Source organism: Neovison vison, chromosome 11 (assembly GCF_020171115.1).
Source record: "Neovison vison isolate M4711 chromosome 11, ASM_NN_V1, whole genome shotgun sequence".
NCBI classification, from domain to species: domain Eukaryota; kingdom Metazoa; phylum Chordata; class Mammalia; order Carnivora; family Mustelidae; genus Neogale; species Neogale vison.
In genome coordinates this window covers 17,176,248-17,248,336 of record NC_058101.1, presented here as the reverse complement: position 1 = coordinate 17,248,336, position 72,089 = coordinate 17,176,248, and positions in this window count along the sequence as shown.

Below are 72,089 nucleotides of genomic sequence, written 5' to 3'. Positions count from 1 at the left end.
ATTCGTCCGTTGAAGGGCATCTTGGTTCTTTCCATAGTTTGGCGACCGTGGCCATTGCTGCTATAAACATTGGGGTACAGATGGCCCTTCTTTTCACGACATCTGTATCTTTCGGGTAAATACCCAGGAGTGCAATTGCAGGGTCATAGGGAAGTTCTATTTTTAATTTCTTGAGGAATCTCCACACTGTTCTCCAAAGAGGCTGCACCAACTTGCATTCCCACCAACAGTGCAAGAGGGTTCCCCTTTCTCCATATCCTCTCCAACACATGTTGTTTTCTGTTTTGTTAATTTTGGCCATTCTAACTGGTGTAACGTGATATCTCAATGTGGTTTTAATTTGAATCTCCTTGAGGGCTAGTGATGATGAAAATTTTTTCATGTGTCTGATAGCCATTTGTATGTCTTGATTGGAGAAGTGTCTGTTCATATCTTCTGCCCATTTTTTGATATGTTTGTCTGTTTCGTGTGTGTTGAGTTTGAGGAGTTCATTATAGATCCTGAATATCAACCTTTTGTCTGTACTGTCATTTGCAAATATCTTCTCCCATTCCGTGGGTTGCCTCTTTGTTTTTTTGACTTTTTCCTTTGTTGTGCAGAAGCTTTTGATTTTGATGAAGTCCCAAAAGTTTATTTTCACTTTTGTTTCCTTTGCCTTTGGAGACATATCTTGAAAGAAGTTGCTGTGGCTGATATCGAAGAGATTATGGCCTATGTTCTCCTCTAGGATTCTGAGGGATTCCTGTCTCACGTTGAGGTCTTTTATCCATTTTGAGTTTATCTTTGTGTACGGTGTAAGAGAATGGTCGAGTTTCATTCTTCTACTTATAGCTGTCCAGTTTTCCCAACACCATTTATTGAAGAGACTGTCTTTTTTCCACTGTATATTTTTTCCTGTTTTGTCGGACTATTTGACCATAGAGTTGAGGGTCCATATCTGGGCTCTCTACTCTGTTCCACTGGTCTATGTGTCTGTTTTTATGCCAGTACCATGCTGTCTTGGTGATCACAGCTTTGTAATAAAGCTTGAAATCAGGTAACGGGTAACGTAATGCCCAAAGCTTTATTTTTGTTTTTCAACATTTCCTTAGTGATTCGGGGGTCTCTTCTGATTCCATACAAATTTTTGGATTATTTGCTTCAGCTCTTTGAAGAATACCAGTGGAATTTTGATCAGAATGGCATTAAAAGTATATATTGCTCTAGGCAGTATAGACATTTTAACAATGTTTATTCTTCCGATCCAAGAGCATGGAATGATCTTCCATCTTTTTGTGTCTTCTTCAATTTCTTTCATGAGTGTTCTGTAGTTCCTCAAGTACAGATCCTTTACCTCTTTTGTTAGGTTTATTCCCAGGTATCTTATGGTTCTTGATGCTAGAGTAAATGGAATCAATTCTCTAATTTCCCTTTCTGTATTTTCATTGTTAGTGTATAAGAAAGCCACTGATTTCTGCACATTGACTTTGTATCCTGCCACGCTGCTGAATTGCTGTATGAGTTCTAGTAGTTTGGGGGTGGAGTCTTTTGGGTTTTCCATATAAAGAATCATGTCATCTGCGAAGAGAGAGAGTTTGACTTCTTCATTGCCAATTTGGATACCTTTTATTTCTCTTTGTTGTCTGATTGCTGTTGCTAGGACTTCTAATACTATGTTGAACAAGAGTGGTGAAAGTGGGCATCCTTGTCTTGTTCCTGATCTCAACGGGGAGGCTGCAAGCTTTTTCCCATTGAGGATGATATTTGCTGTGGGTCTTTCATAGATAGATTTGATGAGGTTCAGGAATGTTCCCTCTATCTGTATACTTTGAAGCCTAATCAGGAACGGATGCTGGATTTTGTCAAATGTTTTTTCTGCATCGATTGAGAGGACCATGTGGTTTTTCTCTCTTCTCATATTAATTTATTGTATCACATTAATTGATTTGCGAATGTTGAACCATCCTTATAGCTCAGGGATGAATCCCAACTGATCATGGTGGATAATCTTTTTAATGTGCTATTGGATCCTGTTGGCTAGGATCTTGTTGAGAATCTTAGCATCCATATTCATCGTGATATTAGTCTAAAATTCTCCTTTTTGAGACGCCTGGGTGGCTCAGTTGGTTGAGCAGCTGCCTTCGGCTCAGGTCATGATCCCAGCGTCCTGGGATCGAGTCCCGCATCGGGCTCCTTGCTCGGCAGGGAGCCTGCTTCTCCCTCTGCCTCTGCCTGCCATTCTGTCTGCCTATGCTCGCTCTCGTTCCCTCTCCCTCTGACAAATAAATAAAGTCTTAAAAAAAAAAAAAAAGTTAAAATTCTCCTTTTTGGTAGGGTCTTTGCCTGGTTTGGGGATCAGGGTAATGCTGGCTTCATAGAAAGAGTCTGGAAGTTTTCCTTCTGCTTCAATTTTTTGAAACAGCTTCAGGAGAATAGGTGTTATTTCTTCTTTGAAAGTTTGGTAGAATTCCCCAGGGAATCCGTCAGGTCCTGGGCTCTTGTTCTTTGGGAGGTTTTTGATCACTGCTTCAATCTCGATATTAGATATCGGTCTGTTCAGGTTGTCAATTTCTTCCTGATTCAATTTTGGTAGTTTATAGTTTTCCAGGAATGCATCCATTTCATCTAGGTTGCTAAGCTTATTGGCATATAACTGTTGATAATAAGTTCTGATGATTGTTTCTACTTCCTTGGTGTTAGTTGTGATCTCTCCCTTTTCATTCATAATTTTATGAATTTGGGCTTTCTCTCTTTTCTTTTGGATTAGTGTGGCCAATGGTTTATTGATCTTATTGATTCTTTCAAAAAACCAGCTTCTAGTGTCATTGATACGTTCTACTGTATCTCTGGTTTCTACCTCATTGATCTCAGCTCTAATCTTGATGATTTCCCTTCTTATGTGTGGAGTTGGTTTGATTCTCCAGTTCTTTAAGGTGTAGAGACAGCTGGTGTGTTCTGGATTTTTCCATTTTTTTTGAGGGAGGCTTGGATGGCTATGTATTTCCCCCTTAGGACCACCTTTGCTGTATCTCATAGGTTTTGGACCAAAGTGTCTTCATTCTCATTGGTTTCCATGAATTGTTTCAGTTCTTCTTTGATCTCCTGGTTGATCCAAGCATTCTTAAGCAAGGTGGCCTTTAGCTTCCAGGTGTTTGAGTTCCTTCTGAACTTTTCCTTGTGATTGAGCTCCAGTTTCAAAGCATTGTGATCTGAGAATATGCAGGGAATAATCTCAGTGTTTTGGTATTCGTTGAGTCCTGATTTGTGACCCAGTATGTGGTCTATTCTGGAGAAAGTTCCATGTGCACTTGAGAAGAATGAGTATTCTGTTGTTTTAGGGTGGAATGTTCTGTATATATCTATGAGGTCCATCTGGTCCAATGTGTCATTCAATGCTCTTGTTTCTTTATTGATTTTCTGCTTTGATGATCTGTCTATTTCTGAGAGAGGCATGTTAAGATCTCCTACGATTAGTGTATTCATATCAATATGACTCTTTATCTTGTTTAACAGTTTTCTTAAGTAATTGGCTGCTCCCATATTGGGAGCATAGATATTTACAATTGTTAGATCATCTTGGTGGATAGTCCCTTTAAGGGTTATGTAGTGTCCTTCTGTATCTCTGACTACAGTCTTTAGCTTAAAATCGAATTTATCTGATATGAGAATCGCTACCCCAGCCTTCTTTTGAGGCCCATTGGCATGAAAGATGCTTCTTCATCCCTTCACTTTCAGTCTGGGTGTATATTTAGGTTCAAAATGGGTCTCTTGTAGACAACATATGGATGGGTCCTGTCGTTTTATCCAATCTGCAACCCTGTGCCATTTTATGTGCGCATTTAGGCCATTCACATTGAGGGTGATTATTGATAGATACGTTTTTATTGACATCAAGTTACCTTTGAAGTCTTTCTTTCTGTAGACTGTCTCTATATTTCTGTTCAATGCTATTCTTAGGATTTTTCCTCTTTTATAGAACCCCCCCTTAATATTCCCTGCAGTGTCAGCTTGGTGGTTGCATAGTCTTTTAAGCCTTGCCGGTCTTGGAAACTCTTTATCTCTCCATCCATATTGAATGTCAGTTTTGCTGGATAAAGTATTCTTGGCTGCATGTTCTTCTCATATAGTGCCCTGAATATATCTTGCCAGCCTTTTCTGGCTTGCCAGGTCTCTGTGGAGAGGTCTGATGTTATTCTGATGGGTTTTGTTTCCAACTTTTTTAAAAAGGGATATATTTTATTTTTGGGAATTGCTTTTTTATATTTTTTTCTTTGAAAATTTCTTAACCACAAATTTTATAGATTTTATTTTTTGAAATATCAATTAATCATATGTTGAAACACTTTGAACATCAAATTTTTTTACTGTTTTTACTGTTTTAGGCTTTTTATTCTGGGACATAACCTTAGCAATTTTTTTTCTAAATCATTGTGCTTTTGAGGTTTACAAATAGCACTCTCAACTCTGTGATTGTTATATCTTTTTTATTTTTTAAGGATTTTATTTATTTATTTGTCAGACAGATCACATGTAGGCAGAGAGGCAGGCAGAGAGAAAGAGTGAGAGAGTGGGGGAAGAAGGCTCTCTGCTGAGCAGAGAGCCTAAAGCAGGACTGGATCCCAGAACCCTGAGATCATGGCCCAAGCCATGATCAGGTTTAACCCACTGAGCCCCCAGGCACCACAAATTATGTCTTTTTAAAATGGATTCAATACCATATATGTAATGACAATATTACAGCTATCACTAAAATTTTATCTCTCTTCAATTTCCTGTGTTTGTTTTATTTTTTAAGATTTTATTAATTTGAGAGAGAGATGGAGAGAGATAAGAGTGCGTAGAGCAGATGAGCAGTGGGAAGGGGCACAAGGGGAGAGAGAAGCAGACTCCCCACTGAGCAGGGAGCCAGATTCTGGGCTCAATCCCAGGACCCTGAGATCATGACCTGAGCGGAAGGCAGATGCCTAACTGACTGAGCCACCCAGATGCCCCTTTTGTTTTGTTTTACTTCTTTTTCTTTTGCTTTTTGTTCTACTTTTTTTTTTTTTTTACTTTGTTTTAGGTTTGTACTCTATACTTTCATTAAATATTTTGCATTCCTTTTAAGTCTTTCTTTAAGAAGCACTAAAACCAGTCACTGGAAACTCTACGATCATGAGTATGTTATTTGTAACAATAATTCATCAACAAATTTTGGGTCTTCCCCTTTCGATAACATAAGAACCTGTTTTGATAACTAAGAAAACTTTCATTAATTCCTCACATCTCTAGAAGATATGTTTTTCCCTTGTCATCTTCTGTGCTTTTATTTCAGGGAATGTACCAATTTTACTTCAATTTCTACATAGAATGAAACTGTTACCTGCAAGATTGGAGTTTGTTTATTTACACCAGTAAACTGGACAAGGAAAGACATTTGGGGACATAAATCTTTAGATAATTTTGACCAATTCTTCTATTTTCTTTATGATGCTTCCCTTCAACCATTCACATTTCATGATGCTTTCTGTATCTGCACCTGTCCTTGGTTCTGTGACAGGTTGGCATAATCTTATTGGCATTCCCTCTATAGATACTTTGTATTTATTCCTTAGTTTTGCTAACTTCTCTATAGACTATGAGTCAAGAGTCTTATAAACTTTCCTTTCTATTTGTCATTTAGGTTATGCATTATATTTCTGTATTCATTTTTAAGTGAACTTAGGTAAATGAAAAAGCAAACATACTGAAGAGAGTTTCAGTTCCCCACTTTGAACGGAAATCAATGCTGTGTTTCTAACTTAAAATTTCTGGTTTTCTTTGATTCCCCAATCTTGTAATGTTTCTGTATATCCTGTATTTTTGTCTGATTATAGTCACATCTTGTTATAATCAATAGTAAGGAAGAAATCTGGGTAAATTCACTATTTAAAAGGTGATTGCAGAACTTGAGTGCAGATGTATTTGCTTATTTATTTATTATTTTTAAAAATATTTTAAAAATTCATTTCAGACACAGAGAGAGAACAAGCATGAGTAGGAGGCAGGGGAGGAGCAGTGGGACAAGCAGACTTCCTACTGAGCAGGGAGACGTATGCAGGGCTTGATCCCAAGACCCTCAGATCAGGACCTGAGTCCAAGGCAGACATGTAATGAACTGAGCCACACAGATGCTCCTGGGTGCAGTTTTAAAATTATTTCACTTAAATGATTGATTCAGTTAGCATTTACTGCCTAAGAAAACATTCCAAAATATAATATCTTAGAATAATCACTTTTTTGCCTATGAATTTGTAGGTGTTTAATTTTGTTTTGGGTTGACTGCATTCTTCTGGTTTGAGCTTAACTCAACTATTGTTTGGTACCTCAACTGGAGACACCTAATTTCACATCTTCCAGCAAGATATCAGGGCTATTTTACATAATGGTGGGAGAGTTTAAGGAGCAGCAAGTGTATAAACTCCAGTGAATAAGCCAACACTTGCTATGTGTATACATTTTGCTGTCCCATCATATTTCCTTACTGTCCCATTGACTAAAGCAATCACCTGATCAAGACTAAATTCACAGGGTAGAACAGTAGACTTCACTACTTTGTGTAAGATGTTGCAAGTCATATTGCAAAAGTAGAATACAAAAATTTGGTGGTTATTTTTCCATTTAAAACAACTGGGTATTTTATAAGAAAACAGACATTGTTATTGACTAGTCTTAAAAAGAGAAGTAAAATTTTCTTGTACTTATTTGCTGGTAACCAAGCCAAACCTGTTAAGATTTTTCATATAGAACTCTGTATAATGTGGGGATATTAATAGTATTCACAATTATAGCCCACAGTCTATTATAAGTGGCTAATCTAGGATAAAAGACAATAAACTAATATTTAGAACCACCATCCCTATAAGTATTTTTAGGCAAACTTCATATTTAATTCCCAAAGTGTATTGCAGTGAAAATTAAATTCATTTTTGTAGAATAAAATCATAAGGAAATGTTTATTCAGAAAATCTGAAAATTGATCACAGAGACAGTTTCTCTTTGCCTTTTCAATATAGATGGAGTATACGACTGCAAGAGGCATTCCTTTACTCTGTTTCAAGCATAACACAAGAGAAAAGTGAGATATGAAATGCTAGTAAGTTATAGGATAACAGGTAAAAAGTTTCCTCCTTAGTTATAAGGGATACTTTATTTTTTAAAGTATTTGTTAAAATGGTATATAGAAATAAAATATTGTGTGCTCTAGTTACAGTGTTTCTTGGGAAATATATATGAAAATGAGGAGGAAAGGAAACTATTAGGTAGACATGTATCCATGGAAATAGAGATCCAAATGATATACACACTTGTCACTTAGTTGTAGAAAATACAATATATCATACAGGTATAAAAGCAATATATCTATAAAAGTCAATATGTTCATGTTAGGATGTTGTTAATTTTGCTTTATCTTTTTGCTAAAGATTATATAAAATATAAACCTAAGGAAAGATCATCCAGTGATTAAGATATATATTTATTTCATCATGTAAATGGAATTATATGATATTTTCTTTTGTTTGTCTGACTAATTTCACTTTACATAATACTCTTTAGGCCCATCCATGTTTTCATGAATGGCAAGATAGATATAGATGTAGGTATAACACCACATCTCTTTAATCCATTCATCTACGGATAAACACTTAGCTGCTTCCATACTTGGCAATCAGAAATAATGCTGCATTAAACATTAGGGTGCATATATGTCTTCAAACTAGTCTTTTTGTTTTCTTTGTGTAAATACCTAGATGAGAAGTTACTGGATTGTATGGTATTTCTTTTCTTTTCTTCTTTTTTTTTTTGTTGTTTCTTGTTTCTTTCTTTCTTTTTCTTTTTATTTCCTTTCCTTTCCTTTTTTTTCTTCTTGTCTTTCTTTTTTAGATTTATTTATTGGAGAGAGTGAGCAAGAGGGAAAGGCAGAGGGAGAGGGAAAGAAAATTATTATTATTATTTTTTTAAGATTCCAACTATTTATTTGAGAGAGCAAGAGCCAGTGGGCATGAGCTGGGTGAGACAGCAAGAGCAAAGTGAAGGGCAGAGGGAGAATCAGACTCCCTGCTGAGCAGGGAGTCCTAATGTGGGGCTCAATCCTAGGACACCAGGATCATAACCTGAGCTAAGGCAGACACATAACCAACTGAGCCACCCAGGCACCCCAGGGGAAGAGAATCTTTTTTTTTTTTTTTTTAAGATTTTATGTATTTATTTGACAGAGAGAGATCACAAGTAGGCAGAGAGGCAGGCAGAGAGAGGGAGGGAAGCAGGTTCCCTGCTGAGCAGAGAGCCCGATGTGGGACTCGATCCCAGGACCCTGAGATCATGACCTGAGCCGAAGGCAGCGGCTTAACCCACTGAGCCACCCAGGGGCCCCAGGGGAAGAGAATCTTAAGCAGACTCCATACTGAGGACAGAGCCCAATATGGGGCTTGATCTCAAAACCCTGAGATTATGACCTGGGCGGAAACCGGCAGTTGGTTGCTTAACCGACTCGAGTGCCTCCTGGACTGTACGATATTTATATATTTTTAAAAATTTTTTAGAAACCTCCATACTACTGGCTGTTACCAATTTACATTTCACCCACAGTGCATGAATTTTCCCTTTTCTCCATATCCTCCTTGACACTTGCTTTTTTTTGTCTTTTTGATATTAGCCATTCCAACTGACATGAGATGATATCTCAGTGTAGTTTTGATTTGTATTTCCCTGATGATGAGTGATGTTGAGCATTTTTCCTGTGTCTGTTAACTATCTGTATGTCTTCTTTGGAAAGGTGTCTATTTAGATCCTCTGAATATGTTTTAATTGTATTGTTTAATTATATTGTTAAGATATAATTAACATTTTAGAATGCAAGCATTATGGAGAATAAAACAATCAGATAATCCAAAATTACTTTTCATTGTAATATAAAAAACACTACACTGGTATGAAAGGTTAGGCACATGTGAACATACAAATAATTTCAAAATCAGTCCTTGTGTTGATCTAGAGAACTATAGGACTCTAAGTGAGATCTCCCTCAAATAACACACAGTGATATCACAAAGTATTTCCTTTATGAACTGAGTCATTCCATAACAAAAGTGATATTAAGAATGACCTAATTGTGATGAATTATACCTTAAGTACTCATATTCATTTCTAATTTAAAAATTACATACAGAGGCAAAAAGGAAAATACTTAAGAGCTATCAAGTGCACTTATTAATGAAATATATCTCTGTTAGATGAACTATAACCAAATGATGTTATTATTTAAATTCTATAAAGTCATAAAGTTTTGTTTGTTTTTGATTTTTTCCTTGCTATCTCCAATGCCTAAACAATTGCCTGACATGCAATGAACAACACATTTTGAGGGAAAAAAAAATCAATCTTTTCTGTATATGTACTTTATCATTTTGCAAATCTAACTTACATGTAAAACCTTATTCAAAATTTACTTTAGATGGATCAGTTTAATATGACTGATTAATTGTTTTTTTATTGAACTTTGGGTTTTACATTACTATTTTTTTTTAGTTTTATTTGTCAGTGTTTCCACTGTTCTGTATCTGTACACCGTCCTGAGTTGTAGTACCATTAATTCTTCTGTTAGGCATCTGAAATGAAGCTGGACTTACCTGCACAGTGACTGGTACTTCTTCAACTTCAATGTTAAGAAATCATTTATCTTTGACATTCTTGTCATCACTTGATTTATGGAGGGAAAGAAAAAAAATGGTCTTTAGGTAGAAAAGAACTTTTAAGGCTGCATTTTTTTTCCAAAAAAAAAAAGTCTGAAATTTTTTTTTTCTTTGCAAAAAACCTCTCTTTTTTGGTTTGTTTTTAATGAGGTAATGAGGTAAATTGTGAAAAATAAACTGCACATATTGAATAGTAATATGAAATAGTAATATGAAATCATCCATACGATCAAAATAAGAAGTGTATCTATCATCTCCCCAAAATTCTCTCCCTCCTTTAATTTTTCCCAACTCCCTTCTGCATGTTCAAGCCACCATTAATCTGTCTTCTCTTGCTATATATATATTCACATTTTCTAGAATTTTATATAATTGGAAGCATGCATAATGTGCTCTCTGTTTATTTTTCACTTTATGTCTTTCTTACTGTCTTGTTAGTGTTGTAATTCCCTTCTTTCAGGAGTACTAGTCTAAACTTTACTATTTGTCATCTATACTTAAAATTATAAATAGAAAATTAGTTAGAAACAAAAAGTGTAGCACTTCCTAGTGAAAGTACAAATTTGAATTAAATGTAGATACATGACTATGAAAAAAGAAAAGACAATATAACTTCCAGAAATCAACACTGTAGAGATAGTTAGCAAACTTCTTTATATTGATGAAATCACAAGAGTTTGTGTTGAGGAAATTCTTATTTATTATAACATGAATTCAGACAGGTTTCTACTTTTCAAGTGTTTGAAGTAAGATATAGATATTAATCAGAGAACCCCTGGAGAGTATCTATTGAAATTTCTGCTTTTAAGATTCATTGATTCCACAACTCCCTAGTTTGTATATAGCCTCATGAATCAGGATAGCCTTGGGAGCTTTTGGGAATGCTAATCAACACAACTCTTAAGACTTTGTAGTTTCAAATTCTTCAAGTTGTGCCTTTTATAAGCAAATTTTTTCTAAATGAAGATTCAACAGTGCATTTGTGCAGACATAGACTGATACCCAACCCTCTCCGTCTTCTCCCCCACCCCACAACACACACACCATATACCCATTACTTCAATACTCATTTAAATTTGGGACAAGTCTGAATTATTTATGCCAAAGATACAAATGCTATTTGATTATCATGACCTAGTATGCAAATGCCTCCAGACCAAGACAGAGCACCTCACTGTGGGAAATGAAGTAACCATGTAGACAGAATGTCTATTGAAAGAGTCATGATGTAGACCAAAAATAGTATGCTTAGTTGCACCCACCAGCTATCTAACATGTGATAAAAGCAGTACATTCAGGATTTGTCATAAGCAGAGGAAGAGGGCAAATGTGATGAACAAATGACAGGGGCTAGGATTTTATACTACTTGTAATCTAATATGTTAATTTGTTACTGTTTCATTGATATAGACAGAAGAACAAAACTCCTGACGTGTAGGAAAGGAGTTTTTCCTTCATGGAACAGCAAGAAGCATGAGATTCTTGTTACCATTGACTCCTCTTATCCCCCAAGTCCAGGAGGAATGATGGAGAAAAGAGGGGATTATTGCACACACTGTGCACCATCACAGCTGAAAAACACTGAAGTTAACACTCTTTTAAAAACGCTCTTTTTAAACAGTCTTTTGAAAGCAAGCTTCACCTTTGTTCTGGGAGAAATATTACTTCAACCTTCAAGGTTCTTCATTGTAAACACAATCTTAAGAAATGGCCCAAGTCAAGAGTGGTCATGATTTTGTATTCTTGTCATTCTCAGGAAAACATGTAGAAGCATTAAAAATCCATGGAATATTGTATCTTCAGTTAGCAAGTAGTCCAGTACCCCATGTCATCCACCACAGTTTTGCCAGTGGTCCTCTCTCAGCTCACAGTTAAACCACATGCGGCAGTTCTTTCTGACGAGTTGACAGATGAAGAAAAAGAATAGTTTTGATTCATATATCAGTTAATTTATTATATAGACTTTTAAAAAAAATGGGCTGCTATTATAAAATCTCAAAATTCATTTGTATGTCTGAAAGACCTGTGAGGAGAAAAAAAAAAAAAATCTTCCAGGTCAGCCTAACTCCAACCAGTGAATATCATATAGAAAGAGAAGTGACCTAAAGTAAGACTATAACCTGATTCAGAGCCATTAGTAAATAGCTTAGCATGTTAATCAATGGCCTAAAAGAGAAAGATTGAAAGTTTGGTGGCTTGAAGGTCCACAGGGAAGACATACAGGACATATGAAAAATTACAGAAAGCATGATCTTGTATCACACATCCACCATATAGCATCCAACATGAAAGAGACGCAAGTAGGCACAATGTCTTGTCAAAAGCTGGTATCATTTTTCCATTTCTTTGTGTCTTCCTCAATTTCTTTCATGAGTACTTTATAGTTTTCTGAGTATAGATTCTGTGCCTCTTTGGTTAGGTTTATTCCTAGGTATCTTATGGTTTTGTGATCCAAAGGGGCACGTGCACCCAAATGTTTATAGCAGCAATGTCCACAATAGCCAAACTATGGAAAGAACCTAGATGTCCATCAACAGATGAATGGATAAAGAAGACGTGGTATATATACACACTGGAATACTATGCAGCCATCAAAAGAAATGAAATCTTGCCATTTGCGACAACATGGATGGAACTAGAGCGTATCATGCTTAGCGAAATAAGTCAAGCGGAAAAAGACAACTATCATATGATCTCCCTGATAAGGGGAAGTGGTGATGCAACATGGGGGCTTAAGTGGGTAGGAGAAGAACAAATGAAACAAGATGGGATTGGGAGGGAAACAAACCATAAGTGACTCTTAATCTGACAAAACAAACTGAGGGTTGCTGGGGGGAGGGGGGTTGGGAGAAGGGGGGTGGGGTTATGGACATTGGGGAGGGTATGTGCTTTGGTGAGTGCTGTGAAGTGTGTAAACCTGGCGATTCACAGACCTGTACCCCTGGGGATAAAAATATATGTTTATAAAAAATTAAAAAAATAATAATAATAAAAAAAAGCTGGTATCAGATAGTCCCTGTCATCAACCCCCAATACAAATAGCAGTGTGCTCATAAACAGAGTAGCCATGGTGACAAGGATGGAGAATATTTATGAGCCCAAGAACATGGACTCTTACTCAAGGGTAATCTAATTACTGAGACTCCATTGTGTACTACTTTCCCTCAACATGGGCCAATACAAATGCTGAGACTTCAATATGACACCATCTCTCAAAAGGTTCTAGGAGACACTTTGTGATAAAGTGCTTATATTGATTCTTTCCACACGGAATGGGTAATGATTTATCTTGACTGTGAATGAGGCTATTCAGCATATGGATTTATTTTTCTGCCTACAGGGTCTTAGCTAGCACCACTTTCTGAGAGCTTGCTTAGGGTTTACTCCAGAATTCCAGGAACCACCAGAATCTGGAAGAAGCAAGGGAGAATTTTTGCCTAGAACATTTATAGGCAGCCTGGCCCTACCCACACCTTCATTTCAGACTTGCAGCCTCTACAACTATGAGATGATAAATTTCTGTTGTTTTAAGTCACCAGTTTATAACAATTTATTACCATAGCTCTAGCTAACTAATATCCACAGAGGTGCTAGCCCAGATTAGAGGAACTTCCAATGAATGAAGCTGAAAGGTGACAGGTATTAATTACCATTTTGAGATTAGCTGTGATAGTTTCTCCTATGTATCTTTTTGCAGTTTTCCCAGAAAGAGCCACACCAGTATCCTGGAAACAGTTCCCTCAACTCAATAAAATGAGTTTGACTACTCTAAGGAAGGGTCATAGTGGATATGTTCATGCCCAAACCAGATCCTCTTTTATACTGAAATGCTCATTCTTTCATCTGAGGTGAGTGTTGTTGGTTTTGTGCTATAAACAAAACTTCCATGAGAATTGTTCTTGGTTGAAAAGATTTGCCTTGCCAAGATCATGTTTTTCCCTTCATGATGCTGCTTGCATACAATGATAGGTACATATGTGGTACAGAGGCCCAGATCCCTTGCCTTAAGGTGGGACAACTCTGAAAGTTATTTTAAGTCCAGAATGGTCCATGAGATGGTGTTTGCATCAAAGCTCAACCTTTCATTATGCTCAGTTCAATATCTTTTACACTATCAGATGTGTATTTGCCAGTACATTTATACATCTTTATCTCCTTGCTTCCCAGGAGATCCAATATAACAAGTTAAATTTCACATTTTCCTTAATGATTTTTGACAGATCAGCATTATTATTTATTTAAGCTAACCCATGTAGAAACTGAACCATCTAGTAATCTACAATTTTAACATAATTTTAATAATGCTAAAGTTCTTTTTAATAGAAAGCAAATAATTTGTAGATGTTAGTCATACTATATTTTCCATACTACCATATTATCAGCATTTAAATCTTTTTTTTTTTTTTTTTACAATTTTATTTATTTATTTATTTGTCAGAGAGAGAGAGAGAGTACAAGCAGGAGGGACAGCAGGCAGAGGGAGAAGCAAGATCCTCACTGAGAAAGGAGCCCAATGCAGGACTCAGTTCCAGGACACTAGGATCATGACCTGAGCCGAAGGCAGACACTTAACCAACTGAGCCAGCCAGATGTCCCAGCATTTTAAATATTTTTACTTCACTTACTGATGGGTGAATATATAGGAAATATTCTGATGTTGGGCCATACCCTCTGTAACCCTATCTCTAAACTATCCATATATTGTACAACATCCAGTTTTTAGAAACTGGGAAGAACTCTAAGGGTAATGACTTATTTTTAGCTATATTATTAAGACTTTAAAATATTCAAAGAGATAGATTCTCTAGCCTTGTAGGGGAGAAGGAAGAAAAATAAAATCAGTTGTTCTTTTTGGCATACCATTATGTATGCCTCCACTCTGTGGCTTATTTTCTAGGAAAAAAAAAATCACTGTCAATCTGAAGGTTTTTATTTTCATGATTTCATTGGACAGTCTCCTGTGATTATTTTACAGTGAGTAGTATACAATGACCTCCAGCATTGCCATACTTGCTTTAAAGTGGTGAATACATTGGTTTTCGTATTTAAATGTACAAATCAAAACAGTAAACATATTTGCAACAAAGTCAGTTTATTTCTCAAATTATTTCTTTTTTAAAGTTTTTTTTAATTTAATTTTATTTTTTTCTCAGTGTTTCAAAATTCATTGTTTAAGCACCATATCCAGTGCTCCATGCAACGTGTGCCCTCCATAATACCCACCATGCAACGTGTGCCCTCCATAATACCCACCAGCAAGCTCACCCCACCCCTTCTCCAAAACCCTCAGTTTGTTTCTCAGAATCCACAGTCTCTCATGGTTTGTCTCCTCTTCCAATTTCCCCCAACTCACATCTCCTCTTCATCTCCGAATGTCCTCTGTGTTATTCCTTATGCTCCATAAGTAAGTGAAACCATATGATATTTGACTTTCTCTGCTTGACTTATTTCACTCAGCATAATCTCCTCCAGTCCCATCCATGTTGATACAAAAGTTGGGTATTCATCCTTTCTGATGGAGGTATAGTACTCCATTGTATATATGGACCACATCTTCTTTATCCATTCATCCGTTGAAGGGTATTTTGGTTCTTTCCACACTTTGATTACTGTGACCATTGCTGCTGTGAACATTGGGATACAGGTGGCTCTTCTTTTACTATATCTGTATCTTTGGACTAAATACCCAGTAGTGCAATTTCAAGGTCATAGGGTATCTCTATTTTTAATTTCTTAAAGAACCTCCACACTGTTTTCCAAAGTGGCTTCCAACTTACATTCCCACCAACAGTCTAAGAGGGTTCCCCTTTCTCCACATCCTGTCCAACACTTGCTGTTTACTATCTTGCTGATTTTGGCCATTCTAAGTGGTATAAAGTGGTATCTCAATGTGGTTTTGATTTGAATCTCCCAGATGGCTAATGGTGATGAACATTTTTTCATGTGTCTGTTAGCCATTTGCATATCTTCTTTGGAGAAGTGTCTGTTCATGTCTTCTGCCCATTTTTTGACTTGCTTATCTGTTTTATGTGTGTTGAGTTTGAGGAGCTCTTTACAGATCTTGGATATCAGCCCTTTGTCTGTAATGTCACTTGCAAATATCTTCTTTCATTCTGTTGGTTGCCTCTTTGTTCTATTGACTGTTTCCTTTGCTGTGCAGAAGCTTTTGATCTTGATGAAGTCCCAAAAGTTCATTTTCGCTTTTGTTTCCTTTGCCTTTGGAGACATGTCTTGAAAGATGTTGCTGTGGCTGATGTCGAAGAGGTTACTGCCTATGTTCTCTTCTAGGATTTTTATTTATTCCTGCTTCACAGTGAGTTATTTTATCCCTTTTGAGTTTATCTTTGTATATGGTGTAAGAGAATGGTCAATTTTCATTCTTCTACACATAGCTGTCTAATTTCCCTAGCACAATTTATTGAAGAGATTGTCTTTTTTCCAAAGTATATGTTTTCCTGCTTTGTCAAAGATTATTAGACCATAAAGTGAGGGTTCATATCTGGGCTATCTACTGTGTTCCACTGGTCTATGTGTCTGTTTTTGTGCCAGTACCATGCTGTCTTGGTGATCACAGCTTTGTATTAAAGCTTGAAATCAGGCAACGTGATGCCCCCAGTTTTTTGTTTGTTTGTTTGTTTGTGTGTTTTCCCTTTTTCAACATTTCCTTAGCAATTCAGGATCTCTTCTGGCTCCATGCAAATTTTAGGATTGTTTCTTCCAGCTCTTTGAAAAATGCCAGTGGAATTTTGATCAGGATGGCATTGAAAGTATAGATGGCTCTAGGTCATACAGACATTTTAACAATGTTTATTCTTCCAATCCATGAGCATGGAATGCTCTTCCATCTTTTTGTGTCTTTTTCAATTTCTTTTTGACTATTCAGTAGTTCTTCAAGTACATATCCTTTACTTCTTTGGGTAGGTTTATTCTCAGATATCTTATGGTTCTTGGTGCTATAGTAAATGGAATTGATTCCTTAATTTTTTTCTATTTTTTTAATTGTTAGTATATAAGAAAGAACTGATTACTGTACATTGATTTTGTAATCCTGCCACATTACTGAATTGTTGTATGAGTTCTAGTAGTTTGGGGGTGGGGTCTTTTGGGTTTTCCATATAAAGCATCATCTGTGAAGAGAGAGTTTGACTTCTTTGACAATTTGAATACATTTTATTTATTTTTGTTTCCTGATTGCTGTTGCTGGGACTTCTAGTACTTTATTGAACAACAGTGGCGAGAGTTGACATCCTTGTTGTGTTCCTGATCTCAGAGAGAAGGCTGTCAGGTTTTTTCCATTGAGGGTGATATTCACTGTTAGTTTTTCATAGATAGATTTTATGAAGTTGAGGAATGTTCCTTCTATCCCTATACTTTTGAATCATTTTAATCAGGAACTGATGCTGTATCCTGTCAAATGCTTTTTCTGTGTCAATTGAGAGGACTACGTGGTTCTTCTCTCTTCACTTATTGATTTGTTCTATCACATTGATTGATTTGCAAATGTTGAACCACCCTTGCATCCCATGGATAATTCTCACCTGGTCCTGGTGAATAATCTTTTTAATGTATTGTTGGATCTTATAAGCTAGAATCCTGTTGAGAATCTTAGCATCCATACTCATCAGGGATATTGGTCTGAAATTCTTTTTTTTGGTGGGGTCTTTGCCTGGTTTGGGGATAGGGTAATGCTGGCTTCATAAAAAGCATCTGCAAGTTTTCATTCTGTTTGTATATTTTGAAGCAGCTTCAGGAAAATAGGTATTATTTCTTTTGTGAATGTTTTGTAGAATTCTACGCAGAATCTGGCAGGTCCTGGGCTCTTATCTTTGGGAGGTTTTTGATCACTGTTTCAATCTGATTACTAGATATTGGTCTATTCAGGTTATCATTTTCTTCCTGATTCAGTTTTGGAAGTTTATAGGTTTCCAGGAATGCATCCATTTCATCTAGGTTGCTTAACTTATCAGCATATAGCTGTTAGTAATAAATTCTGATGATTGTTTCTATTTCCTTGGTGTTAGTTGTGATCTCTTCCTTTTCATTCATGATTTTATTAATTTGAGTCCTCTTTCTTTTGGATTAGTTTGGCCAATGGTTTATCGATCTTATTGATTCTTTCAAAAAACTAGCTTCAGTTTCATTGATGTGTTCTACTGTATCTCTAGCTTCTATCTTGTTGATCTCTGCTCCAATCTTGATTATTTCCCTTCTTGTGTGTGGGGTTGGCTTAATTTGTTATTGATTCTCCAGTTCATTAAGGTGTAAAGAGAGCTGGTGTATTCTAGATTTTTCCATTTTCTTGAGGGAGGTGTGGATGACTATGTATTTCCCCCGTAGGACCACCTTTGCTGTATCTCATAGGTTTTGGACCAAAGTTCTCATTGGTTTGCATGAATTGTTTAAGTTCTTCTTTGATTTACTGGTTGATCCAAACATTCTTAAGGAAGGGTGGTCTTTAACTTCCAAGTGTTTGAATTCCAAAACTTTTTTTTTTTTTTTTTTTTTTTTTTGTGGTTGAGTTCCAGTTTCAAAGCATTGTGGTCTGAGAATATGCAGGAATAATCTCAATCTTTTGGTATCAGTTGAGTCCTGATTTGTGATCCAGTATGTGGTCTATTCTGGAGAAAGTTCAGAATGAGTATTCTGGTTTTTTAGAGTGGAATGTTCTGTATTTATCTAAGAGGTCCATCTGGTCTATGTGTCATTCAATGCTCTCAGATCTTTATTGATTTTCTTCTTGGATGATCTGTCAATTTCTGAAAGTAACATGTTAAGATCCCCTACTATTAATGTATTCATATCAATATGACTCTTTATTTTGATTAACAGTTGTCTTATGTAGTTGGCTTCTCCTGTATTGGGGGCATAAATATTTACAATTGTAAGATATTCTTGGTGGATAGACCCTTTAAGAATGATGTAGTGTCCTTCTTTATCTCTGACTACAGTCTTTAGTTTAAAATTTAATTTATCTGATATGAGAATCACTACCCCACCTTTCTTTTGAGGCCCAATTTCATGAAAGATGCTTCTCCATCCCTTCACTTTCAATCTGGATGTATTCTTAGGTTCCAAATTGGTGTTCTGTAGACAACATATGGACAAGTCCTGTCGTTTTATTTAGTTCGCAACCCTGTGCCATTTCATGGAAACATTTAGGCCATTCATGTTTAGAGTGACTATTAAAAGATATGTTTGTTTTTACTGACATCATCTTGCCTGTGAAGTCTTAGTTTCTATAGATTTTTTCTGTAAATTTCTGTTCCATGATACTCTTGGGTTCTTTCTTCTTTTATAGAACCCTCCCCCTCCTTAATATTTCTTGTAGTGCCGGCTTGGTGGTCACATGCTCTTTTAAACCTTGCAAGTCTTGGAAGCTCTTTATCTCTCCATACATTTTGAATGTAAGCCTTGTTGGATAAAGTATTCTTGGCTGCATGGTCTTCTCATTTAGTGCCCTAAATATGTCTTGCTAGCCCTTTCTGGCTTGCCAGGTTTCTGTGGACAGGTCTGATGTTATTCTGAAAGACCTTCCTCTGTACCTAAGGAATCTCTTCTCCCAGCTGCTCTCAAAAACTCTTGTCTAAAAGTATGATTCATCAGTCTCACAACCAAGTGTCTTGATGTCTTATAGATTCGTTGATCTTGGGGGGTGATCTTCCTGCCTCTAGAACACAAACACTGGTTCCGTCCCCAGATTGGGAAAATTTTAATGGAGCATTTGTTCAACTATATCTTTTAGTCTTCTTTCTTTCCCCTGCCCCTCAGGGATCCCCAAAATTCTGACATTGGAATGTTTCATGATGTCATTTATTTCCCTAATTATATTTTTATGGCTTCTGAACTGTTTGTTCCAGGAATTTTCCTGATCCTCCTTCTCTATCAGTTTGTCCTCTAGATCACTAGTTCTATCTTCTGCCTTGGTTACCCTACCTGTTAAAGTATTTAGATTAGATTGGATCTCATTGACAGCATTTTAAATTTCTTCCTGGATGGCTTTCACTTCCTGCTCTAATTGATTCCACATTGCCACTAATGGTTTTCTCCACCCTAGCCATTTGCCTTGATAATCATTACCCTGAATTCCCTTTCCGACGTACTGTTTATGTCCATATCCAATAGCTCTGATGGAGAGGACAAAGTCTCTGAATTTTTCCTCTGTTGGGTGTTCCTCCTCCTAGTCATTTTGGTGAGAGGTAGTTGAGGGTATATGTAGCTGAATATGTCAACTGTGATCCAGGCAAGGTGCACCCTGGAATGCTTCTGAGCAATTGGAAATCACTACCAAAAGAAAGAAAAAAAAGAGAGAGAGAGAGAAGCCCCAGCCAGAATGGGCCCCAAAGTTAAGATTTATAAGGTATACAAACAAAAATGGACAAACAAAAAACTGAAAAAAGTAAATGACAAGGGAAAAAGAAAAAAAAAAAAAAGAACCCAGCCAAAATGAACCCCAAGTATAAACTTATATATAATACCAGAACAAAAACAAATACATAGAAACAATGACAGAAGAAAAAGATGGGATGGTGGTTATAAATTCTGAATGTGGGTGATGAAGATTATTTTGATTCTTCCTGGGTGTTTCTTGATATCTTTATTAAAGGACTTAACTTTCCAGAGAAAAAAGGAGATTAAAACTGGTTTATATATAGGGGTAGTATTGATTAGGGAGTGGATTACCTTGAAGCTTATATCTATATATATTAAAAAATTAGAAAAGCAAAAGAAAAACACAGGTATGTATGAAAAAAGTTCAAGTTAAAAGGTTATTATGGAATATGTTATATTAAACCTCTAGTTGTAATGGTAAGTAGGTTAAAAAATTAGAAAGAACAAGAATAGTGAGAAAAAGAAAATTAAAAATAAAGTTGTATTTATGAAATACACAGGTTTTAGGGCAATACCAGGAGCTTAATATATTGTTTTCCCTGATACTGAGGTTTTACAGTTTTATGGGGACCCTGTGGTGGTTGTCCTCTCATTCTTTTGGCTGGCTTTCTTGGGGAGGGGCCTGCCATGTTGTTTTTTAGACAGTCTTGCTTGGGTTGAATTCTCTTGCCCCCATCAAGGGGCTGGGGTCTGTTGAAACTGGAGAGGAGAGGCTTTTCTCCTCTGGATATTTTTGTTGTTTGGCAGCTTTTTGCAGTTTTGGAGGTTTAGTGGAAAGCAAACTGCACCCAGACCTCCATCTCAGAGAGAAGCCTCAGTCTGCTCCCCTCTGGGTAGTCCAGAACACACAGACTCCCTCTGCAAACTCCTCTGAGCTGTGCAAACTCCCATAGGCAGTGCACATCCCCAGCCATTGTCTCAGGGGTTGCCCAAAGTGCCTGCCTGTCCCTGCACACTGCCCCCCACCCCCCACCCCATGACAAAACCATGAGCAATCTTGGTCCAGGGAGCCCACTTCCAGTGGCTGCCTTTGTCTGGACTGCTCTCTGGGGTAGTTCCTTCAAGTCCAGGCTGGGAGTGTTCAGACTCTCTGCGGTTCCTAGAGACCACTGGCTAGCACCTGCAAGGAACACTCTCAGGCATGGGTGAGGAGCATGGTTCAGGCCCCGGTTGCCCAGTGAGCACAGAGTGCAAAAGGCTGTGGTTCTAGGGAGCACCCATGAGACTCTTTCACGTGTGCCAGGAGGAATGAGCCCTGGTCCCAGCAGTGATGTAAGCCATATAACCCTGTGGGTCCGGGACAAGGAACTAGAGGCTCTACTGCTGCACTCTCTCTGGCATGGGTGGTCACCAAGGGTGGCCATCCTTGGTCTGTAGGCTTAGGCCCATACCCATGACTGCCCGATTCCACCAGTTGCCTTTTAAGATCTATTGCTCTTTTTCAGTGCTTTTAACTGGACTCCAAGGCAATGCTGGTCCCGAATCACAGAGCACTTTCATATTGAGGTATTACTTTCCAATGGTTTGTTTCTGGTGGTTCCCTCCTTCTTCTGTTTATCCTCTGATATCAGTACAATTGTTCCGAGTACATTTTACATGTCCACTGGCAACCTCTGGTCCTCTAGAGGTCCAGAAGTGTATAATCCTACAACTCATCTTGGTTTCATGGGAGTTCAGAGTGTTCTGGTAGATAATTAGCTCACTTTAAGGGACTGGTTGAAACAGGGTCTCCTACTTCTCTGCCATATTACCCCTCCTCTATACCTGAAATTATTAAAGTACCACCTTAAAATATATATTTATAAATGGATATGATGTTTCTCTATTTTTTTTAATTTTTCTGTAATAATGTTATTCTTTAAGGAAAATGTTATTTGTCTTTGGAGCACCAAACAGTGGGATGAATTCTCCAAGGAGATTATCTGGATCACTGGAGCTTTAAAATGTAGGCTAATCCCCTGCGAGGATTATTTGGTCTTTAGAGCTTTTGAAATGATTTGGAATAAAGGATTTAGTATAAATATTATCTGAATTTATGCTGATTCACAATAATAATAATAGTACCTTAATTTTTATATAAAAATTAACTTTGGGTGAAACTTCCACATTATAGCCTTCAAATAAACAATTAGAGACAATTATACATGTGATTTTAGATATGTCTGAAGTTCATATGTCAGTTAAATGTTTCAATGGTATATAACAAAAGGATGAAAAATTGTCTCCGTTTGGAACAAAGAGAAGATTTTGTTGTTCTGGATATTAGAAGATCATTGCATATAACCCTCACTCTGGTCACAAGTAGAAAATGTGAGGTGATTCCTATTAGCTCAATTTCCTCACAGAGATTAAGAACACTAATTATTAAATAAAGGCTTTGCACTGAGCTCCAACTGCTGCTTGTTGAATATGTAACTGGATCATTTGATCATTTAATGTCTTGTGATATATATTTTTGATGTGCATATGAGGATTAAAGAGTCTCTTATGAATATTAGGGATGATAATCTATGTAAAATGACTAATACAATGCTTGCCACACATGCAGATACTGAAGCCAGTTTACGGTTTGTTTCTCAGGCTGTTGCACATTATCTCACAGACCAGACAACTAAGTTCTTAAAAGCTTTGATAAACATTATGCTAACAAAATTATGCAAATGTTTAAGTAAGAAAGGAAAAGCACTTATTTAAGTCCATATCTGTAGTTTTCCAAGACATAAATTAAACTTATTATTCAAAAGTATACTTTTGGCCAAAATGTATTAAACTATGTTTTCCATAAGAAATAATTTTATATCAGAGAACTGTGACAAATACACAGCTATGGAGAGAAAGTGTAAAATTATGATAAATTTGGTTACACATTTTTTTTTTTTCCACAAGGAGAAACAAGACACTTAATGCCTCATAGCATGGAGGACATTAGGAGAAGAAAGGGAAAAATGAAGTGGGGTGGAAATCAGAGGGGGAGACAAACCATGAGAGACTGTGGACTCTGAGAAACAAGTTGAGGGTTTTAGAAGGGAGGGAGGTGGGGGGAAGGGTTGGCTTGGTGATGGGTATTAAGGAGGGCATGTATTGCATGGAGTACTGGGTGTTATACGGAATCATGAATCTTGGAACACTACATCAAGAGCTAACGGCGTTCTATATGGTGACTAACATAACATAATAAAAAAAAATACACTTAAAATGCCTCTTGACTATGAAGTATGACAATCTGTTTCCTGCACCTCCCCCCTTGAAATCAATATTAATAAATGTAGTTTAGAATACTATGGAAAACAATGCACACTGTCAATATCCATAGTGACTGAGTTTTTAAAATCTTACAAAGTTATCCTTAATTCGGAACAATTCATGACACTTATGGATATTACACTTCATGTTAACATAAACTTCAGATGTATGCCATTTTAATTTATATTTATTTTCTAATTATTGGTGTGTGAACAAAGCTACCATAGTAGCTGTTTTCAACTGATGATACATAAAACAATGTAATATCCTTTTCCTTTACCACCTCTAACTGAATCGGGCAAAGGAAATTAAAACATATTCAGACAGTGAATACATCATCTCAGAAATTTCTCTGAAGTCAGGTGGAATGAATCTGCCAAATGAACGAAAGTGAGCCACAGCTGCTGCCCCAAAATTGGTCTATTTAGTAGGATATATCTGTTTAATCTCTCATGATGGATCGTGACACAAAAAGCATCTTGACATGAACTGAACTTGACATTTGTCAAATTAATTTCTCATTTTCTCTCCAGAAACAAGAAATGTTGCTAATTTGCAGCATATTCACAGCATATACCAACATTTATGTAATTACATAACATATGGCACATGATAAAATGGTCTATGCAATATTGTATTCAAAATGAACACTCATTCAAATAGAACTTAACTATTCAATTTTAGCTAAGTGCCTATGTGTTATTTCAGCAAAATACTTGGTTTTGAACATATTTGTTGTTATTCTTATTTTTTATTTTTCTAACTCCTTGTCAGTGAAGCTGATTTGTTCAATTTTTATCAATTTCATATAAAATTCACATATTTTCATAGTGAATTTAAGTATAAGGGTAAATAATAAGAAATTATAGTAATAATTAAAAATACTATAGAGAAACTTGTATTATAGAGGGCACGGCTTGCATGGAGCACTGGGTGTGGTGAAAAAATAATGAATAATGTTTTTCTGAAAATAAATAAATTGAAAAAAAAATTAAAAAAAAAAAGAGTGTTACTCGCTTATACTGGGTGCATTCTTTCCTCAGATTTTTCATTAGTAGGTGAGCTGCTATTCATAGCTTACACTTCAATTTACATAGATTAATAAGCATTCTGCAACATTGTATTATTGGTTATTTGATATGCTGATTTAATTAAACAAACAAACAACAACAACAACAAAAAGCCAAAGAGCTGCCACTCCAAAATAAATTGCTCCTAAGTGACTGACATACTTGAAAAAAAAAAGATACTTTAAGTCCATGTACTTTATCTTGTGAGATTGCTTCTTAATAATTTACAATTTAGTTTGATTTAAAAAAATATGTAAGAGGAAGGAATATTATCTGGCCATTTCAAAATAAATCATCATCTCTGTCTCTGATAATATATAGGTAGATTGTATCAGACCACACTCTATAAAACACTTGTAAACAATAGGAGACATTTTAGAAAGCAACCATTGTGGCATTTACAAGAAAAGAAAAAACAAAAACAACAACAGAAAAACCCATAAACTAGAGAAGTGTACCATGAAAGAAGAGAACTGAGGTTGAATATTTAATAATTCTTACTTGAGAGCACTCTCTGTACCACAGATGTCAGAGAAGTAAGGTGGAAACTCAAACAAAACACCCTGGGTTTCTTGCAATGGTAACAAGATATTGAAATTTGGGGTTGCCAGAGCAGCTGAAAGGTGAAGTTGAAAACTTAAGAAAGGAACTGTAATGGAGAAGTTTAAATCTCCATTTCAAGTTGGAGTTAAACATACAAAAAGCATACCTAAGCTTATCATCTCCAAACTGTTGAAGACAAAACAAAGTAAAATGAATGAATGAGAATGAATTAAAATCCCGCATAGTACCAGAAAGCAGAGAATGAAAAATTAAAAAAGTCATTTACCTACACGGAAATAACTGTATTAATGATACTGACTTTTAATCAGAATAATGGGAACTAGAAGTCAAAAAACTGAAATAATTCAAAGTGCTAAACTGAAAGAATGACAGAGCAACCCTGTGTTCTATATCCTGAGAAATCATATTTCAAAAAAAGGACAAAATAAAACATTTTCATATAACTCTTAACTGTAAAAATTCATCTTTATATTGTAATATAAGCCAAAGGGAGAGTTTCAGGCTGAAGGAAGATAATACCATGGGAAACTTAGCTCTTCTGCGTGAAATGAAGAGAGATAATGGACATGGGAAATGTAAAATATCTTTATGGTATTATATTTATTATATATATGTGAATATAATATATGTGACAACTACACAAAAGATGGGGCAGTAAACTGAATAGTACCATTAACTGGTTCTTACATTTTATGTGAGGTAATAAAATATTAACTCAAAACAAACTTGATAGATTAATGGTGCAATTATAATACTTAGATCAAGCACTAAGAATAAGCAAATAGGTATAGCTTAAAATTCAATAGAATAAAAGTGCAGTACTACTTAAAAAAATTAAACTAGAAGAAAAAAGGAAAGAATAACCTAGGAACAAAATAACAGGAAAAATGGAAAACAAACAAAATGGTAAACCTAAAGCCAACTATAACAATAATCGTATTAACTTAAAAAGAACTACACTTTTCAAATAAAAATATAGAACCCATGTTGGAGAAAGATGACTTCTTTATTCTGTTTGGTGTACATTTTTATGTCAGTCTTATGACTGACTGAATATTTTATTCTGTTACTGTGCTATACCACACCATGCTTGTTCAGTGAATGTTAACATTGGTAGCCAGAGTCTCTGTTGTAGTCCTTGTCTTTGAATTTTATAGCTTGTGAAAATTATTCATAGATTCATTGTCTTTATCAGTCTTAGACTGTCAGTTGTATTAGAATTTTTTTTAATTTTCTATGTTATATTTGTATAAAGATTTTAGTAGGAATTTGGAATTGATTACAATAGAGCCATTTGCCTTTTGTACATATTCCATTTGATACAAATATTTCAGCCTAAAGGGGTGCTTGGGTGGCTCAATCAGTTAAGTGTCTGCCTTCTGCTCAGATCAGGATCTCAGGGTCCTGGGACTGAGTCCCTCATAAGGTTCCCTGCTCAGCAGGGAGTCTGTTTCTCCTTCTCCCTCTGCCTCTCCCCCTGCTCATACTCACTCTTTCTCTCTCTCCCTCGCAAATAAATAAAATCTTAAAAAAAAAAAAAACACATATATTTCAGTTTATTGTGATTTTATTGTTTATAAGTTATATAATTAGTATATTTTCTTATTTTATTAAGACTAAATGATGATTTACCAAATACTTTCCTATATTTTCTTGAAATGCTTTTAAGGTATAATTTTCTTTAAATTTAGATTTCAAAATTCTGAATTTTGTATCAGTAAATGTAAATTATGTAGCACAGAGATAGATACTGTTAATATTACTATTACTTTCCATTTATATTATATAATTAGATACTGTTAATATTATATAATTTTATATTATATTATATATATTTTAATTCCATTTATATTATATTATTTATATATATAATTTTAATTCCATTTATATTATATAATTTTAATTCACAATTGTATGAGAAGGGGATAACACAGTAATGGAAGATGGTTGGAAGAAAAGCAGGCAGGGGCAAAGGACCCTCATTCTAAGAGGAAACTACCCTTAAAAGGAAAACGATTCTATACCACGATGGAAGGAGCACTTCACTGTTTGCCATATGAACAACTACCTGATAAGTAGATGAACACGAGGGTTAATCAGATTAAAACAGCCTGCCAAAAAGCCCATAAAAATTTCTAGACTTAGTAACACCCATGCAACTCTTTCGGATCCCTGCCCTTTTTGTAGCTGTACTATATCTCAATAAACTTTACTATTGCTTAATAAACTTGGCTTTGCTGCCCACCAATCTTCCTCTGGTCTACCTCTTTATTCTTCAAAGCAGAGTGACCAAGAACTGCAGGCTTTGAAGAAAAGAAATCTTGCAACAGAAGCACAAGTAAAGAATGACATATTTTCTAACAATACTAGAGATTAAGAATTTTAATGTGTATAAAAAACATGTATCTTAAGTAAGGACAAATTACTCTATGAAATAACTTAAAATCATTTTAGTTTCCTAAAAGATTTAATGGGATTAACCTGCTCTTCCACTAGGGAATTCCTCACATAGTAGAATTGGGGCTTTTGTTGAATACAGCTTATATCACAGCCCCTTATCAAAAATGAGCTTTTGCGAAGATGTATTTTACTTCGACAAATACATCTTCAATCCCTATCAAAATAATTATTGTTAGCCAGACTCTATCATTTTCATTGAACAAGAGATTGAAATAACATAACCTAGATATTACCAAAGTTGATAATGAATTGAAAGATTAACTCAATAACCATTCAACCTAGAGATTTTTTTTTTTAGTATAATTGATATTCTGGAGATAATGTTTTTCATATATTTGGTATATTTGGAGGACAGTAAGAAGTTAAAAGGAGGAAAGTGAGCAGCAATTTGAATGCATTTCATTCACATAAACATTCCTAAAGGTGTTGTTTCATATTGCTATTATTTATAATACACTATTTTCTAAAGCACAGCAGTTTTGAAGATTTAAATTATCTAAGAACTAGCTAGTATTCATTCGATTGTATTACGTTAATTCTTATAAAAATTTAGTTCTCAGTTTCTCTTTAAAGCATACAGATGTTAAATGCCAAGTTGATTAAGGGAAAATCTAGAAAACATCACATACAGCACCAGGTATATTTGGAATCTTTTTTTTTTTTTTTTTTTTTCTTTAAGATGCCTGGAAAAGCCCAGAGATAGTCTATGGAATATTTAAGGTTTGGTAAACAATCAAATCATTAAGTAGTTCAGCAACCAAGTTATGCTTATCCACCCTAAAAACTATACTTACAACACTCTCTTTTATTCTTCACTCTGGAATGTTTTGTTGATATGCCTTGATTTATTTGTTTCAACTTCAATTCCAAATTTGCAAACCAGATATTGTTTCTATCCCAGTGTAATTTTTTTAAATTTTTTTTTAGATTTTATTTATTTGCCAGAGAGAGAATGCACAATGAGGAGGAGCAGCAGTCAGAGGTAGAAGCAGGCTCCCCAGCTGAGCAAGAAGCCTGATGTGGGATTCCGCCCCAGGACCCTAGGATCATGACCTGAGCTGAAGACTACAGCTTAACCCACTGAGCCACCCAGGTGATCCCCCAGTGTAATCATTTGAGAAGTGTTGTTGAAACACTTTTTTTTTTTTTTAGTTGTATGCCTTCTACATATGTGAATTTAATGAAAATAATAATACACTTATGTTTTGAAGGCATTGAAATTATGAAAATAAGTGGGAAAAATAATGATATTATGTACTTCCAATTCTTAAAAGCCTTTAACTGATGTTGTTCTTAGTAGATCAGTGTTTTAGATAATTTTTACAAAGTAATTTTTAATCACAACATCAACATTACATCCTTGTTTGCCTCTCCTCTATTTCTTAAAAACAATTGGTACATATTTTATTAGAAAGAACTTCAGAAAAATTTGCATTCAGATTTTAAATTGTATAAGATTGATCTCCATGGAGTTTTGTTTCCAGAATCCTTTTTGTTTTGCTTAGAATTTTACTATGGATGCTCCTTCTCTAAATTCAATTATAGGAAAAGAATATAAAATAAATTTATGATTTATATATATATATAACATGTTTATGCATATTTAAGATTAAGTTTCCAGTGAAAGAAACATAAATGCAAATACAGTTTTTTTTATTAGATATTCAGTTCTCAAAAACTGTGTAAATTGGATTGCAAAACTGACTATTAGAAAAAATGAATATTGATCTGGAAAAAAATTTTGACTCCTTCCTCACACCATATTCAAAAATCAACTCAGAAAAATCTAAATGTAGAAGTTAAAGGCTTAAAACTATTTGAAGAAAACATAGTTATAAATCTTTCTGAACTTGAATGAGGCAATGGTTTCTTGGATATGAATGCAAAAGCAGCAGCATCAAAAGAGAAAAAAAGATAAACTAATCATCATCAAAATTAAATATGAATCAACTGACACTATGTTAGTCAATTTGATCTACTATAACAAATTTCCATAGACTGGGTGGTTTCTGAAGGCTAGAATTCTGAAATCAGGGTGCTGGCATGGATCAATTCTTGGTGAATGCTCTCCTCCTAGTTTACAGAGGAACTTCTTATGACTCACATGATAGAAAGAGAATGAGATATTGCTTTGAATTTTTCTTAGAAAGGCATTGATCTTATTCATGAAGGCTCTACTCTCTTGACCTAATTACTTCTCAAAGGCCCACTTCCGAACACCATCATGTTGGGATTGAATTCAACATATGAATTTTAGAAGAACACAAATATTCTGTTCATAACGGACACTATCAATCAAATGAAGATGCAACCACAATATGAGAAAAAAAATTTGCAAAATTCGTATCTGATAAGGGGCCATCAGAATATATTCAAAGTATATAAAGAACTCTTGCAACTAAACAATGTAAATGTATGATTCCATTAAAACAATGAAAAAGAATTTGAATATTGTTTCTAAAAGAGATGTAAAAGTGATCAATAAGCAGAAGAAAAATGTTCAACATCATTAGTCGTTAAGGAAATTCAAATTAAAATCACAATGATAGAACACTTTATGAGTTAGATATAGTCAAGTGTACAATAACAAGTGCTCACTAGGATGTAGAGAATTTTGAACTCTCATACATTACTGGTAGAAAAGTAAAATGGTATAGCTGCTTTGGAAAATAGTTTGACAGTTCCTCAAAAGGTTAAACATAAGTTACCTAATAACCATCAAATTCTTTTTTAGGAAAGTACTCAAGAAAATTGGGGAAAAAAATATATATCTCCTTATGCATGGATGTCCAGAGCAGCATTATTAATAAAGCTAAAAGTAGCTATAATTCAAATTTCTATTAATAAGTGCATAGGTCAACGGACAGTGGATATGCATTCAATGTAATATTATCAATAAAAAGGAATAAAGTACCAATATGTGCTACAATATGTATAAACTTTGAAAACCTTATGCTAAGTGAAAGAAACCAGACACAAAAGGACACACAAAATTTTATGTGTATGAAATATACAGAATAGATAATTTTTTTTAAAGTACAGAAGTGGTAACCAGGAACTGAGAGATAGGAAATGGAGAATGGCTGCTAACAGGTGTGAGATATCTTTTGGAAGTGGTGTAAATGTTCTAAAATTAGACAGTGAAGATAGTTCCAAAGCTCTGAGAGTATGAAAAAAAAAAAAAAACCACTAAGTCGTACATGCAAAACGAGCTAAGTTTATGGTATGTATATTGTATTTCAATAGGAGAAGAGGAAAAATTGATTTGTGATTCAAATAGTCTAATCTTTTATAAAATATAAGAAACTTTTCAGTTAAATAATAATTAAATAGTAGATTTTTGTAAATGCTTATTTTAAAAAATAGTAATATAAAGCAGGGCATCATGTATTAATTTTTCCTAGTTATATTTCAAAAATTACCTTTCATGAGATACAAACTTCATATATAAGTTACTTAAATTTCAAATGTATTCGTTTCGTTGAAAATAGTTTGGAAATTACACAAAAAATAAATTTAAAAAATTTACTTAATAAAATGTGAGGTACTATGGTAGAAAGGAGTTAAAATACTCCCAAAATAAGCATGGAACTTCCCCTGAGAAATGTCACAGATTAATGTGAAAGACTGGAAAAAAGATGAAAAGAATATAATCAAACATGATCAGTGCTAAGAGGGGGAAAAACACTGTAATGTGAAATAGAAAGGAGTACCTGTATAAAGTATCACAAACTGGGTCACTCAAAACGACAGACATTTTTTTGTTATAGTTCCTCAGGCTAGGACTATGAAATCAGTTGTTGGCACAGCCATGCTTCCTCAGAAGCCTCTGGACGCTTCCTTGCAAGATTTCCTTGTCTTGTGGCCGCATGCCTCCAATCTCTGCATCCATCTTCACAAAAGTGACTGTCTTCTCCCTGTATCTCTGTCTCTTCACATTATTTTCTCTTCAAAGAACACAAGTCATAGTGGATTTGTAGACCACCCTACTCTAGCATGATTGCATCTTAGCTGATGACATCTGCAATGACCTTGTTTCCAAAGGTACTAGGAGTTAGGGTACAACTTCAACATAAATTTTTGTGAGGGACACAATTCAATCCATGATAAAACTTAATCTGGATTCTACCCCTTTTCCCCCTCCCCCGGGGAGGAAGCCTGATATCTCAGGGTCTCAGATGTTCTACCACCAGCAGGATGTTCTGGGGGAAGAAACATCTACAAGCCCTTGTTCCCTAGGGCCATTGTCTCAGACTCCACTGTAAGAAGTCTGCCTCACGTCACTTAACAAACAAATCCCCATCCTGATGAATCCCCTCTATCACACTCAGGGTCACCATGACAGCAGTGCCACTCCCCAGGTTCTAGCCAGGTGTGGGAAACACGCTCTGTCCCAAAGTCTGTGCAGGGCAGGAATGCCAAAGGATAGTCTAAAAAGTGAATTGTGCATGTATACGCTGCAAATCTCTAGCCTTTCAGGCAACCAAAGGCTGGGGACAGGGAGGAGATTCTGGAGCAGAACCCCAAGACTAATTTCTGCCAAAGTCCAAGGCTGCAGCAGCCAGAAGCCACAGTTCCATTGTCTTCAGGGCAGTTCCTCCAGGCAGCTATGAGGTGTCTCAAATTCATCTCAGGAGACTATCAGTGCCCAGTGTTCCTTGAGACTTTTTCCTGAAGAAGCCTCAGAGCATGATTTTATTCTCTCTCTCTCTGTGTCTCTCTCCCTTTCTGTCTTTATCTCTCTCTATGTATTTCTATTTGTTTTGTTTTGTTTTGTTTGTTTGTTTTGTTTTGTTTTTAACACGACTGTGGCAAGGTAAACTCCCTTTGTCCCTTTTGAACCAACACTCTTGGGATTCCCTTTGTTGCCCCTCCTCCTGCCTTGTAGGCCCTCCTGCCCTGATACCACTGTACAGGCCCAGATGTACCAGGGCCGAGGGCCGAGAAAGTGTTAATGGTTGGCAGTACTGAGTAGGGAAGAACAGAAGTGAAAATCCAAGAGTAAGTTCAGCTACACAGAAGGACCATTTTTTAAAAAAATAGATTTTGTTTAGAGAAGGATAAATACAAAAGAGATCTAACACCAAGCTCGGACTGCGTGCAGAGAGCATTTTGGTTTGGGACAGTAACATGCATTTTTGTAATTACTGTGGAGTATACAAAGCTCTTTCACCTCCACTTCATCGAATAACTCCTTGGGTTTGTGGTTACTGCATTCATTTTGCAGAGGAGGGACCGGACCAAAAGGGATAAGTTGAATTTGTCTCAAGTCACAACTCCAAATTGAAGACAGAAAGCTCAATGTGCATAATTTTGTATTATATATATCAATTTATTAGGATTTGATAAAACTACTTCAACTAAATTTCTTTTTTTTAAGATTTTATTTATTTATTTGACACAGAGAGATAGAGAGGACAAGCAGGGAGAAGCAAGCTCTTCACTGAGCAGGGAGCTCAATGTGGGGCTCTATCCCCAAGACCCTGGGATCATGACATGAGCACCAGGTATCCCTCAACTAAATCTCTTTAGTCTCTGTACAGTAAAGCTGTAGAGAAAGCAGCAATTGTTATGGTTCCAACTCTGAAAGCCAGTAACAGTAGAGTTTCTTGTTCCTTCTTCTCACCTTGGGATGAAGCTGATTCCATTTGGCCAGCACTATTGCTGGTGTCCTGAATCACATCAGTGATGAAGAGAGGTCCAACTAACACAGGACATCTATTCAAATACAAGCTATTTCTTATTTGGGTTCTTGTTTTTCAGTAGGTATATTCATAATTTATAATTGGAAATTAAATTTCAGAAAGTTTCTATATCTGCCGATGTATTAAAGAGATGAATTAATACCATACTTCAAACTGAACAATATGGTCTGGCAACTGGATTCATTAAAAATAGGGTTTTGATTTTGAATAGGTGATTTTAATCTCACTTTCAGTAGTAAATGTCACTTAGTATTCATAAATCTATTTTGATATTAACAATGTGTGATTAATGTTTAAGATTAATGCTTACCTTAACTCTACAATGAATATATTATTTCATATTATTAAAGAGATTAAATCAAATTTTGTAATACTCTCTTTTATTAATGTAAATTTTAATGATAATAGAAAGTTTCATGAAGATAATTATTAACTTTCAGATTAATATGTAAAAAATCTTTTTAGTGAGATATTCCCAAGAAAAAATTAAAGGTATGTAATTTTTTTCTACATGACGGTGAGTTAAGAGGTAAATATAACACCTGTAATGTTTAAGGAATTTGAGAACAGATAGGAGACAGCAATATATTTACTCTGAAATCTAAAATACTACCTATGACATTATCAAATAAAACAGTAAATCTTAAATCTGTTTTCCTAGTTCCTTTAGAAATGTTAATGATGCTCCTAGATAAACAAACACATGAGCATACACAAAAATATTCACAAATCTTGACAAGGAAATACTTATAAACCATGAAAATAAAAACATATAAAGTTATAAAATTGTTTGTTTATCAATATACTAGTATTTCTACAACTCCAATGTTATCTAGGCTTGGAAGAATGTTGAGATTAGAAAAAGGGAGAAAGAGACGAAGAGAAACGAGAAAGGCTGCTTGAAGGGAAATTGAGTATTTTCCCAAAAGCAATAAAATTTGCTTGTTAATGGGACGCCTGGGTGGCGCAGTTGGTTGGACGACTGCCTTCAGCTCAGGGCGTGATCCTGGAGTCCCGGGATCGAGTCCCACATCAGGCTCCCAGCTCCATGGGGAGTCTGCTTCGCTCTCTGACCTTCTCCTCGCTCATGCTCTCACTGTCTCTCTCTCTCAAATAAATAAATAAATAAAAATCTTTAAAAAAAAAAAAATTTGCTTGTTAAAAAAATGGCTGTTTCTTAGGGATAGGTAAAAGTGGTTCAAGTTTTACACGTAGTAGAAATTAGTTTGTGAATGTTTTAAAATTATATGCCTATTTATCTTGAGTAGGGAATACATGTACATGTTACAAATAACAAAAGTTTCTGAAAGGCAGATAGGGGAGAAAAGATTATCAAACTTCTCTTTTCCTACCCAGTCAGAGGTAACTACTGTTATCTGTTTCTTTGGGGTTAACCTAAAAGGAGTTTTTAACTAACTTTCTCATTTGTGTGCTCTAAATGCAAATATTAAAGAAATTGATGGTTTACCCGAGGTCACATCACAAATTTGTTTACAAATTGGGACACTCTTAAAACATGCTCCCCCATGGTGCCACAGATCTACGAATTTGATCTGCCCTCTGATAAAATGATGCAATGAGAATGACAACATGAAATAAGATCTTTTTTGTTGGCAAAACAGTCTGGCATGCTTCTCACCCAGCGTCATTCTGAGCTCATACTTGCCTACCTTTTTGTTTCAGCTGTTAAGGTGCATATTCTTTTGCTCTTTATAAAATGTGATCTCTCTTTACTTATATTTTACTCCTAAGAGAATAATTTTCTTTTCCATTTCACTTGGCCATTCGATTAGCTTTCAAATTATGAAGTCCTTTATCAAAGAGGCTTTCTCTGGACTTAACACAAGACGAGATTATTCACCCTCTCCACCCTATGTCCACCTCCACCCCCAACAATATAGGACCATAGCATTCCACAGCATCATCCTTTCAATTACTTGTTTGGTGTTAAGCTTCTCCACTTGCCCCAAAGCCCCATGAGTGAAGTGGCTTTATGTTTGTACACGGTGGTACACTCACCCACCCATCCTAATGCTCTGGCAAAGAAGAGAATTCCAAAATATATGTGCTAAATAAATAAAACTAGCTAACAGGTATTACTACGTACCAGACACTGTTCTATATAAATGATAGATAGATGATAAATTGGTAGACAGATAATAGATTTCAAAGGTATATCTTTATGACAACAATCTATGATGTAAATGCTGCTATGATCCCCACTTATAGATGAAGAAACTAAGGAAGAGCAAGATTAAGTAATTTGTCCAAGGTCACACACCTAAAAATGAGAGAGCTGAAATGCAAACAAGGTGATCCTACTTCAAGGCCTGTGCTTTCAGCCAATGTAAGATGCATTTATTTTCAGCGGTTGTATTACCATTATAGGGATTTCAGGAGGGGAGTCCGTAGCAAGACAAGGACTCTGAATAACTTCAGGTTAAAAAAAAAAAAAAATTCTTTAAAGTATAAAATACATTTTTTTAAAAATTTATTTATTTGTTTATTTGACAGACAGAGATCACAAGTAGGCAGAGAGGCAGGCAGAGAGAAAGGAAGGGAAGCAGGCTTCCCGTTGAGCAGAGAGCCTGATGCAGGCCTCATTCCCAGGACCCTGGAATCATGACCTGAGCCGAAGGCAGAGGCTTTAACCCACTGAGCCACCCAGGTGTCCCTACATTTTTAATTAATATAACACACAAAGTCATAATTGTCACAGAAATTGTAAATAAAAGTTTTTAGTTTTATTTTATAATGTATATGGGTTTCCCCTATTTTGCCCTAGAACTGAATTCAGAAAGAGACTCCTTTGTATTCAGGCAAAGGAATACTATATTGTTTGCTTTTTGGTGTTTTCCACTAGCATGAAACATTTATTTTAACCATCTTATTTGAAGTGCCAAGGCAAGCCACATGATAAATCATCTTTGAGCATCTTTTGGGACTTAATAAACCTCACTCTTTATTCTTCTCCTTCAGTTTTAAGCTGGTGGTAGCTCAACATGGTGTTCTTTTAAAAATGGAATCATACTAAGATAACATCTGTTCAAGTCAGCTTCTCTTAGTTTTGAAGTTATTAAAGATAAAATATTTGAATATGAATTAAACTTGTAATATTGCTTTAACAGCAATATGCAGTTTTCTTCATATTAAAGTTCTCATCTTCATTTATCCTTTAAAGTTACTTAAATATTTACCAATTTTAAAATGTTTACCTCTCTCTCTTTCCCTCTATATATTATCTCTCTCTTTATATGTGTGTGAATATGTATATATATATCTATAAACTCTCTCTATAGATATCTATAAACTCTCTATATATAAATATATATAAGTTCTCTTTATATATATCTAAACTCTGTCTCTCGCTATGTGTGTATATATATATATATATATATATAAACTCTCTCTCTTTCTATATATAAAATTGTGGAAAACCAATAGATCTGTGACCAACTTAATTACTTATTTAATACATATTTGTACTTCAAAAGGGCATCACTTTATTTTTCCCATGTCTTTTTTACATTGTATATAATTTAGTATGTTTTATATATGATTATTTTATAAAGCAAAACTTGTAAATAGATTCCATGGAATTCTAGTAAACTACTTTAAACAAAGTGATTTGCTTATAATTTCTCCAAAATGAGAAGTAAATACTTGCAGTAGGGTAGAAATATTCCTATTTCATTTTGACACTTATGCTAATATTGTGACATTTGGGCCAGTATGAATTTTTATTGCATCCATTCATCATGTAGCAAAGACATCCGTCTCTCCACCAAAATTATTTCTTCCCTTCACTCATATAACTAGAAGTACCAGTCACATGGCTATTATATTTTAGAATCTTCCCTTCAGTTATATGAAACTGTTAAAGAAAAATTATTCCAAAATTTATTGAAATAGTTAAGGAAGACATTATTCAAGTCTACTGCAGTAAGAACATTACAGTAGGGAAGAAAGATCAAACCCAACTCCAAATATGAGGACAAGTGGGGATTTATAACCAAGAGACAGGATGAGGGAGTCAGTAGAGGGAAAGTTACTGAGAAGACATCAAAGGAAGGAAGATTATTGCTAAACTGACCTAACAGGATTCTTGGTAAAGGCAGGCCAAGAACTTTGATATCAAAAGTGGGGATTTAAAAAAAAAAAAAAAAGGAGGGGATGAAAAACCTGATTGGATATCAAAGGTGATTAGATATGGTGGCCATGTTTCCTCACTAAACTGACTTAGCAAGATTTTTGCTAAGACTGGCTTGAAGACTAGACAGAGACCTAGAGCAAGGCTTAGACTGAGAAAGAGATTCGAAGAACCTGACTAAAGTTTGATTAAGGAGAGAGTTTTTAATAAAGCCAAGTGGCCATGTTATCTCCAGTGGAAGACAAACAAAAGTGGTATGTAGAACTTCCAGGAGCAGATACTTAGAGATAAGCCATTACTTCTGCGAGGCCTCCTTCTTCTGTCCTTAAGCTGTGGTATAGTTGTGAATGTGACCTAGCTTCATTAATACAGATAATGATATTGCTTTATGAGCTGACCATAAAACAATGAACAAATAAAACAAACCATCAAAAACGAGAAAACAAGGGGAAACTATATTTCTGAATGCTAACACGGAACAGACACATTCTATATCAGAAAAGAAAAATTCCATTTTATTGAGCTAGTGTATTTTGGGTCTTTTAGTTAGAGCAGATGAACATGTTGGAATGGAAACTGCCCATCAATAATATAAAATATGTTCTACTGGCATAGTTATTTAAGAGCAGGAAAAAAAAAAAAAAAGAAGCAGAAATTGCAAGTGGAAAAACTTACTTACAGGAACTAGAAAGGTAATTCAACCACTCCAGCTCCGAGGGAGACGCAAGACACAACCAAGGATGGTATTTGGTAAACTTTTGCACACAAGCAAAAACCATAATGCAGCAATTTGCAAAGAGAGATGAAAGAGGATAGAATCTAGAGATCGAAGAACTCAAAGATTCGGAAAGTCCAACTCACCAGGATCCAAAAAATGGGAGATCAGGATGATGTCTTTCACTCACCTTTTTCCAACCACATTATTTCAGAGGTCCTCTAGGTAAGGTCTTTAATATGACAAGGGAAGAGAAGTACAGCATTTATTTCCTGTGTTACAAGCCACTCAAAAACTTAGAAACTTAAAATAACTATGATTTATTATTACTCATGATTCTCTGGGTTTTCTGGGATTATCTGAGCTATTCTTTTCTTCAAGGGAAAGAGAAATCACTCATATTGCTGCATAAAGCTGGCTGAAACTAGAATATCCAGAAAGGCCTCTTCCTCCCCTCCCCCCACCCAGGATCTTTATCCATATGGCCTCTCATCATTGAAAAGTCTAGTCCAAATCTCCTTTCTTCATCAAAACTGTATTCTAAAAACATACATGCCAAAAAATCAAGTCCAATGTGTATGTATGCGTTTGCCAAGCCTCTGTAATACACTTGCTAATTCCTCATTGGCCAAAGAATGTCACATGGTCAGGATCAGGGTCAGTGTGGGAGGACCACACAAAGGTGTCCGAAGTAGTAGGAAAAGGCATAGGTAAATGCAAAAATGATTCATATAAAAGAACATGGAGAGTGGTCACTGATACATGGAACAGACTGGAAGCAAAGTTTCTATAAGCCTACAGAGTTGCTGAGAAAAATCTGTTTCCTAAGGAAACATGAGTTTCTGTAGAAAAAGCCAAAAATAACTGTTAGATTACCAAATTTTTATTAACAGGAAACAGTATGCAAAAGTTATATATGCCCCCTAGTAATTTATACCATACAGTTCTGTTTCAGTTATATCTAAGGAGTAAATGGTAAATGAGAACATCCCAAAGGACTAGCCATGGTGATAGGATTTCCTTCTCCCTTCCTTTCTTGCCTACCTCTCTCCTTCCCTTCTTCCTACCTTCCCTCCTTCCCTTTCTCCTTCTTTCTTTCCTTCCTTCCTTCACTCATTCCTTCCCTCCTGCCTTCATCCCTTCCTTCCTTCCTTCCTTTCCTTATTTAAGAAAGGTAGAGTTTTTCTTTAGAAAAATTAAATCATAAACTTAATAAATTCCAAAAATAATGTATTTTTAGCATCCATGAAAAGCTATGACAAAAAAAATCTGAATAAGGATCTTAGTGTGTCAGAAATTTTAGTAACTGCACATATATGTAAATTTATAATATATATATATTAATGTATATATTAAATATCTGATTCTGTGTTTTCCTCTTAGAGATTAACAGAATTATTGAGGGAACTAGAGGATATTATTAATTTTTTAGGGTACACAGAAAAAATTGATTATATGTCATGAGACTCAACATGAAGGAAAAATAATTGAGCATCGTTATATTATCATCTCTTCAAATCATTAGATTCTGATGTAAAAATGTTTAAGTAATATGAGTTTTAGTCCTTTAATGCATTCACTTTAGAATCTTTAATTTGTAGGAAAAAAACTGTGAACAATGTGTTTAAATCAAATGCCTTGGAATTGATACTTTAAATGAAAATTTAAATTTCATTAATTTACATGAAATTACTGAATTTCCTACAGAGGTATATTCTTTAAGCTTATAATTTATGAAACTGTGAAAGCTTATTCTGAAGATGATTCTGTTTTAAAATGTTTTAAATGTTGCTCTCAGAAAAATTGGGGAAATGAGATAGTTTTCTCATTTTTATGAAGAATTACATCTTCACTGGAGTAAGTTTTAATTACAGAATAAAATTTGATTTGTTTATATTTATAACATTAGATCACTAAATTTGTTTAAAAATTGTGTTGTCAAGTAAACCTAAGATATTACCATCACTGTTTTTAATAAAAATAAATTAATTTGTATTTTTACATCAGGCTCAAATTATGCATTTATTATAAAACCAGTGACCTACAAAGGAATTCTACTAGGGTATCTTTCCAGAAACTTTCATTACACTTATATATTTTATTTTATTTATTTTTTTTTAAAGATTTTTTATTTATTTATTTGAGAGAGAGAGAGACAGTGAGAGAGAGCATGAGCGAGGAGAAGGTCAGAGAGCGAAGCAGACTTCCCATGGAGCTGGGAGCCTGATGTGGGACTCGATCCCGGGACTCCAGGATCATGCCCTGAGCCGAAGGCAGTCGTCCAACCGACTGAGCCACCCAGGCATCCCTCATTACACTTATATATTTTAAATGATTAAAACTGATATTCGAAGGTGACAACAGAATTCCTTTATGCAACAAACATCTTCATTTTCATAAAGACTTATTTATTTTACAGAGAGAGAATCTTCATGTGGTCAAACATAGTTCATGACAAAACAATTGAATTATATTATATGTGTATGAAACAATCTCTATGAAGAAGTTGAGAGGGAAAGTTGTAACGTTGAAATTCCTATGTTAGTAATGTAAGACTAAGGCAAAAGAAACTGGATGAGCACATTCCTTAGTTTATAAAGTTGTTTCCCATGGGTAATCCTGGTAATAATGCCAGGATTCTGATACTGCTGCATATATACATATATATATATATGAACATTGAAGTTAATGAGTGGCAGATGATCAGAGTTAAGTTTCTCAATGTTGGGATGTGGAATTACAGATAAGGGGAGGATTCTGGAAGGATCTATCTGGTAATAGAGTTTGAGACATCAGTGTGCTCTCATGTTTAGCTTAATGTGTGTGTGTGCATGTGCAGCTATATACAGAAGTACTTATGGATGTGTGTACACAACAGTTTAACACATATGCATGTTTTTCTTCGTTCATGGGTTTTGACAAAGAAATATTATCATGTATCCATAAGTATACTATCATACAGAATTGTTTTGCTACTCCCCCAAATTCCCTGTGCTTCATCCAGTAAACCCTCCCCCAACTCCTCCAAACTTCAAGCAACTAATCTTTTTATCATCACTATAGTTTCAACTTTTCTTGAATGTCACATAGCTGATTCATAGAGAATGCTGCCTTTTCAGACTGGGTTCTTTCACTAAGCATATACATTTGTGTCTTTCATGACTTTTTGTTGCTGGATGACTCATTTTGTTGTATTGTTAAATACTATTACATTGTATGTATATATCACAGTTTATTCATTCATTCAACGGTTGGAGGGCATTTTTGGCTGCATCTATTTTGGGGCCATATGAATATATATGTTATAAAAATTCACATGCAGGTTTTTGTGTGGACATGGGTTTTCAAATCAGTGAAATCAATATTTTAGATCATGATTGCTTGATCATAAGCTATAACTATGTTTACCTTTACTAGAAACTAGTACTGTTCCAAAGTGGCTATACCATTTTGCATTCTAATAGAAAATGAATGATTGTTTCTGACGCTGTGCATCTTTGCCAGAAGTTGTTACTGTCAGATTTTTTTTTTTTTTAGTTCTAGCTATTCTACTACATGTATAGTGATATTCATTGTTATTTTAATTTGCAATCCTTTAATGATAGATTATGTGGGACATCATTTCATGTTTATTCCCATCTCTATATCCTCTTTTGTGAGACATCTGTTCAGATCTTTTGCCAATTTTTTTAATTAGACTGTGTGTTTTCCTGTTGTTAAGCTTTAAGTGTCTTCTGTATATTTTGAATTAGATAAGTGTTTTGTAAATATTTCCTCCCAGTCTGTGAATTGGGTTTTCATTTTCCAACGGTATTTTTGTGTAACAAAATTTTTTAATTTAAATCAAGCCCCATTTCATTTTTTCTTTCTTTTATCAATGATGCTTTTGATGTTGTATGTAATAACTCCAGACAAAACCAGAGGTGAACTAGATTTTTGTAAGCTTTCCTCTAGAAAATTTATAATTTAGGGTTTTACATTGGTCCATGATCTATTTTGAATTATTTTTTTGTGTATGGTGTAAGGTCTGTCTCTAGGGTTTTATTTTGTTTCTCTTTTGTGTATGCATATTGACACCCACATTTTCCACCACTGTTTGTTAAAAAGTCTATTCCTCCTCAATTGAGTTATCTTTCCTCATTTTTCAAAGATCAGTTGAGTATATTTGTTTAGGTCTCTTTCTAGGCTCTCTATTGTTTTCCATTGATCTTCATGTCTGTTATTTTATATGCATTGGAGCTATTGAACAAATTGGGAAGAATTGACATCTTCGAAATACTGAATCTTTTTTGTCCATGACCACAAAATAGCTCTCCATTCACTTATATTTTCTGTAATTTATTTCCTCAGGATTTTGTAGTTTTCCTCATATATATCCTATACATATTTTGCTAGAATATTATTTACAAATTTTATTTTTGGTGCTAATGTACATGATTTTTTTAAAAGATTTTATTTATTTATTTGACAGACAGAGATCACAAGTAGGCAGAGAGGTAGGCAGAGAGAAAAAGAGGAGGAAGTGGGCTCCCTGCTGAACAGAGAACCCAAGGTGGGACTGGATCCCAGGATCCTGGGATCATGACCTGAGCTGAAGGCAGAGGCTTTAACCCACTGAGCCACCCAGGTGCCCCTGTATGTGATATTTTTTTATCTTTTATTTTTAAATTACTGTTGTTTATTGATGGTGTATAGGCAAACAATTTACATATGTATAATTTATATGTATATAGTGTATATTACTATTACATATAATTATATATATAACAATTTACATTTATACCCTGAGACCTAGCTATACTCATCTAATAATTCAGGGAGTTCTATTGTTGGTCCTTTAGGGTTTTCTACAAATATAATAATATCATCTTCAAACAGTGACAATTTTATTCCTCCTTTCCAATCTGAATAATATATATTTACTTTTCTTAATGTTGGTTTGGAGTTCTGAGTCAACATTTTACCTAGTCTGGAAGAGAAATCATCTAGTTTTTTCATCATATTTTTTTATAGATGTCCTTTAACAAGTTGAGGATATTCCAAACTATGTTTAGTTTCTGAATTTTTGTTGTGAATGCATGTTGTATTTTACCAAATTATTTTCTGCATCAATTGATATGATCATATTATTTTTCTACTTTGCCATGCTTATGCAGTGTGATTGATTTTACAATGTATATCAGTCTTGTTTATCTGCAATAAACTCCACTTTTTTATTGTGAATAGCTATTTTTATCATTGTTTGTTCAATTTGTTAATATTTTATTGACATTTTTCCACCTCTGATTATGAGAAATATTCATCTATAGGTTTCTTACTTATATTATCTTTGCATATTATTGGTATTAGGGTAATGCTTGCCTTAAAGAATGAGTTTAAAACTGTTTCCTTATCCTTTATTTTCTGAAAGAGATTGTGGAAAACAATAACATTTCTTCATTCAATATTTTTGGTAGAATTCACTAGTGAGACCACTTGGACCTTTTAAAATCTTTTTTGAAAGGTGGTTAATTATAAATTCAAATTCTTTAACAGATACAGGCTTTTTCAGATAATTTATTTCTCCTTGGATTCAATTTTGTAGTTTATACCTTTGAAGATATGAGACTGTTTCATCTATTATCAAATTTATGGGCATAGAGCTTTTCACAGTATTCCTTTATTATCCTTTTAATATTCACGGGCTTAGGAATGATGACTCCTCTTTCATTGCTGATGTTAGTGATTTCTGTCTTCTCCTCTTTTAATTGGTTAACCTGGCTAGAGGTTTATCATTTTTTTGACCTTCCTGAATAATCCACTTGTCGTTTTTTGACTTTATTGTTTTCCTGTATTCAATTTCTTTTATTTCTATTCTAATTTTTCTTTATTTTCTTCTGTTTGCTTTATCCTTATAATATCCTTTTTTCTCTGTTTTCTTCAGGTGATCCTTTTTAGATCATTCTTAGTTTCTTTCTTTTTTTTTTTAAGATTTTATTTATTTATTTGACAGAGAGAGATCACAAGTAGGCAGAGAGGCAGGCAGAGAGACAGAGGGGGAAGTAGGCTCCCCGCTGAGCAGACAGCCCAATGTGGGGCTTGATCCAGGGATCCTGGGCTCATGACCTGAGACAAAGGCAGAGGCTTAACCCACTGAGCCACCCAGGTGCCCCGCTCATTCTTAGTTTCTAATACATGCATTTTACTCTATAATTTTCCTTCTAAGCACTGGTTTGGCTGCATCCCACATTTTTGGATTCATTACATTTCTTTTTTTTTTTATTTTATCAATTCATTTGTCAGAGAGAGGGTACAAGCAGGGTGAGTGTCAGGCAGAACAGGCAGAGCAGACAGAGGGAGAAGGAGGCTTCCTGGTGAGCAAGGATCTTGTTACGGACTTGATGCCAGGACCCTGGGATCATGACCTGAGCTGAAAGGAGACAGATGTTTAACTGACTGAGCCCCCCAGGTGTTCCTGCATTTTTTTTTCAGTTAATTCAGATTGTTTAAAAAATTTTCCTTGATATTTCTTTTTTGAACTATAGGTTATTTACAAATGTGTTGCTTTCTATTTTTAGGTGGGTTTTTTTTGTTTGTTGTTTGTTTTGTTTTTTCTTTTTTCTTTTTCTTTTGTTCTTTTTCTTTCTTTCTTTCTTTTTTTTTTAAATTATTTGTTGTATGTAATCTAGTCTAATTCCATTATGGTCTGGGAGGATGTTTTGTACAATTTCTATTGTTTAACATATGTTAGGGAGTGTCTTATAGCCCAAAAGGTAGCCTATCTTAGAGAATTTTTATAGGGACTTGGAAAGGATGTATATGTATTTTCCTGTTGCTGGATAGGATATTCCATTTTCTGTAAGTGTCAATTAGATCAAATTTATTGATGATGTTGCTTAAAACAGCTCTATCTTTCTTAATTTTCTTTTTCTTTGATTTATCAGTCACTGAAAGAGGAATGTTAATTTCTGTAGCTATACTAGAATACTTAACCACCCTTTCAGTTCTACCTAGTTCTGCCTCAGATATTCTCATACTCCCTTGTTATGTGCATGTAGGATTTTTATGTCTTGGAGAATTGATCCATTCATTATCATGCAGCATCCCTCTATATCCAAGATAATTTTGCTTGTTCTGAATCCCATTTTTTATGAATTTAATAGATTAGTCTAGTTGTTTTATTATTGTTATGATTAGTATTGTGTATCTTTATCCATCTCTTTACTTTTGAACCATTTACTCTTTATATTTTAAGTTTTTTAAAAAAGATTTTATTTATTTATTTGACAGAATGAGAGGGATCACAATAGGCAGAGCAGCAGGCAGAGAGAGAGGGGGAAGCAGGCTCCCTGCTGAGCAGAGAGCCCTGTGTGGTCCTTGATTCCAGAACCCTGAGATCATGACCTTAGCTGAAGGCAGAGGCTTAACCCACTGAGCCACCCTGGTGCCCCAATATTTTAAGTTTTTTTAATAGACAATTTATACTTAGGTATAAATTAATTAATTAACAGTACTTTGGTATTCTTTATTGTATCCATTCTGACAATGTGTATCTTACAAATGGTGTATATGGAGCATTCGTATCAAATTGATTATCAAAATACTTACATTAACATCCACCATGTTTGTAACTATACTCAATTCATTGCATTGCTCTTAATTCTATATCTTCATTTATTTTTTTTTACTTCTTTGATTTTAATTGAAAATTGTTTATAATTTACTTTATAGTCTTTCATATTCCATCAAATATACCTTATCACTTTTAGTGTAGGTACATTTTAACTGAGTATTTTATCATTTTTATGTTATTCTATCATTATTGTTATTCATTTCATTTATTCATATTTTATGATCTGTCAACAGCTTTTCAGTACTATTACTTTAAAGACTTAACTTTTATACCAAGAATAATAAAAATGTAAGATTTATTTTACCTATCTTTATTTAATATTTTTCTTCTCTGATGCTCTTCCTTTTTTTATGTAGAGCTAAGTTTCTGACCTATCTCATTTCCTCCTTGCTGAAGAACTCCTTTTAACATTTCTTATAGGGAGGTATTTCTGACAATGATTTCCCTCAGGTTTTTTCTTTTTTTTTTTTCCTGAAAAATATATTTATTTCTCCTTTACATTTGGAGGATAATATTGCTGAGCATAGAATTCTAGATTGGTAGCCCCCACCTTTCAACACTTTAAATATTTCATTGACTCTCTTCTTTATTGTACAGTTTCAGATGAAAAATCTACTGTAATTCTCATTCAAGTTAAGATGTTTTCCTGTCCCATTACAACTGTTAGTGTTATTTCAAGATTTTCTATGTTTGGTATTTAGTTTGAATATAATATGTCTACATGTAGGCGTTTTGATATTTTTCCTGCTTGGTGATTTTGGACCTTCCTAGATCTGTTGTTCAGAGTTTATCATTAATTTTGGAAAAACTTTCAGCAATTATTATTTCAAATATTTGTCTTTCTCTGTTTTTCTTTTTTCATCTCCTTCTGTTATTTCAATTATTTGTATGCTACATCTCTTGTTGACACATATTTAGACTCATTTATGCTTTCTTTAGCTGTAAGTAGTCTTCTGGTTAGCCCATCAAAGAGATTTTTTAAAAAAATATCTTATTTATATGTGGAGCATAACAAATAGCATGGAGGACAAGGGGAGATATAAAAGTTAAGTCTTTAAAGTAATAGTGCTGAAAAGCTGTTGACAGATCATAAAATATGAATAAATGAAATGAATAACAATAATGATAGAGTAACATAAAAAAAAAAAGAGAGGAGAATGGAGTTGGGAGAAATTGGAAGGGGAGGTGAATCATGAGAGACTATGGACTCTGAAAAACGATCTGAGGGGTTTGAAGTGGCAGGGGGGTGGGAGGTTGAGGTACCGGGTGGTGGGTATTACGGAGGGCATGGATTGCATGGAGCACTGGGTGTGGTGAAAAAATAATGAATACTGTTTTTCTGAATAAAAATAAATTAATTTATAAAAAGATAAAAAATAAGAAAAATAAAATATTATTACAATAATAATAAAAGCCATATTTAAGAACTAAAAAAAATATATTTATTTATTTGACAGAAAGAGAGCACAAGCAGGAGGAGCAACAGGCAGAGGGAAAAGCAGGCTCCCCACTGAGCAGGATGCCTGATGTGCGGCTTGATCCCAGGACCCAGGATCATGACCTGTGCTGAAGGCAGACTCTTAACCAACTGAGCTACCCAGGTGCCCCCATCAAAGACATTTATAAATTTTTTTTTTCTTTTGATTTTTATCTAAGAGGTTCCATCCTTCTGCTTCAGTTTCTATCCCTCTACTTGCAATTTCTGTTCGTACATGCTATTCTTTTTTAACATAGAACTTTCAACATATTAATCATAGATACTTTATATTTCCTGTCTGATGATCTGTGTCTTATTAGGAGTATGATTTTGATGCTTGCTTTGTCTTTTCAGAATTCTTTTTCTGATGTAACATCCTCCGTAATTTTTTTCTTTTTTTTGTAGTTTTGTTTTATAACTTTGAAGGCCATAGATAATGTATCAGGTAATAAGAAGTGAGGTTAGAGGTCTTAAAATGGTATTTTTATGTAAATCTTTCTAGAAGTTGGCAGTGTTTATTGATTATTGTAACTGTTTGTGTCAGAAACTTCAAACCCTCCAGTGTCCTTGATTTTCATCCCTTCTGTTGTCTTTGGGATTCCATAAGAACCTTTTTTATCAAATATTGTTTCTTCCTGCTTTTTCAGTAATAACCCACAGTTATTTACAGTGGTGCCTTGTTGATAACCACACCAACAGGTGTAAGATGTGTGGGAAGAGAAATGTTCTATATCTTATAATTTAATCTCAGTATTTCAGGCTTGCCTCTGGGCTATTATAGTCACACATATTTTTCCACCCACTCAGATGAGAAAGGAAGGCTAGAGAATGCTGGACTCAGTGAAATGTTCTTAGCTTACAAGTGACAAGGCTCTGGCTAAGTATTTCATCTTGGAATATAAGCTATTTTAATGAAAACTCTCTGGGCACTTTTACCCATCCTTTGCCAGAGTCACTGAGATATCATTTCTGGCTATTTACAGTGAGAAATTTGTGGAGTTTTTGAAGATTAAATCCATGAAAATGTGAGTCGCTCTAAGATGGCAGTTCTCAGTAGTTTCTCACTCTCAATGTAGTCCACAATTAGCCTTAGCAGTTAAGTATCCTCACCAATTTATTACTTTAGTGGGTGGTAGGACCTTGGCAATAAGTGTTTCAATCTGCCTACCTCTCCAGATTTCATACAGGTGGCGTGTCCTGCAATCTCAGTTCTCTGAGATTAGGAACAAGAAAATTTGTTAATTTTTATTTTGCTCACATATTCTTTTGGTAATCATGAAAGTAATGAGTTCCAAGTTCTTTACATATGAGAGCAGAAACTGGAAGTCTAACTGTAATTTTTAACTTGGAGTTCATAGGAACCTGTCAAAATCAGCTAGACATAAAAAAAGACGGAACAATGGGCGCCTGGGTGGCTCAGTGGATTAAAGCCTCTGCCTTCAGCTCAGGTCATGATCCCAGGGCTCCGCATCATCGGGCTCTCTGCTCAGCAGGGAGCCTGCTTCCTCCTCTCTCTGACTGCCTCTCTGCCTACTTGTAATCTCTGTCTGTCAAATAAATAAATAAAATTAAAAAAAAAAAGACAGAACAATATAACCAATATTGAGTAGAAAGTACAGAAAATAGGGAGAAAAAAATACAGTGAACAAACTAACTAGATTCATCAGTCATATACTTTCAAATGACTATGTATATTATGATATGGAATTGAAATAAAAGATTGATAATTTTATTAGAGAAGCTAATGAGAGCTTTAATGGAAAACAGGAAACAATGATAAAGAACTCATGAAAAATTTTAGGAATGCTGAAAAAAAAACAAAAATAGTTCAATGGCTATGTTTAGCATTAATTTCAAACACCTAAAGAGAAAAGAATCAACTAGAGAAAAAAAATCAGAAAAAGAATTAAGAATAAAACAGAAAAAAAGAAATTATAAAAAACAGGCAGAAGCATGGTGGTGAAGTATGTCTATGTAAAAGGTTTACATATGTGCATTTTAAGTCTCAGAAGATGGGCTTAAATAAGACAGAAGTATTATTTGAATAAATAATGGCTGAGAATTTTTCAATATTGAAAAATAAATTAATCTACATCTTTAAGAAGACTTGCAATTCCCAGAGCAGTATATACCATGTGCTGATAATAGAAAAACTACTGAAAACCAAAGACTAAAATAAAACATCTTGCAACAGTTTGAGGAGAAAAGAGAGACATTATTTTTCAAAAGAGAAACAGTAAAACTGACTGCGACTTCTGCAAAACCAATATAAGCCAAAGACAATGGGTTGATGTATTCAATTCCTAGAGATAACACTTTCAGTTTAACAACTGAAAATCTTTCTCTTCGCATATGTTGTTTTCTTGCTTGCAAAAGCAGAAAAAGAATTAAAATCTTTATTATGGATTCAAATTTTTTTAAAAAAGGTAAGTATGCTGAAAATTGTCATTTTTATTTTTTAAGTGAGAATTTGAGGTTATCCTTAGAATGTTTACTATTGTCCACTTTAAATTCCATTTGAGATGGTAGGACAGTATCTAAAGTAACACTGAATAATTTGGATCAGTATTAAAGGAGTGTAATTTCTCCTTAAGATGGAGTAAAATTATACATTAAATGTATATAGTTTAAGATAAATTGTGAAATAATTAAATATAAAATCTCTTTATGTGCACGGATATTAAATTAGTAAAAGCTCTTTGTAGCTTACCTAATTGCTGATGGAGATGTAGTGCCGAGGGAGGCTCCAAACAGACTGATTTGATCACGTAGGAAAAGCTAGGAAGTTGCTGTTCCAGCATCTACGACCTTATAATTTAGATTGTTTAAAGCACCTTTAAAGACAATACATAATCTTTCCTATCACTATAACGTCTCAAAATTAAGAATTTTTTTTTCCTTTGAAATGGCAATTCAAATTTTCTACAATCAGTGGTGTTATAGCCTCTCTGTTAAGGAGATTTATAGATTCAATAAGATGTGGGAGAGATCTCACATACCCAAGAATCGGGATAAGATCATTCATTCAACAATTTCTAAAGTTTCAACTTCTTAATTAATCACATTAGGGCTGTACTGTGGGTAATATTATCCTGGAATGTATGTACATTTTCTTGCCTTCTACAGTTAAAGATAAATAAAGAATGCACAATTTTCAAATAATTAAGCATTTCTGAGGGTAGATTACTTACTGGTTTGTATGTCTGTGTATGTTTTTCTGAACTTTGATTTAATTGTGTTTTCCTTTCTTCTTGAAGTTATTTTGATTCTTTGGATAGCCTAGTATAACTATGAGTTAGGGTAATTAGTTCTTCTGATTTAATGACTCAGGTTGTTCAAACAACAGAAAAAGTAGAAAACTTTTTCCCTGTGTCTGTTTAATTCAGGATGTAAAACCTTAAGACCAAGCATCTCATTGCTGCCTTTAGTACCTCTCTAAATCATGTTGCCACCTTTGTAATTTTGCATGTAATCTGACTAGGAAGTCAAAATTCTGTGAGGAACTACCTTAAAACAGTCATTTTGATCTTTACCTACAACAGTAAATCTCAGAGTGTGAACCACTTACTGCCTATTTCAGAATGTTTGCTTAAATTCTTTTGGAAAAGATGCAGAAGTACGCATTTATTACAACTTTCCAAATATTCTGATACATACTAAAAATGTAGGACCTTTGGTCTCAGATAACACATTTCCTCATTCTATTCCAAAGACTTTAACCTGAAACAGCAGCCCAGATCTTTCTGCTTATCAGTCTTGAGAATCGTCTTGAGCCGCCATGTCATGTGAACGTAGTTTCTAATTGCTCTTCTACTTAAATGGTGATTTAATAGTGTTTGAAGTTAGCCTTGCTTATGTATATTCCATGTGAAATGATTAACAATTTTCAAAGTATAATTTATATTTTTTGTTATCTTAGTAAGGCTTATAGTATCATTATGGTTTTGAAACTACCGTCTATGTAGTCAGAATTCCAATAAGAGTATTTTCACCTATATTTTTCTATTGGAGAAATTTAACCTTGTATCTAATAATAAATCAACTGCTGGCTGAAAACCTATTCTAAAAAGAAGGATTGAGAGGAGTGACTGTTATATCTGACTTTATTCACAGTTCACTTTTGCTTATAATGCTGTCCCAGCTAATATACTGTTTCTTTTTTAATACTGAAATTGGCTAATATCAATTCTAAGTATATCACACCCCTTTGGGTTCCAAATAACACACTGCTTGCTACATATTCAATGGGTTAACTCTAGTTATTTAGGTCCCTGGCTGCCTGGTCCAAATTTCCCCCACTGTCACTGGCTTTGGCTTCCTACCAAACTTCTTGGATGAGATTGCAATTATTTTGACAGTAAACTTCTCAGAGAGATGTAAGTTGAGAAAATTGGATTCCCATATAGTATGTAAAACTTACCTTTGATTAGAGTCACAATTTCTCTTACCCATTTAATATAGGTTGCTGTTGAATTAAAATAGGTTGTATGTAAAAATATATTTTTTAGATTATTTATTTATTTATTTGACAGCAGAGATCACAAGTAGGCAGAGAGGCAGGCAGAGAGAGAGGAGGAAGCAGGCTCCCTGCTGAGCAGAGACCCCCCGATGCGGGGCTCGATCCCAGAACTCTGAGATCATGACCTGAGCTGAAGGCAGAGGCTTAACCCACTGAGCCACCCAGGTGACCCTGTAAAAATATTTTTATCATGTTTTACTTCTCATTTATAAATATTGTATAATATATGAATATAACTAAATATAACCATTACATTTGATTTGATTGGAGGGAATAATTTTTCCTTTTGACAATTTTGAGCCTATTATTTCTGCTATTTGTGGTCATAATGATAGGCAAAAAGTTGTGCCAGACATAAGACACATTTTTTTTCTTAGATTTATGTTTAGTTGTTTAAGTTCCTTTTTTTCCAATTTTACTGAGAAATGATTGACATGTATTATTATATAAGTTCAAAGCATACAGCAGTTTGGTTTGATTTATATATATTGTGAAATAGTTACCACAATAGTTTCAACAAACATCCATTTTTCAATATAGATACAATAAAAAGAAAAACAAAAGGAAAGAAATTTTCCTTGTGATGAAAGATCTTAGGGTTTATTCACTTAAAAACTTTCCTGTATATCTTTCCTGTATAATATATACAGTATTTATAGAGTATTTCCTCTATAACAACTTTCCTGTATAACACACAGGAGTGTTAGCTATAGCCATTATATTGATTATTACATTCTAGTACTTATTTATCTTGTAACTAGGAGTTTGTATCTTTTGACCACCTTCCTCCAATTTACCTTCCCCCCACCTTCTGCCTCTGGTAACCACAAGTCTGATTTCTTTTGCTATAAGTTTGTGTATGTGTATGTGTTTTAAGATTTCACATATAAGTGAAATCATACAGTATTTGTCCTTCTCTTTCTTACTTATTTCATTTAGCATAAGTCCTTCATTGTTGTCACAAATGACAGAATTTCCTCACTTCTTTGGCTGAATAATATACACACAGACACACACACACACACAAACACACACACCACATCATCTGTATTCATCAACCCACTGATGGACCCTTAAGTTGTTTTGTTTCCATGTTTTGGTTATTATAAATAATGCTGCTATAAACACAGTGTACAGATATCTTTCCAAGTTAGTGTTTCTGTTCCCTTTGGCTACAGGCATATCTTGGATATACTGCAGATACAGTTCCAGACTGAAATCAAGTATCACAATAAAGTAAGTCAAATGGGTTTTTTGGTTTCTTAGGGGATATAAAAGTTATGTTTATACAGTATTATGGTCTATTAAGTGTAAGACAGCATTATACCTAAAAAAAAACTGTGTACATACCTTAATTAAAAACACTTTATTGCTGGAGCACATGGATGGCTCAGTAAGTTAACTGTCTGCTTTCAGCTCAGGTCATGATTCTGGGGTCTTGGGATCGAGCCCCACATCAGGCTCTCTGGTTGGTAGACAATTTGCTTCTCCCTTTCACTCTGCCCCTGCTTCTGCTCATGTTCTCTCTCATTCTCTCAAATAAATAAATAAATAAAATATCTTAAAAAGTACTTTATTGCTGAGACAATAAAGTTGGTTAAGCCAGCAGCTCTTGATTTTGGTCATGTCATGATCTTGGGGTCCTGGGATCAAGCTCCATGTTGGGCTCCATGTTCTGTGAGGAATCTTCTTGAGGATTCTCCCCCCCACCCCCGTCTCTACTCCCACTCACATTTGCTCACTCTAAAATAAATAAATAAATCTTTAAAAAATAAAAATACTTTATTGCTAAAAAATATATTAACATCCTCTGAGCTTTTACCAAGTTATAATCTTTTTGCTGATGGAGGGTCTTGTGTCAGTGCTGATAGCTACTGACTGATCAGGGTAGTGCTTGCTGAAGGTTTGTACGCTGTAGCAATTACTTAAAATAAGACAATAAAATTTGTTACATCAATCCCTGCCTTCACAAACAACTTCTCTGTAACATGCAATGCTGCTGTTTGGTAACATTTTACTCATAGTAGAACTTCTTTCAAAAATAAAGTCAATTCTCATGAACTCTGCTGCTGCTTTATCTACTAAGTTTACATAATATTCTAAATTCCTTTTTGTCATCTCAACATTCTTCACAGCATCTTCACCAAGAATAGATTCTATCTCAAGAAAACACTTTCTCTGCTCATCTATAAGAAGCAACTCCTTATCTGTTTACATTTTATCATGAGATTGACACAATTCAGTTAAAAAAAAAATCATGTATTTACTTGAGAGAAAAGGAGAGAGCACAAATGGGAAGAGAGGCAGAAGCAAAGGGAGAAGGCAGCTCCCCACCAACCATCACTTCTGCTTGCCAGTCTCTTGGCTTCAGTGCTCCTGAGCCTGCAGCTTCCAGGAGTTTTTGCCAGCCCTTCCGGTCTAAGGTTAGAAGCACTCTCTGTAGTAGAGCGGTATGTTGTAGTTTTTTAGCTTTGTGGAAGAGGCACAACCATTCCAGGCTACTATCATTTTCCTAAGTAGGATCTCCTGGAGGCACTGGTGGGGAGCTTTCCTCTGTCTGGTCTATGAATTAATCCCCCTGCCTATGTGTAGCGTGGGAATGATCCACTCTCTATAAGGACTTTGCTCTGTGAGTGATCAGCTGTGCTCACCTGTGTTTCAGGTCATGTGCGGCTGTATGGCAGTTTCCAGAAGTTGTCTTCAGTTCTTCTGATCAGATGGGTCTGAAAATCATTCCACAGTGGGTGGTGGTGTGATTCAGCTTGTTGCCTTAGCACAGGCAAACTGGGTTTCACAGTCGGAACAACTCCTTATTTGATAATCTGCATCATGCAGATCTGTACCCCATTGGGTTCCCTGGCCAGAGTGTGTCCCTGATTTGGTCCTACAGATTGAGCAAAATCTTTGGTTGGAATTACTAGTTGGTTCCACAGGTATGAACTTGGTCCGACAAGACCTGTGTTCTTGTTGTTTCAAGCCCCCCACCGCTTTTCAATCACAGTTTAATTTATAGTGGTTGAGCCCTATAGATTCCCCTGCAATCCCCATAGCATAAGATTAGAATAAGGGCTGCCCACAATGTGGCCCCAATGCTAGGGAAGACTGAATGTCCCCCAAGGTTTTCTTTTCCCACTAGAAGATCTTGAGGCTTAAGGTAGACTTCTCCACATGGTGCTGTCCTGGCCTGGGAGAGGGCAATGTGGCCAATGTGGACTGGCAGCTTTGCAATGCTGTAGTAGCACCTTTGCAGTGCATCTGTCTTGGTTTCTGAGATGTATGTGAGAAGGGGAAGTGTCATTCTTAAATAATTGTTAGTTGTTTTTCCTGTGAGGGGGAGGCATGTCAGGAACAACCTATTTGTCATCTTGGTGACATCTTATTTATGAGATAACTTAAGATATTTTTCTAATGACTTTTAGTATTCCTGTAATAGAGCATCAGGTATTTTTTATCTTCTCTCCAGATACACAAGAGGTACTTAAATACTTTTAAAATATTTTAAGTAAATAATTTCCCATATTTTTACTCATTCATGTTAATAAACATTACACATATAAGGAAAGGAAATTGTATTCAGTATCTAACCTGATATTCTGATCCAAGTCACTAATGAAAATTGTTGTTAAATTCTCCATAAATATGAACTCTTATGAATGTTACAAATATTTTAGTCAAAGATTCTTTAAATTATAATTATTCTTTCTTGATTTCTCCCGATCTAAAAATAAGAATTTTGAATATATATACATAGGCCTAAATATATTTGAATATATTATGTACATGAGTCTCAATTCAAGACGAATTTATGAATTCTAAGTTTATATGACTTGCTGACAGAAACACACTGATATATTTAGGTTTCTTTTGGGGAATGCCAGAGATTTCCACACATTTATTAGTGATGACTGGCTAGTCAGCAGCCTATTACTAGTAGAATTTTAATTTCAAAGTAGACTAACAAGATTTGACTGATGTCTGCCTGTGCACATTCTCAAGTGATAATCAGGATAGAATTACTTGTTGGTAGAGGCTTATGTCATAAGCTAACTGTCTAAATGATGAATATATAATGAAATTAAACAGAATTGAGACAGATGGTTCTAACTTTTGATAAATGTGCTTATCTTCATAATTAGATAATAAGTCCATTGTCTGGAAGATCAATTGGGACATAATAACTTTTAAAACTAAATCATTTCATTGTTTGGCATTTATGAGACATGGTAAAAAGCAAATTCCATTTTAGTTTATTTAAAATATTCCTTATTTTCTTCCTAAGCACTTGATTAAAAATAGAAAATCAGATATTGTCATTTTGTATCCTCATATAAAATTATGTGTTTGTTATATAGACCTTAGAAAATCATTTCAAAATAAATTTTTATAGACTAATGGCTTCTATTGGGTAAGAAAGAGGAAATAAAGCATTAAAAGTAGTCTAAATCAAATAGTTGATATTAAAGGGAGAGAAAGTGAATAATCTTGTAAAATTTACATTGTCTTTATACAAGTTATGAAATAAAAACAGATCAGTATGCTTATTTTTCTGGAAAGATCCTTAGATGTTTAATATATTCATATTTGCTTTTCTATATGTATTAGGCATTTTCAACTAAAACACACATATAAGAAATAGCAATATAACTTTCAAAAAAGTTTCAATCGGCAGTGACAGTGATGCCAAATAAGGCATCCCTACCTCACTACTGAACACAGTTTAGCATCTCACCATGGAAAAAATTGCCTATATGGAACCTGGGATCCTGCAACAAACTGCAAGGGATCCAGGAGGAGTGTTATCCACTTGTGCATCAGATAATAAGCATAAAGATTGTGGTCCCAGCTGCAGAACATGACGTGGACTGTGAACTGGCTCCAGCCCCTCTCAACCATTGTCTAGGATCCCCTGAAAAACACTGATTTAGGAAATCACCCATAGATGAAAAAGCTTTCGTGGAAGTTCAGGATTTTGTCAGAAAAGGTCCAGCACCTCTTTGGAGCAAAAAAATCTAACCTTAGAGAATGTAATAGGAAAACTCCCATTACCCATGTTTCACAATGGCACAGCTCAGTGCCAAGAAAGCCCTTTTTGGTCTTGATGTCTTGCATGGAGAAAAATGAAAGCACACGAGTGAGTGCCCAGTTTCTCAAGCTGTGTGAGATGGAGCCAGAGGCCTCTTTCTCTTGCCCCTTCCAGAGTACTGAGTCATGAGCTACAGGACTGGGGGGCAGTTAGCCGCTGAGAGAAGAGCAGCCAGGGCTTGGAAGTTATCAAAAGAATGCTAATTCTAACCAATTCTAACTGAATCAAATTCATCAGTAGGCCAGCCCACTGCCAGAATTTCTCACCTGTGGATCCCCATGATTGGCCCATAGATACCAGCAGCATTCTGCTTGTCACTCCTATGCACCTGCCATTACCCTGTGCACTGGGTGCATTCCAGTGGCAGTGAGAGAGAGAGCTTTGCCAGATGGCTAATGAGAACACACAGGAAACTAGGAAACTAGCCCAAATCTACTGACCAAGGACAGACTGCAAAATTGATCACTTAGCACTATCCTTAAAAAAGTCAAAGAGAGAGAGAGCCCTAGGACTGATAACTTAGAAGGATCAAGAGAAAAAAACACAATCTTAAGAATTCTCCCACAGGAGAGAGCTAGCAAGAAGAATGGAACAGGTGTAGCCATAGAAGGTGTGAGAAAACCTCAGAATCTCTAGCAAAGCTGATGGAAGGGAATTCTCTGTTTCCAAAGTCAGTCAGTAGACTAGAGGAGGTGGCAAATACTTCAAAGGGGAAGGCAACTACACAAGACTTCAGGGAACATGAAAAACCAAGGAAAAATGATGCCACCAAAAGATTACAATATCCTCTATTAACTGACCGCTAAAGACATGCTTATTTTCACTTTACCTGATAAAGAATTCAAAATAGCTGTTTTGAGGAAGCTCAATGAGCTATAAGAAAACACAGAAAGACAATGCAACAAAATTAAGAAAACAATACAAAACAAAATGAGATGCTTAACAAAGATATAGAAATCATATAAAAAGAACCCAAAAGAAACTATGAAGCTGAAGAATTTGATGAGTGGGGAGAAAAAAAATGCAGTAGAAAGCATCAGGATCAGATGGATCAAGCAGGTAAAAGGATCCATGAGAAAAGACAGCTTTGAAATTATCCAGAGAATAGCAAAGGAAAAAGAATGAAAATAATGCAGAAAGCCTACATGAACTATGGACTACTATCAAGAGAAACAATCTACATATTATTGGCATCCCAGAAGGAAAACAAATGAGGTGGGGAAGAAAGCTTTTTTAAGAATAATGGCTGAGAACTCCCCAAATCTTAGAAGAGATTTGCCCATCCAACTTTATAAAGCTCATAGGCCTCCAAACAAATTCTATGCAAAAAGATTTCCTCCAAGCACATTATAATAAAACTGTCAAAAATCAAATGCAGAGAGAGAGAATCTGAAAAGCAGCAAGAAAAAAAGAAGCTTATCACTCAAAAGAGACCCTCCTCCTTACAGCCCCTGCCCAAGGCTATCAGCATATTTCTCAGCAGAAATCTTACAGGCTTGGAGAGAATGGGACAATATATTAAAAGTACAGAAAGAAAAAACAAAAACAAAAAAACCTCTAAGAATATTTATTCAGCTGGGTTGTTTTTCAGAAAGTGGGATGAAGATATTCCCAGATTTAAAAAAAAAAAAAGCTGAAGGACTTCATCACCTGTAGACCTGCTTTACAAAAAATGGTTAAGAGTTTTTCAAGCTGAAATGAAAGGACACTAATTAGTGTTAATTTTTTTATTTAAATATTTGAATAGCTACTGGAGTACCAGCCATGTTTTTCTACTAATGTAACAGAATGCCATGGCATTTGCTTTACTTGCTTTACTCCAATCATTGCATTTCATTATTTTGTTGATGTTCATTACATTTTATTGACTTACCACCTTCAAATAGTGAATATAATCTTTGTCAATGTATTTATACCACTCAATTTTTATATATCCTTTGTGCAATTATTTACACTTCAAGGAATTCAAAATTACACTTAACTTTGCTGCTTTATTTGACATAGAAATAAGAATTAAGTCTATTTATCATGAGTTATAAAGTGTATTCATGTCTGACCATGTCATTTTTCTAAATGTATAGAATTTATTTAGAAACTGATACATAAATATTCAAAATATATGAATAAGATATAAAATACATATTTCAAAAAATTAAAAGTTCCAGATACACTTTAATGCATCATTTGTCTCTTTCTGTTGCTGGTGTCTGAATTTTTCCACTGCTCTTTTTTAATTGCAATTTTTCATATTTTTTTCCAAAAAACTTTTCTATCACAGCATTAATTTCTTTATCAACTCACATTTGTTGGCTAATAATCATGTAATAATATCAGCAAAATTTTCTTATCCATCTATATGGCATATACTTATTAATATAGATCAGGATAACCATTTCCAATTCTTGAATAAATAGTCACTATTAGGAGTCTGGATGGGAGGAAACCCACCTTTTAAGAAAATATAGACATTTGTGAGGAAAAGTCACTGAGTAATAAGGAAAATGCAGAAGAATTAACAGAAATTTATTATGAAAATGTCTCCTCAAATTCAGATCATTTTGTCTGTGAAATTTAGAACAAAATTAGTAAATATAGTAATATTTACAGTAAAATAAAATGATCTCACATATTAAGATCTGTATACAGTTAATTTTAAACTAAATTTGCCATATCCATGTATTTGAATTTTAAGAGTGAGATTATGCCATTGGACTCAACAAGAGAAACTAATTGACTTTTTTTTTTTTAAAGATTTTATTTATTTATTTGACAGAGAGAAATCACAAGTAGGTGGAGAGGCAGGCAGAGAGAGAGAGAGAGAGAGAGGGAAGCAGGCTCCCTGCTGAGCAGAGAGCCCGATGTGGGACTCGATCCCAGGACCCTGAGATCATGACCTGAGCCGAAGGCAGCGGCTTAACCCACTGAGCCACCCAGGTGCCCCGAAACTAATTGACTTTTGATTGAAAGAAAAAGTCAGTGTTAAAGAAAGACCATCCATGCTAAACTAATACTCTTTCAAAATCATAATAGTATTCTATATGAATATAGACAGGAGTAGATAGATGGGTTGATGGATGGATAGACAAATAGACTGGCAAACACATTTGATAAATAACAAAAGATTATTGTAGTGACGTCAATTACCAAAGCAGAGTCTTGTATTTTTGCTATTATCAATGAAGTTGAATCGATTTATTTTTTTTCCTACTTCTGTATTTTGTCTTTATTGCAATAAAACATAAATTTTTTTTTGTTTCATTGTTTTTTATCTTTCTCAACTTTTTATTTAAATCCCAGTTCATTAACATAGGTGCATCATTTATTTCAGGTGTAGAATTTAGTGATTCAACACTTACATGCACCCAGTGCTCACGTCAACAACCGTCCTCCTTAATACCCATCACCCATTTTACCCACTCCCCTGCTCACCTCCCCTACAGTAACCCTCAGTTTGTTCTCTGTAGTTAAGAGTCTGTTTACTGGTTTGCCTCTGTTTTTCCACCCTATGTTCATCTGTTTTGTTTAAACATATACTTCTTGAAAACAAACAAACAAACTCCTGTTTATTTTTTCACAACCATGTTCCAAGACATTTAGTAAATAAAGAACAACTGTATGTCATGTAATTCAGGCTTTCATGGTCAATCTCCATGTTTGCTCTCCTAAAACCCAAAGTTGTCACAGTAATATTTAAGGACTGAAATTTGTGCCATAGGTGTATAACGTGGTAAATATAAGAAGAATGAATAATGGAAAAGAAAGGAGGTATATTTTAAATTAAAGTAAAATTCAATCTAATTGGGCTTGGTGTCAAAATACATTGGCATTTAATCTTCAATTCCTACCCAGTATTAAGACTTAGATGAAATATACAAATTTTGTTTTTTCTTAGAGCATAAACTTATTCCTATTGTTCTAGGAATGTTTGGACTGATAGGTTGAATCACTGTGATGACATTTTCATGGAAACTTTTGTTTTTTTTTAGAATTAATTTATTTTTTAAAGATTTTATTTATTTATTTGACAGACAGAGATAACAAGTAGGCAAAGAGGCAGGCAGAGAGAGAGAGAGGGAAGCATGCTCCTCACTGAGCAGAGAGCCCGATGTGGGACTTTATCCCAGGACCCTGAGATCATGACCTGAGCTGAAGGCAGAGGCTTTAACCCACTGAGCCACCCAGGTGTCCCTCATGGAAACTTTTAAAAATGAAAACTTGGAATATGATTATTTTATAAAGCTAATAAATATAAATAAGAAGCTTATAATTTTTTAAATTTAATTTAATTTAATTTAATTTTTTTTCAGTGATCCAAAATTTATTGTGTATACCCTACACTCAGTGCTCCATGCAATACATGCCCTCCTTAATACCCACCACTGGACTCACCCAACACCCCCCACCTCCCTCCCCTCCAAAACTTTCAGTTTGTTTCTGAGTCCACAGTTTCTCATGGTTTGTCTTCCCCTCCAATTTCCCCCAACTCACTTCTCCCCATCTTCCAATGTCTTCTGTGTTATTCCTTATGCTCCAAAAGTAAGTGAAACCATATGATAATTGACTCTCTCTGCAAGATTTATTTCACTCAGCATTATCTCCTCGAGTCCCATCCATGTTGTTACAAAGTTGGGTATTCGTCCTGGAGGAACGTCCTGGAGGAATAGTACTATGGAGGCATAGTACTCCATTGTATATATGGACCATATCTTCTTTATCCATTCATCCGTTGAAGGGCATCTTAGTTCTTTCCACAGTTTGGCAACTGTGGCCATTGCTGCTATGAACATGGAGTACAGATGGCCCTTCTTTCCACTACATCAGTATCTTTGGGGTAAATACCAGTAGTGCAATTGCAGGGTCGTAGGGTATCTCTATTTTTAATTTCTTAAGGAATTCCACATTGTTTTCCAAAGTGGCTGCACCAACTTGCATTCCCACCAACAGTGTAAGAGGGTTCCCCTTTTTCCACATCCTCTCCAACTGGTGTAAGGTGGTATCTCAGTGTGGTTTTGATTTGAATCTCCCTGATGGCTAATGATGATGAACGTTTTTTCATGTGTCTATTAGCCATCTGTATGTCTTCTTTGGAGAAGTGTCTGTTCATATCTTCTGCCCATTTTTTGACATGATTATCTGTTTTATGTGTGTTGAGTTTGAGTTCTTTATAGATCTTGGATATCAGCCCTTTGTCTTTAGTGTCATTTGCAAATATCTCCCCCCATTCTGTGGGTTGTCTCTTTGTTTTGTTGACTGTTTCCTTTGCTGTGCAGAAGCTTTTGGTCTTGATGAAGTCCCAAAAGTTCATTTTCACTTTTGTTTCCTTTGCCTTTGGAGTCATGCCTTGAAAGAAGTTGCTGTGGCCGATGTCGAAGAGGTTACTGCCTATGTTCTCCTCTAGTATTTTGATAGATTCCTGCCTCACATTAAGGTCTTTTATCCATTTACTTTTGTCTTGGTGTATGGTGTAAGAAAAGCTTATAATTTTTAAGAAATATTTGTTTTGTTTTTAAACTACTTAATTGCTATGTATAATTTAGACTTTCCTATGAATCAATAATGCTATCAGCAACTTACAAAGAAGATTTTATTTAAAAATTCAACATTATTGCTTATAAATACCTAATATTACTCTCAAAATACTGATTTCCTTTTGGAGATGCTTTGATAAGAGGTGAAGTTGAAAGAGTTATTCTATTGTCAAGTACTTCATCAGAGAATCTCCACTTTTTAGATTAAATTTAAAGAACAATGCTATTTAGAAATCTTTTTCATTAGTTTTATCTAGGATATTCTATATTTAACAACCAGATTGGCAGATAGTGTAAACTATCCTCACTTACTTCTAATGATTATCAAATTGACAAAATTAAGTGCTCAATTTATTCTTCCAAAATTCTTTTTGTGTGTGTGTGGGGGGGGTTGATATCTTATTATTGTTAAAATTCTGGAAATAAAATAGCAAATGTGAATATTTAGTTTTACTTCATGGAATGCAATGCTCTAGATGCATTGTCATTCTGAAATAAGAAACATAAATAATCTTGATGGTAACAAAACCAGGGTGAAATGTAAAAAAAACACAGCATTTCTTAAGTCCTTTGGTAATTCTGAGCATCAGATGGAAGTGGGGGTGGGGATTAATATATATAGTAAGTATATATTAATATATATACAGTTGTATATATTATATATATACAATTATATATACAGTTAATTGTATATACAGTTGTATATATCTTCTAATTACATAAAAGAATTATGAAAAATGTTGCACTACATATTAATGAAAGCAATTCTGTTTTAGAGTATATCTGTTTCTGAGAAAGCAATTTTAGTTCTGATTGCTGGTGATTTTTTTTTTTTTTTAAGTTCCAAGTAGTTACTTAATATTTGGTATGATCTGGTGATGTGTATTTGGAATTACATGAATTAATTTTTTATTCCATTTTTCTTGGCATTAGTATTCACTTCCTGGAGCCAGCATAACAAAGCAATACAAATTAGGTGGCTTAGAAATTTATTATCTTACAGCTTGGCTAGATGTCAGACCCTTTCTCCCTTGGAAACCCATAGGGGAATCATTCCTTACCTCTGCTTAGTTTCAGGTAGTCTCAGACTTCTTTGGTTTGTGACAGCATAAATCCAGTCTTTGCATGACTTTATCTTGAAGTCTCTTCACATAATCTTCCCTCTGTGGATGTTCTAGACTGTGTCCAAATTTCTCATGTTTGTAAGGACTCCAGCCCTACTGAATTAGGGCCAATCTAATGACCTCATCTTAATTTGACTACATCTGCGAAGACTCTATTTCCAAATAAGGTCAGATTCTAAGGCACTGGAGGCTAGAATTTCAGCATATCATTTTGAGAGGATACAATTCAACCCTTAACAGTATCCACTAATGTAGTCAGAGAAATATTATTTTCTTCCACTCTTTTTCTTCCCAACCTATTATTCTGTTGCTGGTATCTTGCATTTATGAGATTCTCTACTTCATTTCCAAAGATATAGTTGATATTAATTCATGTTAATAAGCCCTAAGGTAAAAATTTTATACATACACACATACAGACACACACATAACCTCCTATTTATTCCACCACATGCTTTTGTCTATGCCTGAAATTGGGGACTCCAAATGATGAAGTGGAATCTTCCTTGAATCCCAATATCAAACATTATTATCAGGTTAATATGCACATTGATGTTTTTAATTTTTGGTTGAATGGCGATTCCATTCTATTCTTCTATTACTAGAAAATCTAGAAACAAGGAAATACATTCAATTGAAAAAGTACTAGGAAAGAAATGAGTAGATATGATGGTTTAGAGAGTAAGCAGGCATTCTGAGACAAGGAAAAGTGCTATCAGGAAATCATCTCCCAGAAAAGTGGCATTTGATAGATCTGCATGTTTGAGAAGTACCTGGGAGATGTGTGCTTTAGGAATAGGAAAAACCAAAATCAATAGGACCTAAGGTGAGAATAAGGTGGTGTTGAAAACAGTGATGGAGGAACGCATCCTGCTTTTCTTCCCAGAGATCAGTGAAAACAAAGGGGAGGAAATACTAAACACTCAAACCCCTTAACAAATAAAACTAATGAAGTTCCAAACTACAAATTCAACAAAAGCAGAAGGTTGATGGACAGAGTTGCATAGGAAATAAAGTTGAGAGTTCATGGTTATAGAACTCAGGAAAAAAACCGCTAAGGAAATAGAGACCAGAATTAAAACATTAAACAATTTTATAAGAAAAAATAAAATAGAAAGGAATAGATAAAAAAGCAAACATGATCACAATGTGACAATTTATTAAATAATAATAATTAAAAAATTCATGTTGGTATATAGCTGACTGCAAATAGAATAGCTATATCTTGACAAGCCACTGAAGTCTAGATTTTGTTTTTTCATTTATTTTGTCAGTGAAATAAGGTAATGGACAGATATATTATGAAATTATTTTAATTCTAAAACAGGTATTAAGAAAAAACAACAACAACAAAACAAAAACAAAAACAAAAACAAATATACACACAGGGTCTGGATTTCCAAAGCTGCTCTGATCCAAGACTGTCTGTGATCCAGCATGCGAGGCCTGTGTATATGCTCAGTTTTACTTCTCTATCTACACCTCCTTCTTCTTATAATGTTCTCTTCCATCACAATTTCATCTTGCATGTCTCCTATCACAGTCTTTCCTGTCTCATTCCATAGCAAAACCTTTTAAGTGCTGCTTCCAACACTCTCTACTTCATAGTCTCAGGACTTCTTAGTTAAAACTAGTGAGAAATGACTAGACTTGGCAAGTTATGTTTTTGAGCCAAGAGACATATAGTTAATGGGCAACTCATCGATTTTCTATTCTTTGGGGAAGGCATCATCCCTGGGTGATTCTGAAACTGCTGGCTTGAAAAAGATCACTATAGTGTTAAATAAACGTAGAAGGTAGCATAAACATACCTATGGACAACTGTCCTTTACTTACAAGCATTTATACTATTCTTCCTGTACTTAGAAGTCAAAGATGCAACCAAACGTACTTTGCTAATGAAATCATAAATTGCAACAACTTTCTGGATTTAGCAACATCTACTGAAATTAAAAATTATATATCTTCCAGTTTTGCAACAGACTTTTAAGGTCCCTTCTCTAAATACCATCACCTGTAGAAATTGATATATACAAGACTGAAATGTGACTTATAATATCACAGATTGAAAGAATTTAAATTCTCATTAATCAGGACCTCATTTAATAAATTATTTTATATACACTTAATGGGATATTCTGCTGAAATAGAACATATTAAACAGTTTATTAATTCTGACATGAAACTTTCTTTGCTATGTAGTATTAAATTTTAAAAAATGGTGCTAAACATTACACATAATTATAGCAATATATATGTATTTTTTGCTCGTATATGTTTAAAATATCTCAATCACAAAGAAAACTGCACATGTTTGCTGCTATTGGTAGTCTCCCAAGGTGGTGAGGAAACAGATTAGTCCTGGGACCATTTTTGCCTAATTTAATTATAAAACATTTCAATTTTAATCCAACTAGGTATAACTACCTAATCAAACACTATTTTGAAAAGAACAAAAGAAAATAACCATATCTTTTAGGGTGAACAATCAATAGGAAGTTCAGAGACCATTTAGAAGTCTCTTGAACTTATAAGAGATGATGATGTTTTGGATTTTAGATACACTTTGTAAATAAAATTGATACTATTTGCTAAAAAACTAGACAGGAAAGAAGAGTGAAAAAATGTCAGGAGCCAAATGTAATTCCCAAAACTCTGACTTCATTATCAGGATGGATGTTGACAATATTTGCAGGGACTGGGGAAATTTTAGAGAGAGAGGTGAAGTGGAGGCGCTCTAAGCAGGTGCCTCTTGGGAGACTAGAAACAGCTTATGGCCTGAGCTACAACCAATCATGACTGTCCTCTCAGATAAGTCAGCACACATGTGAGTCATCTGGAACGTTCGAGGTCACAGTCACAGAACCATGAGCAGATCAATCATGCTCTTGCTTTTATGGTAACTGCGGCATCAGGGAGTGGTGGTCCAGGAAGCTGCCAGGCAGAGTTTTCATGAGGAAGTTTACTTAGGCTGTGAGATGCAATGAGCAGAACTTGAGGAAATGGGACCTGTGTATAACAAGTCTTTAGGGTAGAAAGAAACAAAGAAAACAATTTTGTCTGAAGTGAAGAAATAAGCAGGAGGCCAAACATGGAAGGTCTATATAACATAGAAAGCTATTAAGGCTGAGGCGGGCAAATACTTTAAAAAATGAATCAAGTTCTGACTTGGGAGCATGTAGCAATAAATAAATAAATAAAAGAAACTTCACTTAAACATTAAAAATAATCAATTTAACAGCCTTGTCACTGTGTTTTACTTTCATACTTATTTTACTTATTAAGAGCTGATTAGATGTCCATCAACAGATGAATGGATAAAGATGTGGTATATACACAATGGAATACTATGCAGCCATCAAAAGAAATGAAATCTTGCCATTTGCGACAACATGGATGGAACTAGAGCGTATCACGCTCAGCGAAGTAAGTCAAACGGAGAAAGACAACTATCATATGATCTCCCTGATATGAGGAAGTGGTGATGCAACAGGGGGGTTAAGTGGGTAGGAGAAGAATAAATGAAACAAGATGGGATTGGGAGGGAGACAAACCATAAGTGACTCTTAATCTGACAAAACAAACTGAGGGTTGCTGGGGGGAGGGGGGTTGGGTGAAGGGGGGTGGGGTTATGGACATTGGGGAGGGTATGTGCTTTGGTGAGTGCTGTGAAGTGTGTAAACCTGGCAATTCACAGACCTGTACCCCTGGGGATAAAAATATATGTTTATAAAAAATAAAAAAATTTTAAAAAAAGCTGATTTTCTTTGGATAACCACTTTCCAGAAAAAATTACTTCACAAGTAGATACAGTTAGGGTGGGTTTATAGCACAGAAGTACCCTCAACATATTTATTATTGAAAGCATAGACCTTTAAACACTATGATATAATGATAAATGCTAAATTAAAATGATACATACCTGACAAATGAATTAAATTTTCTGTGGGGAATAGCAGAACAGCATTAGTATTAAAATGATGGTCCTAAGGGGACAAAAGTAATTTAGTTAAGAAAATAAAAAATACTTTTAATGATAGATGATAGACTAGAATGTCTAATACTCATGCTGTGTGCTTTATATAGGTATTTCCTTTTAATGCCAGGCAATGGAGAAAACAAGACATTTTTGTTAGATTTTTTCTACATTTTCTCATATAGTAGCAATTTGTATCTATTTGTAATTAAAATGACATTAAGCAGCCCAATTTTCAGTTATACAGTATTTTACATTAAAGACCTCATATAAAAAAATTCATTAAGTCTATGGACTCAGTTATATAATAGGCATTACTGAGTCCCTGTGTGAATATAATGATAAATTATCTAATTACCTTCAAAAGAAGACTTCAGTTTGGAATTTATTCATATAGTGACTTTCATTGTTTCTTAATTGATTCACGCATGTGTGATTTATCTGACCAACACTCTGAAAAATTATAGAACAGAAATATTACAAACAATTCATCCTTTGAATATACACCAATGATATGTTGAGACAAGGTGTTTAGAAATACTTATTTGTGGAGCATAACAAATAGCATGGAGGACAAGGGACGTTAGAGAGGAGTAGGGAATTTGGGTAAATTGGAAGGGGAGGTGAACCATGAGAGACTATGGACTCTGAAAAACAGTCTGAGGGGTTTGAAGTGGCGGGGGGGTAGGAGGTTGGGGTACCAGGTGGTGGGTATTATAGAGGGCACGGCTTGCATGGAGCACTGGGTGTGGTGAAAAAATAATGAATACTGTTTTTCTGAAAATAAATTGGAAAAAAAAAAGAAATACTAATAAGTGTGGGATGAAACAAAAGAAGGATTTGGTGTAAGAAATGTGTGTTTGACTCCATTTGGCTTCTCTGTCTGTGTCTCTCTCTTTGTCTCTCTGTCTCTCTCTTCCTCCCTATACTATTTTGATTATTTTCAAGAATCTGTACTTGAATTTACTGAGAAAAAGTATTTTCCCATTTTGAAAACTAAAGGAAAGCTATTATTATCCAATAGAATGATTTTCTCAAAGCCTACGTATAAGGCAATAAAATTTTCCTTATAATACCCTAACACACGGTGCCTGGGTGGCTCAATCAGTTAAGCACTTGCCTTCAGTTCAGGTCATGAACAGGGGGTCCTGGCTTGGAGTTACATGCTGGGGTTCCTGTTCAGCGGAGAGACTGCTTCTTCCTCTCTCTCTCTCTCTGCTGCTCCCTCTTTCCCTGTTTGTGATCTGTCTCTCTCTCTCTCTCTGTGTCAAATAAGTAAATAAGTAAGAAATCTTTAAAAAAAACCAAACTTGCAAAACAACAACAACAAAACCACATAGAACTCTCCTATGCATAGCTATTTTCTAATAACATTTCATGTAAATTTATGAGGATTGGCACAAAATGATTATTTAATTACTGCTGAGTGACAGGGTCTATCCTTAATGGTGTTTGGGAGGAAGATGTTTAGTCAGTAGAAATTTCTAAAAGAGCAATGCATAACATTTGTGAGTCTAAGATTTCCTTAAAAGTATATAAAAAGTTTTGCCATATTCCTTTTCCTTTATTTAATAAGTTCTAGAGCAAGAAAATACACAATTGTGATGAAAGACAAAGCTGTTTAAGTAATTTTGAATATCAAATATTTAAAATTACATTATATTAATGGTCCCACATAACTGACAAATATAATTCAATTGTTAAACTACCAAACTCTGTCATTAAATAAATATAAATATTGTTTCTTTATCTTAATACCCAGAAACTTACTCTATTTTGCATTCTTTGGGGAAAGCTTTTGCAGCTTTTTCATTTTTTTTGACTATTAGAATTATTAGCCAGGTGGTACTATCATTCTCATCATCCCCTCTTATATGTATATTAATTTTGATAGATTTTCATTTAGAGTCTAGAAGATTTTCCTTTCAAAATTTCCATTAAAATGATTTTTCTGTTTTTTATTAAAATACAAAAATATTAAATCTTTCTAAATGTTCATTGTAAATATAGTTTTTATTTTTTTGTCCTTTCGGTTCACTTTTACCAGTTCTCAAGCCCAAACAAAACCTAGAACAGATAATTGCCATCAGACAGTTTTATTTACTTTTTAGATTTCTGATTTGAGATGTCTTTACAGTAATTAGACAGAACTCTTTAGAACCAGTATCATTAGGTATTTAGGATATAAATGTAACATTACCCTTTGTACATATAGAAGCATATTGTGTCACTAACAATAAAATACTGCTTTTGGATGTGACAGGGCCGGAAGGAAGTCAATTTCATCCTTCTAAATCTCACATTCTTGTGTGAGATTTTTTCTCTTTTCATAAGAAAGGTCTTCTAACTGCTCTGAATTTTAGTACATTATCTGGACCATAGGCGCTTTTTAGTCTACGTGTCTACAAGACACATATCTATGATGGCTTAAATAAAAAAGGAAGTTTATGAACTTATATGTGTTATGATTCCAGAGGTGAAAGGTGCCATTCAGGCATGGTTGAATTTAGAGCTCCATCACTTTCTCTCCATTCTTCGGTTCTGTATTCTACTGTGTTGGCTTTCTTTGTGTTGGAGGTTAAGAAGTCGCAAACTGATGATAATGGCCTTTCTTCCTCTTTTTCTTTCCATGAATTATCAAGAGTCATAAATAATAATGCTTGAAGTCCAAGTGTCATCATATTGCTCATATAAATAAATCCTTCACTCTCTATGCATCTTCTCTTTCTGTGATGAGCAGTTTAGTCTTTGAGGTCAGGAAAGTATCGATATATGATTAAAATGGGAATTTAGATGCCTCAAAGTTGGTAGTGACAGTAGTACGTATCATGTACTCTACACTTTTAAAATGAGTGCTTTGGAAATACTATGAGGTTGACTTAAATATCAAGAAATTACATCCCTTGGCATCATGATCTTTCACCTATATATATTAAATTTTTCTGAGATGAACATGTTTGTGGAGACAGTATAATGAGAATAGGTTAGTGTTAGTGTTTGGTTTTTCCTTTGCTCCATTCCTATATCAAGTGAAAAACAAAAAAAAGTTGACAGGGTATTTTACAAAAATGTGTCATATGTTTTCTGGAGATTGTAAGGTAGGGATAAGTGCCTCGCACTGATTTAGGAAAATTCAGTATCAGATAGCTGGCCTGAGGAAGAGGCAGGGGCATCCTGTTCTTCTGCTTATAGAGAGTAGAAGTATCAGATGTATCCTGTGGGGCAGAGCTGATGTCTGGGTATCCTTGCTAAGGCTTTTAACATAGAAAATGACACTAAAATAAAGAATCTTTTGAATTGCATCCAAAGAAACCAAATTTTTTTTTCCAATTTATTTATTTTCAGAAAAACAGTATTCATTATTTTTTCACCACACCTAGTGCTCCATGCAAGCTGTGCCCTCTATAATACCCACGACCTGGTACCCCAACCTCCCACCCCCCCACCACTTCAAACCCCTCAGATTGTTTTTCAGAGTCCATAGTCTCTCATGGTTCACCTCCCCTTCCAGTTTACCCAAAAGCACATACCATCCCCAATGTCCATAACCCTACCCCCCTTCTCCCAACCCCCCTCCCCCCAGCAACCCACAGTTTGTTTCGTGAGATTAATAGTCACTTATGGTTTGTCTCCCTCCCTATCCCATCTTGTTTCATGGATTCTTCCCCTACCCACTTAAGCCCCCATGTCAAAGAAACCATATTTGATGAGGACTTCATAAGCAATGAACTGAAGAGTCAATTTTCAGTGTTGGAGAAGGTGACATCAGATATTTACAATCAAGGACTGCTAAAACACAAAAAGTACCCACAAGAATAAAAGTGAAATTAGGTATCCATACTCCAGAAGATATCAACATCTTACTACAATTGATCCTCCCAAGCAATGTGCTCTGTACCCTCTACTCATCTTCTGGCTTTTTTTGTTTTTTTTTTTTTAAGATTTTATTTATTTACTTGACAGAGAGAGACGCAGCAAAAGAGGGAACACAGGCAGGGAGAGTGGGCTCCCCACTGAGCAGGGAGCTCATTTCAGGGTCCTATCCCAGGACCCTGGCATCATGACCTGAGACGAAGGCAGAAGCTTAACGAATGTGTCACCCAGGCACCCCTCATCTTCTGTTTTACATCCAGTTTCCGCCACATCTACTGTGAGCAAATCTAAGGAAAGAAGAGAAAGCATGAGGATCAAAAAGACAAACCACTGTTATTTTTAGCAAAATGGATCTTTATTTTGTTTTACCTATTACCATTCTTATGATTATTTATTTATTTCTTATTATTAATGCTCTCACATATTTTACATTTTATATTTGTTGACATGATTCTCTGAACATCTTTACTGCCATGTATATAAATCTATTCTTTTTTAACTTTTGTTTACCTTTAAAAAAATAAAATTCAGTTAATTAACATATAGTGTATTATTAGTTTCGAAGTGGAGTTCCGTGATTCATCAGTCTTATATGTTATCCGGTGCTTATTACATCATATACCCTCCTTAATGTCCATCACCCAGTTATTCCATCCCTCAACCCCCTACCCTCCAGCAACCCTCTGTCAGTTTTGGCCAGCAAACCCTGAGGCAGTGAATGAGATGATTACTCCAGACACATTAGAAAGAGAAAGGAGAGGCCTGGGGACCATAGGCTCTAGAGGCAGATCCTGCCTCCACCTTTATTGTGAATGTTATCAATACAACTAGGGACTAAGAAAAGCAAGAAGGAGCATGAAGCTGTAATAATCAAGACAGTGTCATAGGGAGTATCGTGTGAATAGAACAAGT